Source organism: Glycine soja, chromosome 11 (assembly GCF_004193775.1).
Source record: "Glycine soja cultivar W05 chromosome 11, ASM419377v2, whole genome shotgun sequence".
Taxonomy (NCBI): domain Eukaryota; kingdom Viridiplantae; phylum Streptophyta; class Magnoliopsida; order Fabales; family Fabaceae; genus Glycine; species Glycine soja.
The window spans coordinates 18,627,217-18,699,305 of NC_041012.1; the positions used below are offsets into that span (position 1 = coordinate 18,627,217).

The 72,089-nt window shown below is 32.0% G+C and overlaps 6 protein-coding genes, 1 long non-coding RNA gene and 1 pseudogene across 9 annotated transcripts; 3 read left to right on the forward strand and 5 right to left on the reverse strand.

Moving 5' to 3' along the window:
• Window positions 1-2,114: 2,114 nt before the first annotated feature.
• LOC114376168 lies at window positions 2,115-3,232 on the reverse strand (annotated as a pseudogene).
• An 11,139-nt stretch (window positions 3,233-14,371) lies between these two features.
• LOC114373004 (protein MAIN-LIKE 2-like) lies at window positions 14,372-15,392 on the forward strand. Its single transcript, XM_028330566.1, has 2 exons — window positions 14,372-14,629; window positions 14,760-15,392. The coding sequence occupies exons 1-2, from the start codon at window positions 14,372-14,374 to the stop codon at window positions 15,390-15,392; spliced, it is 891 nt and encodes a 296-aa protein (XP_028186367.1).
• Window positions 15,393-15,575: 183 nt separating this feature from the next.
• Window positions 15,576-16,055, forward strand: LOC114373005. Its single transcript, XM_028330567.1, has one exon. The coding sequence runs from the start codon at window positions 15,576-15,578 to the stop codon at window positions 16,053-16,055; it is 480 nt and encodes a 159-aa protein (XP_028186368.1).
• Window positions 16,056-28,108: 12,053 nt separating this feature from the next.
• On the reverse strand, window positions 28,109-29,287 carry LOC114373006 (protein FAR1-RELATED SEQUENCE 5-like). Its single transcript, XM_028330568.1, has 2 exons — window positions 29,186-29,287; window positions 28,109-29,098 (listed from the first exon to the last, which is right to left on the reverse strand). Exons 1-2 carry the CDS (start codon window positions 29,285-29,287, stop codon window positions 28,109-28,111), a joined length of 1,092 nt encoding a protein of 363 aa, XP_028186369.1.
• A 4,801-nt stretch (window positions 29,288-34,088) lies between these two features.
• On the reverse strand, window positions 34,089-39,026 carry LOC114377354 (TMV resistance protein N-like). Its single transcript, XM_028335827.1, has 5 exons — window positions 38,476-39,026; window positions 36,288-37,413; window positions 35,827-36,081; window positions 34,938-35,741; window positions 34,089-34,828 (listed from the first exon to the last, which is right to left on the reverse strand). Exons 1-5 carry the CDS (start codon window positions 38,970-38,972, stop codon window positions 34,253-34,255), a joined length of 3,258 nt encoding a protein of 1,085 aa, XP_028191628.1. The 5' UTR covers window positions 38,973-39,026; the 3' UTR covers window positions 34,089-34,252.
• Window positions 39,027-41,252: 2,226 nt separating this feature from the next.
• LOC114377357 lies at window positions 41,253-44,518 on the reverse strand. The gene is made up of 2 exons (XR_003659068.1): window positions 44,398-44,518; window positions 41,253-41,522 (listed from the first exon to the last, which is right to left on the reverse strand). It is a non-coding gene; the product is annotated as an uncharacterized LOC114377357 (long non-coding RNA).
• Window positions 44,519-45,892: 1,374 nt separating this feature from the next.
• Window positions 45,893-55,554, forward strand: LOC114377356 (flavin-containing monooxygenase FMO GS-OX-like 3). 3 transcript variants are annotated; one of them, XM_028335829.1, is made up of 7 exons: window positions 45,893-46,590; window positions 47,708-47,778; window positions 48,208-48,357; window positions 52,112-52,194; window positions 52,743-52,878; window positions 53,732-53,905; window positions 54,416-54,525. In XM_028335829.1, the coding sequence occupies exons 1-7, from the start codon at window positions 46,062-46,064 to the stop codon at window positions 54,419-54,421; spliced, it is 1,149 nt and encodes a 382-aa protein (XP_028191630.1). In that variant the 5' UTR covers window positions 45,893-46,061; the 3' UTR covers window positions 54,422-54,525. The 3 variants fall into 3 exon arrangements, with proteins under 3 accessions (XP_028191630.1, XP_028191631.1, XP_028191629.1); XM_028335828.1 differs by lacking the exon at window positions 54,416-54,525 and adding an exon at window positions 55,125-55,554 and having other exon boundaries at window positions 45,895-46,590; XM_028335830.1 differs by lacking the exons at window positions 52,112-52,194; window positions 52,743-52,878; window positions 54,416-54,525 and adding an exon at window positions 55,125-55,554.
• Window positions 55,555-59,132: 3,578 nt separating this feature from the next.
• Window positions 59,133-61,157, reverse strand: LOC114375325 (proline-rich extensin-like protein EPR1). The gene is made up of 2 exons (XM_028333101.1): window positions 60,941-61,157; window positions 59,133-60,738 (listed from the first exon to the last, which is right to left on the reverse strand). Exons 1-2 carry the CDS (start codon window positions 61,026-61,028, stop codon window positions 59,543-59,545), a joined length of 1,284 nt encoding a protein of 427 aa, XP_028188902.1. The 5' UTR covers window positions 61,029-61,157; the 3' UTR covers window positions 59,133-59,542.
• Window positions 61,158-72,089: the final 10,932 nt, after the last annotated feature.

The following is a 72,089-nucleotide window of genomic DNA, read 5'->3' on the forward strand; positions in this document are numbered from 1 at the left end:
ATTCAAGAACACTTGAAAAAGCTTGGAAGAAGAACGAAAATGGTGTCTCCTTCCCTCGTGACCAGCTCATTAAAGAGAGGAAGAATGACCAAGCTTTGTGAGCTTTTGGAATTTAAATTAAACTTGTAGAAGAAGCTTAGAGCATGGTCCATTGGATTCTTGTGTAGGATTTAGTTAATGAACAAATTTGACACATTGAATGACCTTGATATCCAACACCAAATGTGGTGTGCTTCACTTTTAAAATTTTTACTCAAAAAGGTTAAAGTAGAGTTTTGCCAAAAATGAGTATTTTTGCTCTATACCCAAACTAATAAATTCTATCATAAACACCTTGGTTATGGAGGAGTTAGTAAACCCTTGCCAAAGCAGCTTTATCCCTAATAGAAATAATGGAGATAATGTCATCATTGCTCAAGAAGTAATCCACTCCATGAAAAATAAGAAACAAGGGAAAAAGTGGATGGCAATCAAAAATGATTTGGAGAAAGCCTATGATATATAGGCTAAATCAGGCCTTCATTGTTGATATACTCTTTGTGATATTGTCTCCCCTGACTCTTGTCAATTTGGTACATCATTGTATTTCTTCCTCGAGAATGTAAGTTCTTTGAAATGGTGAAGCTCTTGAACAATTTCAACCCTAGCTCTAGAAGGGTTCGTCAAGGTGATCCAATCTCTCCTTTACTTTTTGTGCTTTGCATTGAGAGATTATTTCATATGATCAATGTGGCACTTGATGAAAATCTTTGGAATCCTATAACTTTGAGTAGAGGTGGTCCCAAGCTCGCCTATTTAGCCTTTGTGGATGATATCTTGCGGCAGCTTCAAATGCTCAAGTGGAATTAATCAAGAAAATTTTGACTGTGTTCTATGCTACATTACTACATAAAAGGGTTTTAACATCATTTTTGAAGGAGTTTTAATATCAGTTCTAGAATCAATATTGAAACGACTGTTATTGAAAATAGACATTTTCAACATTATTTTTAAAACCGATGGAGAAAATCATTATCTACATCGATTATGGCTGAAACACATGTAAAAATATAATCAAAATTGTGTATTTTGAAGCATTTTCTACATCGATTCTAAAAAATCAATGTTGAAAGTCATATACAACATCGGTTTTTGGCAAAACCAATATCGATTTTGACCAAAACCGATGTTGAATGTGCCTTTATAACATACATTTTGACCAAAATCAATGTAGAGACACTTTCTACATTGATTTTAGACCAATCCATGTTATTTTTTGTAAAAAAAAATAATAGTAACAATAATTACTATTATTATCACTGTTATTATATTGTTAAGCTTTTATTTAAATTTAAATTAACATATTATTATTATTAATATTAAATTTATAGTTAGTTATTTAATCCCTAAACATAATAAATAACCTCATCATAAATGACACTCGGTGGAACTGCATGAAATGGAACAATTGGCAACCAGCCATACGTGACAACTTTTTCCATTTCTCTCCAAGTACTCTTCCCGCATTCGTAAATGAAACTCCATGATTAGTCTTCTTTAGATTCTGCCAAAAAAAAAAGGAAAAAAACATAAAATATTAAGCAGAACTCAACTTACAAAAACCCTACTTGACTTTAGGTAGATTTTTTATTTTTTACAATCAATAGTTGTTGAAAATTGTGCTAAAGGTCATATTTGGCTACATTGAGTTTGGAGAATGTGTCAAGTGTCCAGACACATTGGAATAGTACCTATTTAAACTCACCTGCATTAATGTGTCCAGTGTCCAGACACATTGAGTTTGGAGAATGTGTCCAGTGTCCAGACATATTTGGCTACAGATTTTGCTGGATGATCTCATTATTATCTATTACCTAGCTTTGTGAAGACATTTTTCTTTACCGTACCCAAAATGAGAAACTTTGTTTTTCTCCCCCAAAATATCTAGTACAGCTAATTAAGTATACAAATCCACTTAAATTGCCATTGTAATTGTAGCCCCAAACTCTGAGGCTAGGCAGCTATGCAGAATTGAGGTGACAACTGATAAATACTCCCACCCACAACTTAGACACCCAAATCCAAAACCATATAGCCAATATGACAAAATAGAACACACCTCTCTTTCCAATATATTAAAGAACATGAAACCAGACATTGCCCTCTTGGGTGCATTTGGGTCCTTTTTCTTCTTCTGTTTTTTCTTCTGTCCATCTTCATCATCTTTGATTTCTTTTTAGAAGTAGATGTCTTAGAAGGCAATTCCTTCTTTGATTCCTTTTTGGCAGACTTCTAAAAATTGGTCACCATTAAGGTGTCAGAATCACCATAGATTTAAAGAGTAGAGAACTATCACAAAGATAACAAAGGCAAACAAAAATCACTTGCCTCTTTCTCATCATCACTGCCATCAGAATCGCCTGCCCCATAATCATCAGTAGGAGAACCTTCATCATCCTTGTCAGCAACAGAATCGAAATCTTGCAGACATTTACCATTGTTTAACAGCCGGAATATATATATATATACACACTTAAAATAGGAGAAAGGTCAACTGTATGCCTATGGAAATCTTACAGACATTATATACACACAAAAACACAGAAGCACAGAACAAATGCACACAAACACAATAGAAAGCAAAACAGAAACACAAGAAACTAAAATGGATACACTTTAAATAGGATAAAGGTCAACTGCATGCCTATGGATGTAAGTTCAATAATTGCAAAAACTGAAAAGGAAGCTCCGAGTTCCCTTATTTTTTCATGCCCAAACCCAACTTTTTTTAGATTGTTGATCAACATGAATAAATGTTGTCTGCTTGATTTATAAAACTAGAACACAAATTTACAAAATGCTATTATGAACTAAAAGATAAGGATGAAAAATATATAAAATATTTGTTTGATCACCTCCTTGTCACTTTCATCTCCGCAAGCTTCATTTTTATGTGCTTAAGATGTGGATCAACAGCATCATCATCGTCATTCTCAAGAACCTTCTTTATACCAACAGTAGGTTGGGCATCTCCTAAGTTTGTAATTTTCAAGCCCTTTGAACTGCATGAGCAAACCAAAAAAAAATTGTTTATATAACTATAAAAATTAGTTGTATGTAAAATTTGGCAATGGACCAACATTTACCTGATAAATTCATACAAATTGTGGTACTCATTTCTCTGAATATTACGAAAGAGATGTTCTTGTTCAGATTTTAGTCTGAAGAGAAGGTCAAAATAATGCATATTGGAACCACCACCAGCATGCCACTCAAATTCCACATAGTCAATCTAATAAGAAAGGAAAAAAAACAATTAAAATTTCCACGGTGTAAATATCATATACTATATCAACCAGTAATTGAGATATAGTTATCTGAAAGAACAATCAGATTTTACCTCTTCGTGAAGAATAAGAGTGGGAGGTTTAGGAAGAAAGAAGAAGTTCTTCTCAAGGGGATACAAAATTCCATCTTCAGCCTCCAAAGATGATTTCACTGCATAACCATCTTGACGACTTCTCAATTTTCCAGGCTTAGTCACTTTGGCACCAAACAAGCCACATAATATTGTGGTGAACATTCATGAATAAGCCCCTGTTTATTGAAGTGAAAATGAAATACATCAGATAATGCATCATGTGATATGCATGACCAACAGTTAACAAATTCATGCATCACTCAATCATCTAAAATGTGCAAGATGCTCTTTTTTATTTCCCAAACAGCCTTTGAATTGAAGAGCAATATCTCAGGGGTTATATAATGGCATGAATCAATTATTAACCGTTTAAGCAAAATGGAAGAGTTATAAGATTAGTTTGATGGTAAAAGAAAAAAGGAGGGAGGGAAAGGTGGCGGGTTCGATTCCCCACTAACAAAAAATTAACAATTAATGACTAACATTTACATATCAAGCACAAGCCAAAGCTTCCCACCAACAATAACTTCATTGCCATCTTGGTCAGAGTCAGCACTAGCATCAACAATTGCAACTATGTCCCAGTGCATTGTTGTTAGGTACTTCCTGACAAAATCAATCACATGTTGTTTATCTCTTACAATGATGAAACATGTAGGCCTAAGCAAACGGTGCATCTCAATCAATAGATCCTCTTGACTGCACCCTCTTGTTTTAATGTCAGAAAACACAGTCAATGCATGGAGTAAATCATAAGTCCGGGGGTATGTTGAATATGCTTCATACTTATTAAAAGATATATTCCTTCAGTAAATATCACTTTTGTCAATCACATCCATGCCCAAATTTTGATTATGAATAATACAAGGAAGAGCTACTAATAAATGGATTTGGTTCTTCTACAGTGAGGAAGTGTACTTTAGAGAATAAAATGTAGCTGCAACTTATAACTACTAGAAAATAAGGTTTCAACATCGGTTATTTAAGATTTTCAACATCGGTTATTAATTGATATTGAAAGTACCGATGTGGAAAGTAGTATCGTTAACATCGATTTTTCAAAACAGATGTTAACTAATAAATACAACATCGGTTATTTAAATAAGCGATGTTATATGATAAGAATTATGAAAAAAAAGTTATAAATCTATATATTAACATCGGTTTTTATAAAAACTGATGTTGTAAGTGACATTTAACATCGGTTTTTTAAATAACCGATGTTAAATGTGACATGTGACATCGGTTTTTAAAAAACTGATGTTGTAAGTAACATTTCATATCGGTTTTTTAAAAAGCTGTTGTTGTAAGTGATATTTAACATCGGTTATTTAAATAAGCGATGTTATATGATACGAATTATTAAAAAAAGTTATAAATTTATAAATCAGCATCGGTTTTTTTAAAAACCGATGTTGTAAGTGACATTTAACATCAGTTTTTTAAAAAACCGATGTTAAATGTGACATTGAACATTGGTTTTTAAAAAAACTGATGTGAAATGTTACTTACAACATCAATTTTTTTAAAAACCGATGTTAAATGTCACTTACAACATCAGTTTTTTAAAAAACCGATGTTAAAAAATGTTGAGGTAAGTGACATTTAACATCAGTTTTTAAAAAAACCGATGTTGTAAGTAGCATTTCACATAAGTTTTTTTAAAAACCGATGTCGTTTTAGAATATTTTTTTTAACATGATGTCTGTTTTTTCAATAAATCCCAAAAATAACCTGCAAATTTTAAAATCAGACCACACAACATATAATTTTCATTCCGTTTTGAAACAGTTTTTACCAGAAAATTCAATGAGAAATTTACTAATTACTATGAATTTAAAACATATTTAATGTTGAGACATGAATTGTAAATTAAGTAAGTAAATATAAACTACAATTACAAAATTGTCTAAACATCCTAAGTTTCATTTTTCACTTTCAAATTGTACTTTGCCCACTGGTTGTGAAGCGCCTTCAATCTTTCTGGTTCCAATGGTCTAGGATCAATGAAATACTGCATGATATAATAAAACATAAGTTAATAATATATTAGCAATCATAACAATATGAAATTTGGTGAATTAAAAATTACCATTTTCCAATTATTCTGGAAATTTCCTAAGATTATAGTTGACATCCAGTGCATGACGTAATACCCACACTCAGTGCTTCCTTTTTGTCTATTACACTAAATACATTATGAAATTTAGATATGCAACGTTCAGTACAAATTAGTCTACACAGTACTAAAATATAAGTAAAAACATATTGTTTAAATAACTTACTTTAACAACAATCCACCTAGCAGGAGGCTTGGATTTACTTTGTTGAGTATCGTCAAGTCCTTTCAAAGCACTATTGAATACAAACATAGATTCTTATTGTACATTTAAAATTTTGATTTACCTGACTAATGCTATTGCAAATGTATTGAAAAACAACAATGACCTATTAATTATGCCTTTGAGGTAGTTGTCTGGCTTATTATGCAACGAACAAAACCAAATGACAACATTTTCCTTAGGCAAAATGACGACCATTTGCCAATGTGCACTGCAGTGGAGACCAATATAGGTTATTATACTATTATACATTATTTAAATTCATTTGTTGAGTTTAAGTTACCCATTCAGGTAGGCTCCTAGGTACACATCCCGTTTTGAATTTTGCATCCAGTTCTTAATGTAATTTTCTGATTCAAATTGTGATTGGCCAGATCTCTGGATAGACTGTGGCTCGAGGAATCCATACACATCAATATTTCCGGCTCGCATACTTGTCTCATTCATATGCCTATTGTTGTTAACACAAAGTAAATTATGCATGAAGGTAAAACAATAAATTAGGTAATTAACAATAATCTAAATTGACTTACAGAATCCACAACTGTATAACAGATATGCTGAGACATTGACCATCGTGTGCAATTTCAGACCGATCTTCAAGCTTTATGTACAAGGGGAAGTTTTCATTAAACAGGCCAAACAAGGTAGCATCCCACATAACCTGCAATGGCTTCAGAAAAAGCTGTGGGATGGTCAATGTCATTAGATATAGGGGATCATCGACCTCATCATCCGGCCTATCTGCAGGTTTCGTGGGTCCCACAGCTCCTTGTTTATCCAACATAATGAATTGACATAATTTAATCACAGTAAACATTTTAATTGGAAAAATAAGCATTTAATGACACTAAAATACCTGTTCTGATAAACGCTTGACAAGATGTGTCGGCCAAGTAAGGAATGTTGTGAATGGTTGTGGATCCCTCATAAACTCTTCCTAGGGCAACCAGGCGAGAAGGATATTCTTCAATATACAACCCGCATTTGTATGAGTCACCGGTGTCTGGATCGTTCCCTGAGGGATCAACACAACTCTCCTTTGTGTTGACACGAGTAGCTGAAGGACCAACATTAGGTTCAGGAGGCAGCGCCGTCAAGTGACTTTTTCTGTGATTGAATCCTCCAGTTGGTCCTTGATTTGTTGCGTCAACTGTTGCATTTATTCGGGAGCAATGGAGGAGGTCCTTGAAGCTGATCCAAAGTATTGGTTGATGGTTATACCGGCTCCTACAGCACGCACACGACCAGGGTGTTCTGGTCGCCCAATGGCAGCAGTCAGTATATCATGACGTCCATGGGTAACAAAGGAACCCTGTGAGGCCTGCTCCTCAAGCGCATCCTGTGAAGAACACATTTATTTTATACTTGATCACACAATAAAAAAAAATAATTACAATTATGAATTGAAAGTGACTTACAATCTTGTCACAAATTTCCTATGCTGCTTCAGATGTCATGTCACCAATTTTCTTGGTCCGGGCTAGCTTCCACTTCACGTGTCGTTTGATGGGAGATGAAGGATCAATGACGGTGTCAGTGCTTCCGGATTGAGTAGCTTCCTCTAGTTTTTTCTTTCTCTTCTCATCCATCAACTTTTTTCTAAATATTCATAACCACCACGAGACATCACGTGAGGGGCGGTGTTTTGTTTTTGGACGGCTTGTGCTTTTTTTCGCACATTCTGTAAAAATGAAATATTAATGAAACTCATGATTACAATGTATTATAATAAGTTCATTTAAAGTTAAAAAAATGAAAATCACAAATTAGTTACCTCCCATGAAGGGTCTCTACGGCTCTGACTAAATTGGGCCCATTTCTCCTTGCTAATGTCGTACATTTTGCATACAGTATCATCAACACTATCCTTGTCAACTGCAAGTGCCCATTTCGACGTCAAATCAGACTTAAACTGTCTCCACCGCTCCCTCACAGTCTGAAGTATTTTCTTTTTTGTCCTTAAATCAGATGCTTCAGGGATATCAAATTCAGCCTAACAAAGAGTAAATTAGGTTTTATTAATACTAAATTCAAATATTTGGCTAACAAACAATATGGAACATGAAATAATACATGATACTTGAATATCCTCCCAGATCAAATCCTTCTGAGTAATAGGGACATGCTTCCAATTTTCGTATGTGACATCCACCTTATCACGAGCAACGATCCCTAAATATGTTCTAAATTTCTTGTTGTGGGGACCGTCTGCTTTGCCAGTAACAGGATCCACATGGACAAGGGGTCTCTCTGCCCCAACTGGTCTAGTCGCCAATGATCTTAGGCGTGAGGCCTTTCTAGTCCGCTTCAATGGTGGTGAAGATGAATACGATGCTACACCAGTAGAAGGAGGAGGAGGCGGAGGAGAGTTTGGTTGTGTAGCCATTTGGCTGTAAACAAAAAAAACATTAATTCAATATGTTATAAAAAATAAATGCGTATGAATGTAATTAAATGAATTGAAATTAAGTACAAAATAAAAAAAAATTACATTAGACGATGTTAATTAATTCTCCTTCATCGTGAATCGTGATCATTACAATTAGCATGAACGTCGCCAGTTTCTTCTCCGACGACATTAGGTGACAGTTGTGTGGACAAAGGACTAACATAAGTATCAATGTATGAATAATCATCTTCAACATTGACACCTATTGTTTTCCCATGTAAAACCACTGACCACCTTTGATCACAAGGGTCTTCGACATAAAATACTTGTTTTGCTTGTTCTGCCATAATGAAAGGATCATTCTGGTAAGCGAGTTTGTTAAGATCCACCAACGTAAATCCCACATCATCTGTCCGCACACCGATATTACTGTCAACCCACTTACATTTGAAAACACAGACAGTGTAGAGCTTTATGCATAGATGGTTTTAATGCCTCAGTTCAAAGTTTTATATCATTACCAATCAAGGATTTCTTTCAAAAAGCAGAGTATCTTCATTTGAAGAACCCATAACTTCATGTGATTCATGTCATATGGGAGTTAAAATTAATGGGCAATTTGTAGCAGACTATGATGCATGCATGTAGCCCATGGATTATGGATAGCAATGAGCAGCTAGTATTTTCCGAAACAGGGGAAAGAAAAATATGCATTTATTAGAAAATAATTTGGGAACCATTCAATTGACGGACAAATCGACGGACAGTAAGCACCATTGAATAGAAATAGAATTTAATGACTCGGTAGTCATTCCCACTAGTCTGTGTCACCTAAAACTTGGGAACCTATCTGAAATGATTTTTTACCTGAACTAACATAAGGGCCATGTCATGTTTGCACAAATAGTGGACAGGAATGTCGAGAGTGAGATTCACTCGTATGTAATAATTGGCAATCCCGTAAGTTTGAAAAGATTGTGAAACAAAGACACAAAGACCACAAGGAAATTATGTGTGATTAATACAAAATGGAATCTTAAAGGAAAGGAAAAGGATAAAGAAGGAAAAAAGAAGTGAAAGTAAAACTCTCAACATTGACGGCTTTGATGCTAATTGCTAAGAACCAATGATATTTCAGATGCTCTAGGTTTTATATACAACAATACATGAGATATAAGATGAATCGATTGGTCAACAAAGAAAGAAAAGAAAATCGATTTTAATCAAATTAACATTCTAATAATTAACATATATCAATAAATAAATGATATACAGCCATACGTAACTCAGACCTCTATTTTGGAATTTTTTTTATTATAAAATATGTCATGCAGTAAAAACAGTATACTATTTATTCATACGAAAACAGATAAAATCAAACTTAACAGAAGAAAGAAGGCATAACCATTGAAGAGGATGGAGAAATTAAAAAAAAATTCCAATAGAATTATAACATGTTTGATTGGTACAAATTCTTGTGATAAATCTGCACATGTGGCATCAACGGGGATTAAATCTAGGGAAATAGATTAGTTTTTCAACAGCATTTTCCCTATATGACTAAAACACAAAAGGCATGGATCCCCGGAAAGGGACATGAAGCCATTCACCCACTAGACAAACCCATGAATAAGATCAACAAAAAAGAATAACACATTATCAACATTTCAGCATTGATTAAGATAAAAAAACACAGCATTTCAGCAATTCATCAAGTGACCAACAAAAAAGAATAACACATTTTCTTTTGAAAAGCAAGAAAATGGAAAAGCAATAAAATGAACTATGATAGGTTTAGGTTTAGGGCTTACCTTGAGAAAACGCAGAAATTGGTGCCAACAATTGCAAGAATGATCAACACTTCACTCGTCGAAAGGGGGTTTAGGGTTTATATGACGTTAAAGACAAATGCTCGTCCAGTACGCTTCTCATTTGGTAAAAATGCATATAATATTATTTATTCATTTGCTAAAATGTAAATGGAAATGCTACCTTACGTACCTCTGACGCTTCACAATATAAATCTAATGCACTTTTAGTTTTGATAGGAAATATAATATTATTTTAACCAACCAACTTAAAAAAGTGGGCCCTAGACAAAATGTATCACGTTTTGCAAATAAAGATACATGAAGCTTAAAAAATGCATTTGGCATAATTTAATTTTTATAAAGATACACTCTTCTTATTTTTATAAATCCATAATTTAATTTTTATTTTTTAATTAAGATATTTTATTTTTTAAAAATTTGTAATTTTAATCATTGATCATTTCATTTAATTAAGATAGTTCGTCTTTTACTTCGAAAAAATAAAAATTAAAATTAAAATTTTTTATTAAAATAAAAAATGAAATATCTCAATTAAAGAATAAAAGAGTTAAAATTATGAATTTTTAAAAATAAAAGATAAAATATTTTAATTAAATAATAAAAAAAACTAAAATCATGAATTTTAAAAAATAGATGAACGAAAAATATGTTTTAATCAAATAAATAATGTATGCATACATTCTATGACTTTTTTTACTGTAAGTTATAGTATCGTAAATTTCTGTAATAATTATATTAAAAATTATATCAAAATATTTTTCAATTAATTGATATTATAAAAAAATTGTAACAATTTTTGTTTGCTACTAAGTATATAAATCAATTGATAAGATTGTTTTAATTTAACTAGTGATTTTAAATTTAAGTTTTATTACAATATTAAATATTATTAAGGATGACTTTTTTATAATAAAAGCTCGGTGATAATCATTTCATAAATGATAATCATACTAAATTTGAGTGTGTCGTGGTTACGACCTAATATGCTATGCCTGTTCTCAAACTTAGTTCGTGAATTAAAATTTAAAGTTTTATTAAGTAAATCCAAAAAAATATATTTAATTGAGTATTAAAATAACTTTTGACAAAAAAAAAATTCATCACTATTTAAATATAATTCTTTTTCTTTGTTTCATCTTTCCTAAATAATTTTTTTATTAAACTTATTAACAAAAAATTCACATAATTAAAAAATGAGGTTAAAATAATAAAAAAATGACAAATATAATAAAAATAAATTACATGTGAATTATAATTAACTCTATATTTAAAGACTTAAAACATAATTTTCGTGTCTCACGAAAATATTTTTATTTTTGTTTTGAAAAATTTGTTTAAAAATAATAAAAATATCATTTTTTTTCAAATATAATAATTAAATAATAATTAAATAGGGCGATGTTAAAATCACACTAAATTCAATTTTAACATCTATTATTTGAAAACCGATGTAGTAAGTGTTTAACAACATCGGTTTTCAAATAACCGATGTTAATAGGGCGATGTTAAAACTCATTTTTTTAGTAGTGAATGGTTGATTAATTAACCAACAATTAAAATTTGTGATAAAGTTAAGGGTAAAATGTGTTTTAGTTCTCTCAAATTTGGTCAAACTTGAATTTATTTGGTATATTTTGAAAATAATAGTTTTGGTTCTCATATTTTCAAAATGGAGTGGATTTTGTCACTGACCTTATTCTACATTGAGTTAGCTAGGAACAAAATTTCACTATTTTAGATAATACAATTACCAAAACTATCATTTTTTAAATACTTAAATATGTTTTTAATCCCTAATAAATATTCGATTTTATATTTGTTCTCAAATAAATTTTTGTTTTGTGATGAGTCTCTAATAAAATTATAATTTTATTTTTGATCCTTGACACTTATTTTTAGTCCCTAATAAATTAGCAAATTTTATATTTGCTCCATGATAAATATTTCTCATTTGTTATTTATACAGACTAAAACAAAATTTATTCATTTATTATGAAGCAAACACAAAATTTTCTAATTTACCAAAGGTTGAAATAAAATATCAAGGATAAAAATAAAATACTATTTTATTAGGGACTCAACGCAAAGCAAAAAATTATTAGGAAACAAATATAAAAATCGAGTATTTATTAGAGATCAAAAACACATTTAAATCTTTAAAAAATATAGGAGCTAAAATAAAATTTAACCAAATCTTAAGGAACTTAAAAGACATTTTACCCTAAAATTAAATACATATGTGACAAACTGTAAAATTAATTATAACTTCAACCACTGATTTTTCAATCAATAAATATCCGTGCACTTTAGCGAACCAAATCCCTAATAAAAAAAATAACAAATTGAAGCAAGGATGCACAACAAGTTCAAGCAATGAAGTAACAAATCTCAATGGCTTATTTAGTCAAATCACCAAGTTTCCTCACAAATCACAATCAGCTAAGTCATGGATCTTGAAATCAGATATCATCAAATGAGACTACAAAGGTGAAGTGAGTCAAATGCATAGAAAGATATCAAAGATGCAATAAATTTATGCTTCAGGACAAGAAGTTTTAACACCAGTCATGGATAGACCCTCTCAGGCCTCTGTCATATAAAAGCTTAAGGGAGTTACTTCGTGCACCCAACATTTTTGTTGAAACACCCAGCATCGAGGGCGAAAAGTCGAAAATGCCCTTAACCCTATTTATATAAATTCCAAAATTTAGACGTCCGTACATTTGCTTCATACGTTCCTACGGCGCGCTTCTTTTCCTCTTCTTCTACTTCTTCAACTTCTTCTTGTTCCTCGTCTTCTTGTTGTTCTTCATCTTCTTCGCTACGTCCGTTCGTGTGTGGTGGTTGTGGTTCGTCTTCTTCGTGATCTTCTGCTTTGTCTTCCGTTCGTGGTGGTTGTTGTTCGTTGGTGGTGGTTGTTGTTCCGTCTTTCAGGTAAGTTGTGCGTTCCCTTTGAAGCTATTAATTGTTTTTGTTGGTTTGTTGGTATTGCGATGTTGTTGCATGATTGAATTGTTGTTTGTAACTATTTTTGGAAGGTTGTTGCTGTTGGTTTTGAATTTTCTGTGAAGCTTTTCCGAAAATTTGTGTTTTTGTTGCAGAGGAAAACCCATAAGGATCACTGATCCGTATGGGTCATACAGATTACTAATCTGTATGAATACGGATCAATGATCCGTATGAATTTTTTTAAGTTAATTAGATTTTTTTTATGTATAACTTTTTTTAAGTACCTTACGGAATTTTTTTTAAAATAATTATTTTCTAAAATTTTGTGTGCCATACGGATCACTTATCCGTATTGTTTTTTATACAATTTTTTTTTAAATTTTTTTTTTTGAAGTTTTGTGCCATACGGATCAGTGATCTATATGGTTCATACGAATTGTGAATCCATATGAATCATACGAATCACTAATCCGTATGGATTTTTTCTTAAATTTTTTTATAAATGTTTGTTTTCTGAAGTTTTGTGCCATACAGATCACTAATCCGTATGGATTTTTTTATTTTTTTTAAAAAAATGTTTAAAATGCTTAAATTGATTATTCAAGCTTTTTGTGCCATACGGATTAGTGATCCGTGTGATTCATACGGATTCATAATTCTTATGAACCATACGGATCAGTGATCCGTATGATTTTTTTTTTAATTTTTGTTTTGGACCATACGGGTCACTGATACATATTTTTTTAAAAAAAAATTGGTATCCGTATGGTTTTTTTTAAAAAAAATTAATGAACCATACGGATCAGTGATCCATATGGGTTTTTTTTTTTTTAAAAAAAATGATTTCTAAAATGTAATAATTTTTTATATGATTGATAGTGTAATTATTTTTTATTGTATCATAATAAATTCTGAAATTTAATCGTTATTGAAAATTGATTATGTATTTAGTCATTCGGTTTTGAAATTTAATCGTTATTGAAAATTTATTATGTATTTAGTCATTTAGTTCTGAAATTTAATCGTTACTGAAAATTTATTATGTATTCACTCATTTGGTTCTGAAATTTAATCGTTATTGAAAATTTATTATGTATTCACTCATTTTGTTAGTGTTGTTGATTATTTTTCTGCAGTCTAAGTTATCTATATTATTTGCATAGTTTTTTATTTAATTATGTTTGGTAATATAACATTAAATTTGATTAGATTAGTAAGATTAGATTAGATATCCCATATGAAGAGTTTGATTAGATTACTAAAATTAAATTAGACTTCTCATATTAAGAGTGAGATTAGATTGGATTGCTCAAATTAAGAGTAAGCTTAATCTAGTAAGATTGGATTATTTTTTTTTAAATTAAGACTAATATTAGATTATCAAACAAAAAAATAGGTTAATTATTATGTTTATGGGCCATTGAATATAAAAAATAGGATAATTATTATGCAAATAATGGTTAGCACTAGAGGTCTTGGTCGGGCTTTAGGGCACGCAATAGGAAAAGTGTTAGGGAGGAGAGACGAGAGTGACGATGATGTCCCCCAGTGGCGAAGACCTATTGCATCAGCCTGTAGACAGAGACAACAACAAGTTGTTCTCGTGGACCCTCCTATGGCCGAGGAGGAATTGGTCGATGACCAACTAGAAGCACATGTTGAAGAAGGTGTTGCTGATGTTGTGGGTTTTCTAGGTGGATCCCATGACACATCAGTTCTCAGTGATTTTGAAATCACATTGCTTTGAGAGTGTGGAATGGAGAGGTACGTAATTTTTAAAAAACATAAAGAACGTAGTTGACTAGTTAATTATTTGTTTACATCATTCGTAATATTGTTTACAGGAATGTCCAGAGTTGAAGTTATCTTCCCATGGAAGGAAGATGACTAAGTTTGGGAGGCCTGCCCCAGAGATTGAAGGCCTTGTGGTGGCCAGTGGACTGAGTCCTTTGATCGCTTATTCCCTAGATACATGCGATCATGGACTAATGTCTGCTTTTGTGGAATACTGGCATAAGGTAACAAGCAGTTTCCATTTGTCCGTTAGAAAGGTGACTATCACCTTGGATGACATTGCGTCTTTGTTACATTTGCCTACTGTAGAGGTGTTCCACGGCTTCGAGCAACTTCATGTCGACAATGTTGTCGAGATGTTGGTGGAGTTACTCGAGGTTAGTGCTATAGATGCTAGAGCTGAGACCATTCAGTGTCATGGATCTTATGTGCAACTATCGTGGTTGCGTGACTTGTATGAGCTGAAGATTGAGGCATGTGAGTGGATTGTAGCAGGGCGAGCGTATTTGTTGCATCTCTTTGGATGCACACTCTTTGCTAACAAGAGTGTCACACACATGCATGTGGTATTCTTGGATGCATTGTGTGACCTGAAACAGAGTGTGGGTTACGCTTGGGGCGCTGCTGCACTTGTGTACATGTATGATAATTTAAATGATGTGTTGAAGAGCACGACGAGGTAGCTTGCATGATATATTACTCTGTTACATGTTAGTTAAGATGTGACAAAAAGTTTTTAAGTTGAAGTTCATTAATATATGTTGTCGTGTATTTTAATAAATATGTTTGAAAAATATATGTAGTGTTGGATTTACGAGCATTTTTCGTCCATTGCTTCTACTGTTCCTGTCGAGGATTACGACAAGATGAGACTGCATGCATGTCGTTGGACCTCTGGCAAGGCACTGCCTGTGGCCACGTATTGGAGGCGTCTAGATAGACTGACCCTTGACGCGGTGTGTTGGATTCCATACGGTGACCACCGTTCATTTAGAGAATTTGAGGTCATCTCATTGTTTTTCGACCATCTCAGATGGGCCCCCTTGACAGTCATTCACCGACCGGAGAGGGTTGTACGAAAATTCGGCTACATCCAGACTATTTTGCCACACCCTGTTGTGTCTTTGTTGTCCATTGCAGAAATTGATGATAGATGGATGCAGTTTGGTGAGTATATTGCACTTGTAGGGCAATTATGTGCAGTGTCGGGCCACTGTTCTCCAGATTACCTAGATTGGTTTTACATGATCTCGCACCCATTCATGAGTCCGGCACAACCAGGGGATCCTCCTAGAGCACCGCCGGTTCAGCAACATATAGAATTTGTTGACCCACATATGTATTAGCAACTAATGGCTGCAGCAGCACCTAATGGCTGCAGCGGCACCTAATGAGGCAGACACTGAGCAGCATGATCTTCGACATGCAGTGGTAATATTTTTTTTTTGTTTTTTGCTTTGTTTATTATTTGATTGCTAACAATTGTTATGTCTGTTTTATTTCAATTGCTAGGATGACTTTGTAGCAATTGCTGATAGGTTGGAAAAGCTACTGAACCTGAGGATTTTGACCGAAGGAACAGAAGCCTATACTATTGTTGAAGATTGTGTGGCCATCGCAAGACGCTTCACTGGTCAGCCAACTGTAGCCCACAAATCGAGGCGAAGGCGACGTATGGACGGCCATTGAAGTTTTACTTTGCCTTTGTAGATTTTCGGTTTATAATTTTTGGGAATTTATTTATTTTGGATCTTTTATTTATTTTGTATAGTTAATTATGAACAATGACACTTGTTTATTTAAATTTAATCATTATGTGATATAAACTGTTGCGATTCGTTTATCCTTAATTATTACTTAATTGTTGCGTTAATAAATAAATTAAATGAAACAATTAATAAATATGATGCATCGTTGTTAGAATTGACAACACATTGTGAAATGCATGTGTAGTCAGATAAAGCGTGACACGACATTGTCAGACTTGACAACACATTCTGATGCAACATAAAGTTTGACACCACATTGGTGTAGATGACAACACTCCACAGAAATCATGTGCACGCGTCTATATTTTTGTAAAAAAATTGAAGCAATGTGACTGAAAACTATCTATATATATGATACAAGGCAACACTTTAATAAATCACACATTTTCTTGCAACCCAATTTGTAGAACAAAGTATGACATTTTTGGGAGAAACAAGCAGTCAAACGATTGTGAACTCCACATTAGGTTTTATTTTTCCAAATGGATTGATCATTCACAACGATAGGGGTGATTATTTTCAAACTTCCTCTCTAGTACCCATTCGAGTACCCAACGCTTGTGATTTTGAAACGCTAAAAACCAGAATATACAATATCCTTCACCTAAGCAAGAAACAATATGTGGATGAAATTTACTACCGGTAGTTTTTCACAGATACAGGTAATCAATTTCGCTTTCAATGTATGCAACTAAAAAATGATGATGATGTTAACACAATGTTAAGGTGTAATCATCAATTTTCGTGTCTTGGTCTGATATAGTTATTATGCACCATCGGTAGAACACAGATGATATATAAAACTTACTTAAAGCCACACTACTAAAAAAAGGGTTTTTTACGACGGTTAATAAGTGTATTTAACGACGGTTTTCATTCGTCGTTGTTTAAAACGTCATTAAAACAAAATTGATTTTTACGATGGTTATTATAATAACCGTCTTTGAATGTACGAATCTTTCAAAGACGATTATTAGCTAATAATCGTCTTTGTATGCTGTGTCAGCATTTACATTTAAAGACAGTTATTTCGTAATAACCGTCTTTGAATGTGAAAACCAGAAAACTTTCAAAGACGGTTATTATGAAATAATCGTCTTTAATTGTAAAAAAGAAGAAACTTTTAAAGACGGTTATTTCATAATAATCGTCTTTAAATGTCAAAAGTATAGACTTTCAAAGACGGTTATTTCATAGTAACCGTCTTTGAATGCCAAAGTGAAAACCTTTCAAATACCATTATTTCGTAATAACCATCTTAGAAAGGACATCAAAAGTGACAAATTATCAAACATTAAAATTGATATCCAACTTAGTACGTACTAAAATTATCAGACATTAAAATACAATTATGGATTTGATGACAAGTCATAATTTAAAAATTTCATGCATAAAATAATACAAGAAAAAACATACATATTTAAGATGTTACTTCGGTAAATGCTACCAGCCTACAAGTTTTTTTTTGTTTCCCCTACGAATTTCTCATGCCAATTGGTATTTCAGTCACTATGACAAGAAGGTTCCTTAATATTAATAATCAATAAAGAGTATACACTATTAATTTTAATAAAAGAACAACATAACATTGATTGGTAAAAAAGTATAGAAAGAACATACATATCAATACCAATTAAAACAAGAGTTTAATAGATATAAACAGTTAGTGTAAAAAAAATTACACTGTTAATAGATATGAACAGTCTTCAGCAACTCTGTGAGGGACAGAGAACCCCCCGTGAGTGTTGTTATATGAGGCTGTAAGAGTTTTGCAAAACATGTGAGGGGTTGACTTTGTAGGTGTTGTTTCATTTTCCTCTTCATCTGTTCCCAATTCAATTCCTCAAGCTCTTTTCCCTCTAAATACTACAAACAATGCTCAAAGTAATAAGAAATTGTCATCCTTCTAAAAGATGCACCAAAATTAACCAAAGATGCACCAAAATTAAAGTACAAGAATAATCTTGAAAGTTTTGGGATAGTTGAATATAGGGGTACTATCCCACTAACCCGGTCAAAAATGAACATATATGGAATGAATTATTTAATTGACTCAAATTCGTTATCATATATGTAGAAAAATATGTTCTAACAAATCATTTGGCTGATACAAATTTTTTTCTCTCCAAGAAAAATATAGAAATTATTTAAAGAACCATTGTGTATTACCCACTTTTAATTTTGATGCCAATCAAATTTAATTGAGACTTATGAGTTAAATTGTTATCATATATGTAGCTTATCTCACCTGGTTGGAGTTATGTACCATATTCGATAGTCAAAATCAAACATATAACAGGTTTTAACTTAGATTTCTCTATAAAAAATAAAAAAACTTAGATCAAAGAAAATGTATGCCCTATATAAATGCACACTCAGTCTACAATTTGGTTGTCTCAAAAGTGAAATCTCATTTCTTTCCTAATATTTTTTATTTACAGTTTTACACTTTTGAGAAAATATGTTCTGCAGCTTTCAAAAAAGAAAAAAAAAGTTTCCGCGTACGGTTGAGTTGTTGAGTTCAATTTTTTAATATTTATTAATTATTCAATAACTTTTTCTTATGTTTCTCAATGCTTTAAAAACAAATACTATTTGTTAGAAAAATAAAATAAAAGATATTATAAAAATGTTTGAAAAATTCAAAGTTCTCTACGTACATGAAACAATATGAAGTATCACTCATGAGACACATGAAACAACTAATTATATTATTCTCACACCTTAATCTTATACAACGTATAGTTTTTGACTGGATAGTTAATTTAAGCTTGATAATTAGTGAACTATGATCAGTTAACCATATTCATCCTTTAATTAATCCTATATTCTTGTTTGAATTAGCTCATCAAGTAAATATATGATAATTAATAATTAGCTTAGTCCCTAACCAAGAATAAAATAAATTAATTAATATTTCTGTTGTCAAATTGAAAGCTACATATATGTTCGTTAGCATGTTATTTAATTGAGTCAAATAAGAATTATTTAATTGAGTCAAATTCGTTAACATGTTTGCTTTTGGCAGGTAATGATGCTCTCCAAAAATGATAAGCTACATATATGATATGGCTACATAAGTCTCAATTAAATTTAATTGACATCTGTTAGTTCAACCAATCACTTCTTTTTCCAATGTCATTATTTAATGGCATAATAGGAGCAACTACCCAACTTACGTGTCAATGACATTATTAAAGCAGAACTAGAATAGTGTGGTTATTCAGTAACCAGGACTATAACCCAAGGTTAACTCCCATAAGTAAAGCAAACTTCAGTTGGCAATTTTTGACTCAAAGTTAACTCCCTATAAAATGTCACTATTTCATGATTTGTTTTATTTATATTGTAACTAAGAACTCTTATCTTAGATTGATTGAAATATTATTTTTCAACAATTATTTAAATATTATTACCTTACCTAACTAAAATGTTTTTTATTTCTCCCATTTATTGTATTTTAAAAACCATATTTTACCATATACTTTAATAAATTATATATCTATAATTGACAACAATAATTAATAATTAAAAATATTATACTTTACAATAAATAATTAAAAAATTAATTATAAATAACTCCTACTATAAATTTAAAAAATATTTATATATTTAAAATATTCATGAATAATATTTACTTGTGTATGACATGAATCAATTAGAGTTGTTAACTAGTGATATAAAATTATTATCATTAGTTGTGAAAAATAATTAACTCATTTGAATCTATCTAATATATCTATCTATGTAAAGGAAGTTTAAATTTGTATGAATGGTTAGATTAAAATTTTTAAATTAATTTAAAGTTACTTTTAAAATGAAAACACTGTGTTCTTGCGTCTTGGGATTTGACAAATCACTCTTTCTATATTGTAACAAATTATTATACTCTAATTTAATATATATTTTTTCAAATATACTCTAATTTGATACATCATTGCTACTGGGGTCAGTATAAGAATTAAGTTATTTAATAAGGATAAATTCCATAAATTATCAAAGTAAAGTTTTAATTTTAATTAAAAAATAGTATAAAAAATTATCTAATAACTATATCTAATTTTTGTTCATTAATTACTATAAAAAACTCAAGTATAATATTTTTAAAATGTAATTTTATATATCTAGAAATGTATTTATCTGCACGTGACTAATTACATTGCTTGATTCATAGTATCACACGATGGAAATTACATCAAGATTCGATGAATTATTATGAATGATTGCAGAGACTTAAAACTTATTTGCAAATAAGTAGTATTCTTAGTGCTATTCTTCAATCAAATTTAACTTTAAAGATCTAGCTATTATAATTATTAAGGATGCTATAGTGACGCAGAATGCCACTAGAGTGAAGTGCAACACCATGGCAGTGCATATAGCGGCAAGGGGAAGTTACAACTACTATGCAGCTATAGGTCGCTATTGGCAAGTCTGGATAGTACTTAAAAGAATCACAAGCAATCACATAAAAAATTAAAAATATCATTAAAAATCATTGATTTTATGATTGACAGCTCATCTGGGGTGCTAAAAATGGAAACATAATCAACTACCAGGAGGAACAGAGAACCTTTCATCAACCATCATAATATTGATGTAAAAAGGGAGCATACCTCCCAAAGCCACACTGATTGGGTCATTATGCCCACCACCAAAAGTTTCCAAGCACTTGCAAATGCAATATCTCCATCATAGGCCTCCCTAAGTCCTTCACTGGAAAGTACAAAAGTGAAAGCAAATAAAGCACAAATACTCTAAAAAATAAAAAAGAGAGCATAAAAAAGGACTAACAAGAATTCTAATTAAAAAATTTAAAAAATATATCCTGATCAATAATAAAAGGAGAAATTCAATTAAAACTAGATAAAACATTGAAATAATTTTGTAATTAAGTATTTTTAACTAATGTTGGCTCTAATCAGATTTAATTTTTTTGTCTTTAAATAAATAATAAATCATCAGCTATATATGCAAATCAATTGATATACAAATACGAATACTCCACATCTTAATCAATAGTCCTAATTTCAAGTCATTTTATTTTATCTTTCCAGTTACAACTTGAAATGTAAAATAAATAAATAAAAAGACAAGTATTATTTTTTATTTTATTTTTTCTTGACTTTTGTTATTAGTAGAAATTCAAGACAAGTATAAAAAGATTAATTTTTAAAGTATTAGAATTAAATTAAAAGTTTAAATAAATAAATAAATAAAAACCTGACACGCAATTGTAGGTGCAATAATTATTTTGGTTGTAAAAATTCGAGCATTCTTATAGAAAGAACAAAGATACCTGATTTATAAATTTATTATTTTTATTTTTTATCTATAAATTTAAAAAATAAAAATCAAAATATTTATTATAATAATTTACATAGATTAATCAATTGAGTTAGATGTATCGGTCTTAAATTACTAATATGCAAGCTTTAACAGTGAATTGCTTTGCATTGGATAAAATCCCTTAAAAAATTTAACTGATGAAGTACTGAACCTTGGGTCTATTTGACTAATTTTAATCCCTCCACCCCTGCCCCACTCAAAAAATTATTTTCCCTTTGATTTTACCGGGTCAACTTTAAAGGAAACCGTGGGAATTTATATTTCAGTGAGCTTTGGTTACAAACAATTTAAAAATATGAAAATAGATGTGTTAGACTATCAGCTATGACAGACTCGTGTAATTTCTAGAGCATATATATATATATATATATATATATATATATATATATATATATATATATATATATATATATATAATGCACAAAACATATCTACAGGCGGGTTTTCTTTCTTTATTTTTCATACAATTTGCAGTAATTTGAAGTGAGTTTGCATTCAAACTCAGTAAGGCTTAAGGACTTTTCATTGCTCAGTAAAATTACATACATAAACATTAAAATGGAAATTACAAAATGGCAAGTGCATGGGAAGAACAATTACTAAATTGGCAATTAACCAGCGCTAAATTAAATGTGCATTTGAAAGGGGAAATTAAAGGCCATAGCCACTGATCAGGCCAGCCTAAGATCCACTAGACTAACCGCTTTTATTAGGCGCTCAATTGGCTGCTTAGTAACAATTGACTCGATTCCAATTTAAAATCACCGCAAAAGCATCACAAAAAGAAAAGGACTAAATTTTGGAAAAGCTTAACAGGTAACACTTTCAATATATAAATCTTATTGGAAAGATGAGATCCCCATTTGGCCATCTGTCAGGTAGCCTAGATAAGAAACACTTAGCAATCAATCCAAATGAACTTCCATCAGGCACCACTCATAACAGAATTAAAAGAAGCATCTGTGCAACCAAAACATGTGAATATACAACAATGAGCCAAAGCCAAAAGGCAACAAGTTCCTACACATGAAGATGTAAAATGAAGACAATGGCAAAACTCATACTTTAGTCAATTGAAATACTACTTAACACAACCAATTTTCTCTAAAACCGGATAATAGAGTGGGTTCAAACTCTATGTAAGAGGAGCAACAATGCCATTCGTGGGCACTTGTCAGTTGTCACTTATACTTTATTTGCACATCTTATGTTCACAAAAGTATGAAGAATCAAAAAACAAATGAGTTCCTTATTCAGAACATGCAGCAATGAGTTCCTTATTCAGAATTAAACCAGCCAAGAAAATTAATCTCCCAAAGCACTTATGTCCTTTCGTCATTACAAATTATAAACAAAAAAACAGAACAAAGAAACGACCCAACAAATATCTTCATGATTTACATATTCTTAGCAATTCAGTCTATTTACAAAAACAAATGGCAGACAAGACTGCAATTTCAGTCAAGGATTAAATTAAACTGTAGATTGCTTGGTCTATGAGACTCTAAGACCACATCAATGACCAACTCAAATAATAAGGCTCATAAACTAAAACTCATTAGTGGTTTTATATCTATCATATAGGAAGCAATAAGCATTTTCGAAGCTTTTAAAGCAATTAGCAGATTATTTTACCACCAGCAAGCAATCTTATAATAACTAAAAATGAATTTGCACTTTCAAAATTTTGTGGACAGGCTATTCAAACCCACATTAGTGCACAAAAGAATGCAAGCACAGAAGAATGCAATCTTATAATAACTAAAAATGAATTTGCACTTTCACTAATGATCCAGGCACATAGTATCTATTAAACACAAAATCAACTTTTTAAAAAAATACATAGCAAAAGAAGAAGAAAAATCCCTTCAACAAAGAACTGAGAAATTGAAGTGTCCCAAACAAATTTGAGGGGGAAAATTTAATGCGTCTACAACATAATATCCATTTAACACAAAATCAATATTCTTTTCAAAATAAACCTAATCAGCAAAACAAAACAAAAATCATAGCAACCAAAACAGAGAAATAGAAGTATCCAAAACGAAATTGAGAGGGTAAGATATTAAAGCGTGTTAATTTACCTCTGAATAACTCCGAAAACACAGAATTCATCTTCGAGATCTCTCTCGGTGACTCCTGAATCCAAGTTACCAACATACACACGAGACATCTTTTCAGAAGAACCTGAAAATTAAGCAAAATAATTAAATTTAAACGGTGAATTTCCAAAGAGGAAAAAAATCGGGGAAAAATGTTTTTAGGGTTCGAAGAAAGATTTCAAAAGATTGGGGAAATTGAAAAGGAGGGGGGGACTTTAGGTTTTGGAGCGGAGAAGAAACAGTTACACAAAGAAAAACCTAAAAATTGAATGAAAAGGAAGAAACAGAAAGAAAAACCTAAAGAATTGAAGAGAGAGAGAGAGAGAGAGAAAGAGAAATCTAACCCTAAGTAAAAGTGTAAAGGGGGGAAATAGAGAGAGAGGTTACTGCTTCATGGTCTTCTCCACTCTGTGTCGCACGACCTCAACGAGCTTCTGCTCTGACAACACCACAATAGCAAAAGAAATTGACGGCCCCCTGCGTCCTTCCCTGGCAACACCACAGCGACATAATGAGGGTTCTTCTCTGGAGCGTTCCCTTCTCTACGGTGTGGTTGTTGTGTTTCTTGGTTTTCTTTCTCCGAAAAGAACTTCAATCTTCCTCGCCGTCCTTCTCTGCAGTTATCCTCAGGAGCATTCCATTTCTCGAAGCTTTTTAGCTTTAGGTTCACTTGTGAAATGAAAGAGAAAGTAAATAAAGTAATTAAAAAAGACCTTTGGGATCAAAGACGGTTTTTATAAAACCGCCTTGATAACGTTAACATCAAAGGCAGTTTTATAAAAACCATCGTTAACGCGTAATATAATTGATTTTAATTACAAAAATGCCACCGTATTATGTACTATATCAGTTTTTTTATAACCGATGTAGATACTGCGACGTGAAAAGGCAGTTTTCTAGTAGTGCCACTATGATCCCTACTCATGATGCCCTGCTATATTACAATGGGAGGTGGAACATGCCACGCACACATCACTTTGTTGGTTACTCGTTCATAGGAAAAAATTCAAAAAAGTTTGACATTTCTTCCGGATGTACCATTGATGAACTGAAGGATTTGATCAAGCAAGTTGCACCTCATGGGATTCTCCCTAATGGTATTCATGTATCATAAACGGTAAGGCGATTTTTTTTTTGACAACCAAGCCACTATCAGTATTCAGATAAAGTTATCAAATTTGAAATTGTTGAGCTGAAAACAAACGATGACGTGCTAAAGGTCTTAGTACAGTCTAACTACTGGAAATAATTTGGGCAAATAGAAATTTTAGCTGTTTTTAGTAAACAAGTAATGGAAATGGAAGACGACATGTCTCGGTCGCAACATGATTCAATTCAAAATTAGTATTACTTAATTGTAGTTTATAATGCAAGTTTTATTTGTTTCCACTATGTTCAAGTTAATGTAATGTTTGAATTCGTGTCCACTATGTTCAAGTTAATGTAATGTTTGCAAAATTAGCGAATGAAACCATATGATTATTATTTTTAAAGGTTTTAATTGTTTTGTATCTTTTAAAAATACTGATTGAAAGCAAAATTCTTCATGTAAAAAAAATTAATTTACAAAAACGTCAATGCTAATAAAATTTTATGTTCATGGTTCACCTAAATCAACAAATTTGGTATTTAGCCTAGACAAACTTGTGTAATGATGCATTCTAGCTATGTACGAAGTGGGCCACTGCTTTGTCTGAGAATGACAATGTGTACTCCACAGCAATGACACTGGTGATAAAAGACAGTGGTCTCGTAACAAAACATGTTACATAACGACAGTGGTAATTGAACATTAGATACGCAACTAAATTTTTAGCATGTTAACTAAATTCATAATTATGCAATTACTTGTACAAAATGATTTTCATACACATGACCAATGCATATTACACGATGAACAGAAGAATCTAGCAATGGATGACTTCTAAGTAGGGATGGAAATGAGCTTAACCGCTTGTCAAGGGCCTTTGGCTCGACCTATTTAAGGCTCGGCTTGGCTTGGCTTGTTTACTATAAATGCCAAGCTCAAGCTTTTTAAAAATCTTTTTTAGATAAAAAGGCCAAAGCCAAACTATAAAAAAAGCTTGTTAAGCTTGACAAGCCAGCTTTTTTAAGTAATAATAATAATAATAATAACTATTATCTATACCATTTTTATGGAATTATAAATGACAGGATGAAGTGGCATAAAGTGCTTAGAGAGTTCACTTGCATGTGAAAAATTTTCAAAAAGAAAAAGACTCAAGTTAAAAGAATAATGCAACTAGATTAATACTTCCAAAGAAAAGAATATTTTGTAAAGACATTTTCAGACAATTTAAATATTTTTATTTGGCTATATTAGTATAAAACATCTCTAATCCATATATTTTTTTAATATTATGCTCTTTTTTTCATTTTCTTTTGATATACTTTGTGTTTTAACAACTTGAATTCAATATGATTTTGTTTATCAATTATTTTTGGATTTGTACATTACTTATACGAAATTTTATAAGTTTCTTTTTTTTAGTTAGTATTTCACTAGGTTTTAAAACAATTTATTGGTTAAAGACGTTTTTAAGCAGACTTTTAAATAGGCTCATAGGCCAAGTCAGGCTTTTATGTAAGCCGAGCCAAGCCTTTAAAAAAACCTATGACAGGTAATGAGCCAAGCTCAAGCCTTGCGTATTCAACTCAAGCATAGTAAAGCTTGGCTTGGCTTGGCTCATTTCCACCCCTACTTCTAAGAGGAAAAAATTTCATGCTTTGTTGTCGTGAAAAAGAAACAACGATCACGTTGTATCGTGAAGCAATGACGTATCCCATATCCGTAATATTCATCCACTTATTCATCGTAACCTACATGTAACAGACAACAAATAGTGGTTACTTAAAATGTTATTTTAACAAAAAAAAATGACATAATAATAAAATTACGCACCTTAGATAACTCGTCAACAAGTAGATAACGCTTTAATTCTTCAAATCTCTCTATGCCACCAACCAGGTTCATATACTCTTCGGACCAGTTGCTCAGTTCTTTATGCAAATGGTTCCTCACCAATGACCACAATTCTTCACTCATACCCAATAATGCAGCTATTGCACGATAACCATAATTACCATCTGCTTTGACATCAATAATGTTTTCAATAGAATCCTGGATGCAAGGATGAAATTGATTCAACATTGGAATATTTCATCTCTGTATTGGGTCCTGAGATGATGATGCACTACGTTTCACTGAGGAATTACTATTTTGCACAGAGTGTAAGGCATCAACATACTCCTAATAAGACGGATCGCGTTTTGTTGACTTTGGATGTTTGACAAGCATTTTTTTTGGAGCATCCTTGGTCTTCACTTTTTCTTGAGGAGGACACATGGAGTTCATGTCAAGGTAAGCAATATCTCACAGCTTTGACTTCAAATGTATTTTACCACAAACATCTAGCTTCTCAAAGCGTTTCGATATGATTTCCATCTCCTCAGTTATGGTCGCTTGTGTCTCACTTAACCCTTGATCAAAAAAACTAAGTCTCCGCCAAAAAATATGAATTGTTTCTAGTGGTATGGAGCTAACAAGATATTTAAACAACTGACATGCACATGGAAGACCGTGGGTACTCCTCATGACACATCCACATCGTGAAGGGTTTTTGCCTGCATAAGCTACACGCTTAAACTCAGCAGCAATTTCATTTAAAGCATACCTTGATACCATGCCAAGTAGTTTTTTGTACAAGGTTACTTTAAACACATGTCCAACCACGTGCATGCTTGTCTCGAAAGATGCTTTAATCTGGGTGTGTTAAAGTGTCATCATATTATTCAATGCCTCCCAAACACTGCATATCTCACCAACAGAGATTTGTAGGAGTCTCTTTAGTGACCAATGAGCACTCTCAACCTTACAGATGAAATATACAAAAACATGTAAACAATCGCACAATTGTCATTTAAATATTCACTTCAACAAATGAAAACAAACAAAAATCAATATTCATACTTGTTAGTGGTTGTGTTTCCTAGATGCATCACTTTGTTTGTCCATGCTTTCACAAATCTTTCTTTGTGTGGAATGACCAATGTTTAACACACATAGTCCATAAACATAGGCCACGGAGAGCAAGCCATTTCAAAGTTTTTAAGGTACTCATCAAAAGAACTCTCATTGGGACAGTCAACCAAACTCCCTCAAGCCTCCATCACATAATCCCATGCATTCTTTTGAGCAACCAGGGTTTTGCACTTTGCTTTGACATTCTTGTCAATGTGGAACCGACATAGCAAGTTCGTAGCATTCAGGAATACAGTTTTCACTGCATTCATCAAAGAAAAATCTTTGTCAGTCATAATAACCCCGGGGAGTGCATCAGCTCTCATGAAAAGACACCAAAACCGCTCTAGAGCCCAAACAACATTATTAAGACGTTCTCCTTCCAAGTAAGCAAAACCAGCGGAGAATGTCATTCCTATTGGTGTAACACCAACAATATCAAGCAACGACAATTTGTACCTATTTGTTTTATAGGTATTGTCGATCAAGAAAACCAAATTACAAGAATTGGTTAACTTTATTGCATCAGGATGACTCCAAAACAAGTCACGTACAACATTATCATCCTTCACCCTATGCCAGTGAATATACTGATCTCGATCAAGCAGGATCATCAATTGTTGCATTTCGGTGTTACTCCTTTTTATGGAAGAACGGTAAGCATGTCTGACATTGTAAATTTGTTTGATTGTTTTATAATTGTTGTCATCGTGCTCCTTCAACATCAACAAAATATTTCTTGGCTTCACCATGGACTTCGTCATATCAACAACAACATTCTTCTCATCCTTTGTCAGTCGACCTGCATATGGATGCCCAACCAATGACTTTGCCATTTCGTGATTGTGAATCCCACAAATTAACTTCACCATCCAGTTGTCTCCTCCCGAAACTGGCTTCGCATGCAACTTAAACGGGCATTCACATTTTCTACTGCCAGTGCATGCTCTTACCAAATTATGTTTCTTAGGCCTATACTGCCCACTCCTTTCACAAGTTATCAACAGAAATGAGGCTCTTCCTCGAACACCGGTATTGGTGTCGAACCTCATTATAACGGCAACAAATCCGATGTCATGAACCAACAATTGAGCCCATTGTAAAACTTCCTCACGACTACCAAACAACTACAGCACAATTCAAATCAGGTTTGCCATGAGTAAACATCTATGTAATATAATTATTGTACCAACAACAAAAAATTGCACAAATACCTCAGAGCAATCAACTTTAACGCCAACATCTTCCTCATTTTCAACATTCATTTCAACTTCTTCAGACATGATACTATCATACATCCATTGGTCTTCATCCATCTTAATAAACCATTTAACAAATTCAAATTCAATTCACACAAATATAACTATTTACACAATAAATATTTTACAGGACTTTTTCATTAAAATGTCATATAAATCTAATAAATACATCCTCCAATGAAAAACATTAAATACATAATCTTTCTCATATAAATTTATTTAATTATTAATCATTATTATATTCATTTTTAAGCAATGTAATATTACAAAATTACTAAAAACACAAATTAACTAAATTATTAATAATTAATTTAACAATTAAAAACAAAAAAAAAATCTGTATGGGTCATACGGATCACCAATCCGTAAGTTTTTCGCGTACCTCTTCTTCTTCGGCAACGAAAACTAACCAAAATCCACCGTATACTCCTCACCAATGCACGTACACCACCGGAGAACAAATATGCTTCCAAACGACCCTAAATGGAAGCGACGTACACTGACTTACGGAAATTTTGCGGAAAAAATGGTGCTGCGGAAATAAAAAAAATCCTACTGCTATTTATAACCGAAAATACCATAAGGGTATTTTCGGCATTTAGGAAATTTGTTGTGTGCCCCAGCAAAAATGTTGGGTGCCCCTAGCAATTCCCCAAGCTTAAGTGTGTTTGGCCCATCACGAGGTACTACATTCATCACCCAAACATATTTTTCTTTAAGAGCAGTTACAAATGAACCCATGTTTGCTTTCATGTCCATCACATTCCTCACTGTGTTCGACCAGATTTTTGGATCCAGTAGATTCCAATAATATTGTTCCTCCATATATAATAGGCATTTTGGTCCCTAACTTTTGGCCCCTTTTGCAAATTAGTCCTTATCTTTTTAAAATGTAAAAAATAGTCTCTATCTTTACATCCATTATGCAAATAAGTCTCTACCGTTAAAATCCAATTTCCACTATTAGTCATATGTCTATGTGGCAAGTCTTTGTCCATGTAAGCAAACTCATGTTGCAAGTCTTTGGACTGAATTGAAAATTTATGATAAGTTAGGATAAAAACCATTCAAAAATTAAGTAAACCCATTTTCCCTAAAACGGTTTCACTGCCTTAGACTACAATTGCATTGGGTTTTTTCACTGTGATCCAAGAACGTCTCTTTGTATTCCCTCCATTTTCGAGTCGTGGTCTCCCTCGTTCTCATCATCAATCCCTCCCTCCGCCAGTAGTGAACGTTTCTCGGCATTTGTTGGTCATTGCCACTCTTCGCGCTTCGCTCTTCACCTAGGTTCACGTCATGTACGTTATCATTTGAAATTTTTGTGTGTTCGTTTTCATTGTTGCTTCAGGTTCGCATAATGTACGTTATCATTTTCATTTGCAGTCGTTTACGTTGTCACTTTTGTTTTCGTGTTCATCGCCCTGATGCGCGAAGGGTTTTATTTTGTGGTTGTTTTGTGTTTTTGCATTTTTGTTTTTCGTTTTGGTCTTTGTCTTGGTGAACCAACTCGTTGTTTTGCTCTTCATTCATATAAATCATTGTGATGTGTTGATTAAGGTTTGATGAAGAACAATTTACATTCTCTTGTATTTTTGGGCTTTTATATATTGAAGGGTTTTGATATAGCATGGATTCATTGTTACTCTGTTTTATGGTCCTTTATTATTTTAATTTATGATGCTCTATTTTTATACATGACATTGCATTTTGTTGTGTGATGTGCCTATGTTTGAGTTAGGTTTTTTATTTCCTAATATATGACATTGTTTGTGGTTTCTGATTGTGTAGAATGGATGTCAAGATAACTTTAATATTGCACCATGGAGGAAGATTTACTCCACGTGCCAGTGATGGAAATGTTGAATATATAGGCAAAAAATTTGACGTTTGGGAGGATATATCTGCAGATTACATGAACACATTTATCCTATGTGATCTGGTGCAAGCATGTAAGAAGTATAGCAGGATAGGAGATTGTTTTTGGTTGATTGATAAGGACTTAGATTTTAATCATGGGTTAATGAGTTGTACAACAGATGGAGATATATTATACTTAGTGAAGGATGCTTTGGAAAATGAGAATGAGATAAACGTTTATTTTCATCATGAAGTAGATCCAATTCCAGAAGAAGTCCCACTGATGTTGGACTTGAAATGTCATCCAATTCCAAAAGCTAGTAATGAGGATGATTTAGATGATGTACCTGTTGCTGGCCATGAGGAAGGTAAATCTTAATTGATCTCTACTTGGTCCAACATGGTTAGCATAATTTTGAATTATTTTGGAATTTAATGTTAATAATTGATTAATGTAATTTATTTGTACTTGGTCACCATTGATGCAGATGTTGGTGGTGGAGAGAAAGGTATTAATGTGGACGTTGGTGGTGGTGAAGAGAGAGACTTTGGTGGTGGTGAAGAGAAAGATGTTGGTGGTGATAAGGAGAAAAAGGTTGGTAATCCTGATGATGAAGATGACAATGACTAGGATGAGTGGTTTACAGACTTCTCTTGTATGAGGAAGGAAGTTGAAGTTGAATATGAAACAGATGATTATCATTTAGAGGAGCTCAAAAACCCCATTAGTAGTGATGATGAAGATGAGGAGACATGCTTTAGAAACCCTAATTTGAGGAAAAAGAAGCAAGTGAAGAAGAAAATATTTGACAACTTTTTAAATTTTGCATTAAGGTCCAGTCTACGTGTCACAATTTGGGACAATTTGTCATATTGGATAGTCTATGTGACACTAAAATTGTCGACAATGCACCTTACTAACAGCAATGACTATTTTTCAAAACTTATGCAAAGATAGGGACTATTTTTTACATTTCAAAAAGATAGGGACTAATTTGCCAAAGGGGTCAAAAGTCAGGAACCAAAATGCCTATTTACTCTAAAAATTTGTATGAAGAGTTATATATTAAGGCATTTATTAGATCTAATAAATTATTTTTCTTCAAATTTTATTAATTATTATGGAAATTTCAGACAAATGAAGAAAATCATTAATCATTTTCATCTGCATATCCTTTTATCTTTGATATCTTAAATTTAATTATTCTAATTATAATTTATTTAAATCAACCACTATTCAAATTTCAAAAAAAAATTATTAATTGTTTCCATATAAGAATAGTGTATTTGAAATAAAAACATGCATTTGTTTTAAGTTGGGACTTATTTGTTTATTTAATTTTTTATGTATTTTGTAATACAATGGTGTGTTTTTACTCTTTTATTTTTATTCTTATTTATTTACATAATACACTGGTGGGTGCATCCTGTAGGGAAAAAAAGACTCGCATGTACAAATCCAAACCTAAAACCCTTTTTCTTTTAGCAAAAAATCTCACCAATGAATTCGGGTTGCTTCATACTTTGCATATGTTCACCTTCTTTCCTTTGCTATGTGCGTGCCTTTTTTTCTTTCTTTTTTTCTTTTCTTTGGATTCCTCACAAGTATCCTCCTTTACTCAATTCAGTAGACATATCTCCTTGTAGAATTTTGAACTTCTGGCATGAGCCTTTTATTTGCATCTAAATTCAATTTCACTTCAACTTTTCTTTTTATTGTATTTCTTAAATTGTTTGCATAGATTTTTATCATGCTCACTCTGTCATCTTTCTCCCTTTTGATATGTAGCAGTTGTTTGGGGTTCCCTCAATAAAGATTTTTTACCTGTAACACACCAAAATTTTGACCCAATAGACATATAAATGAGTTGATTAGGATTTTTTGTTTTAATAAGAAAATGTGTCTTAAGTAATTGCATGAGATTAATAAAGTCTCTTGTAATAAACTTTTCTTTTTATTATAGCCTAATGCATTTTTTAAAGCTGACAAGCTCTCTTGTAAAGGCGAAAGTTGTCCTCTGATTTTGCCAAACGTACGTGTATGGAAATGAAGCAAAGAGTGCTTCTTCCTTTTTCCGTGAGTGGGTGGACTTATGATACCTGCTTTGGATTCACTAGTCATCTCTACCATGCTTTGTACCAAAGGGGGATTATAACACTTTCATGGATGATGAAGTTCTTAAGAGAGGAGAACAAATTTCACTGTTTCAGACACCATTTTCAAAGCAATTTAAGAGTCTAGGATGACCATCGTTGTGCTCTCAAAAAGTTAGGCTTCCACAACATGGTGCCTTGAACTTGTCAAATTCCTCAATTGTAAGAAAACCTATGAATGTGATACACGAAGCTATACTCTCCTGTATATGGGAAGACAAAGAAGTACCGATTTATTGCAACTGTTTCTCGTTCATTAGCAGAGACTGAGTATCAATTTATTGCTACCGCAACATGTGAGTTAAAGTGACTCAGATATCTTGCACGACTTGAAAGTGTCACACCCTCAGCCTATAAGACTATTTTTGTGATAGTCAAGTTGCTAATGATATGTTGTTAATGTGGTGTTTCAGGAATGCACAAAACATATTGAAGTAGACTATTACTCCAATGCATTTTCACACATACAACCAACTTGTAGAAATTTTTATCAAAGCTCTTCGGCTGATAGTTTGAATTTCTTCTTGACAAGTTGGGCTTTTGCCACTATCATGCTTCAACTTGAGGGGGCATTGTGAAAGTGAGTAAATATATTCTGTATATACTTAGGAAATCGTGATTCAGAGTACATTTAGGAAAGTGTGACTAAGGGGCCTATTTGGATATGAAGCTAGAAGTGAGAGTTTCTCTACTAAAAAAACTATATATTTTCAGTTGAGAAGTTCTTAAAAGCACTTATGACTTGTATCCTAATAGGTCATTAGTGTGTTTTGAAGCTATTGGAAAAATCACCTAAATTGTGATCATTTCAAGATAGAGAGTGTGTTGAAAGTCTCACATCGACTAAAGATTGTAACAAGATAAACTATATAAATGGAGAGCAATTCTTACATTACAAATTGATTTTGTAGGATTGAGTTAGACTCATAAGTTGAAACATGAAACCAAACACTTTTCAGACAGAAATCCATTGATTCTGAAAGCAGATTTCTACAATCAGGAATGGAATCAATCCCACTGAGAAATTGCTTTCAACTTCTTTTGGCTTTTCTCTGATGAATCCAAAACCTCAGTACCAACCCTTTTACTTGTAATATTTTCTTGTAGATTTTTGGGATTTGTGAAAGAAATATCCTCCATTTTACTTTCCTGCCTGTATACGTGAATTCCATACCATTTCACAATAGCCATTCTTGTTGGCCCATGGTCACCTTGTATACAGCAATTCCATTCCATTTCAATCTCCACATGATTCCAGTCACTCTTCACCAATGTTCCTCTGAGATCTTCATAACTAACAAGGGCAGTTAGATCAAAAAGCCACACATGATCTGTCTGAACTGACCAATCGTAACAACGGTTGGACAATATCCTTTTGTGGCCATTGATGACTATACAGAATGTAACTTGAAAATGGTGGTGCAGTGAATTTTCGAGCATTCCAAAAGAAACACACACACAAATCCTTGGGAATCTCTCACGGCCCCAAAAGGTTATGGATCTTTCACTGCTGCAATGATCAAACCATTCTGGAATCCTTAAACCTGGAAGAATTACAGTTTTCTGCCCAGTTCCATGAAATGCCTGATCACACAAAAATAAGGAAAAATATTTTGAAAGAGCAAAGGATTCACAAAATAAACAGATTAATTAACAAAAGAAAACTCAAACAAGAAGCATTAAAGAATATAACCTGGCTCAATAGTACACTTGATGATTGAGATGTCAATGATGTGCAGTTTAATGCATCTATGTCTTCTAATTTAGAGGGAATGACTAAAATATCTTGAAGTTGGTTGCAATTGCTTAGCAGAAGAGTCTTCAAATTGATACATTCTTTAATGCATGCTGGAAGGACCGTAAAACTATTGTAAGATATGTCCAAATATACCACATTGGCAAAACCACTGAGACATATAACAAGATGTTCAGTTGTTAAGTTGCAAGAGCTCAGATACAGATGAACAATGTTTGGAGAAGCAGATAATCTCGGTTGTCCATGATCTTCACATTCAATAGAAATGTCAAACCCTCTACACGAGTCAGCTTGAATTTCCTGAAGTCTTGGTAGTGCAAAAATGCTACTGGGTAGCTTATCAAGCCTAGCACATTCCATTAGATTTAAAGATTCAAGCCCTCTAAGATTTCCAATAGAGAATGGTAATTCCTCTATGGCAGTTTGCCACAAGTTGAGATACTTCAAATTTTCTATCTCACACAATATTTCTGGAAACCTCACAAGTCTCAAGCACTCAGAGAAAGAGAGCTCTCTAAGAGATGCCAACTTGAATGCTGATGGAATTATTTTTAGACTAGTGCATCCTATCGTAGTTAGCTCTTCAAGATTACCAAGAAATCCAACAGAATCGTGAATCTTAATCAAATTTATACAATTATCTAGATACAATATCCTTAAGTCTGGGATTCCAGAAATGTCAGGTACTTCTGACAAAAATTCACAATCAGTGAAATCCATTTTAGTCAAACACTCCATATTCTGTAAACAGAAGAGTACAACAATTAGACAATAAACTTGAGACTATTATTCAAGGTCAGAGGAACAATTTGATATAGCTACATACCTTGAAATTGTTCAAAATGAGACAATCAGAAGGCACTTTGACAAAATCAGGTGGTAAGCATCCTGAAGGATATCCACTCCATATCAGAACTCTCAAGCTATTTGAGAGATGTTGGGGGATTCCAGAATATATGGCATCCTTAATAATTAACATTCTCAGGCTTTTCATATTTTTGAAGGCTTTGTCACTCAACTTCAGTACATCATTTCCTCGTGGTAAGTCAACCAACATCATAACTTCAATTTTATCAGATCCCTTTGAAAGCAAGAATAAGTTAAATACAACTAACTGTACATACCAAATTTCATAGAGAAACACTTATACATGTAAATTCAAATTATAAACGGAAAAGCATACTAGTATATGCTAACATAATAAATGTTAAATTAGAGGTAACATAAAGGCTTGTTTCTCATATCTTCATTATCTAACAACATAAAACCAGTGAATGTAGCTCTTACCTCATTTTCATTTAAAACTTGAAGAACATCTTGAGGGCACCATAATCTACTTCGTTTTTCTGGATGCAGGGGTGCTTCCTGTTGCACTATTTTCATGGCCATGTCTTTTATATGGTCATGCATCATCAACCTTCCACTGGAATCGATAGATAGGAGAGATCTATCGATAAGTCTGTTGATACTATGTTGTGGATTGAAACCAATAGCTGATAGTATTTCCTCAACATATGATACTGGCTCTCCAATGAAGAAACATGCAATGTCAAGGAAAATTTTCTTCTCACATTCATTCAAACTATCATAACTCACTTTAAGTATACTCTGAATTTCTCCATCACAAACTCGTTCATATCTTTCTAGTGCAATCCCCAATTCATCAATTGAAGGCCATGATAAATCAGAACCAATAACATTCATTTTTTCTGACAAATCAGAACCAATATCCTTCAAAACCAATGGAAGGCCATGGGAACAGTGAACTGCACGTTTCCAAATGGCATTATAATAAGCAGGTACAGGTCCCGTGGTTACCTTGGAACTTAGAAGTTGCATAGCTTCATAATGTTCTAACGTAGGTACATCATATATATTTTCAACTCCATGAGCAGCTAGAACATCTTTACACCTGCTAGTTATGATAATTCTACTGCCCAAACCAAACCAATTGCATTCTCCTGCTAAATACTCCAATTGCTCCAGCTTGTCCACATTATCAAGTATCAAAAGAACCCTTTTGCCGTGCAACTTCCTAATCAGGATTGGAATTCCTTTGTGTTCATTATCCACTTTGATATTCTCACCAGCTATATCAGAAAGAATTCCCTCTTGCAGATATGCTAACCCATATTTGGCTGAACTTCCTCTAACATCACTGAGAAAGCATGAACCTTCAAATTGTGGGCTGATGTGATTAAACAAAGCTTGAGCAAGAGTGGTTTTACCAATTCCACTAACTCCACATATCCCCACCATTATGACAGTGGGATCAGTCATTTGCAAACGGAATATTATTTTAGGTATACGTGACTCAATTCCAACTAGATATTCATCAACAGGCAAAAGATTGGGTTTTGATATGCCCACCACGTCAACAATCCGTGTGATAAATTCATATTCATATCCATGTCTGTGAAATTGCAAAAAAAAAATGTGGATACTCAAATTAAATCCATCATGACAAGTTTCATTTATTACAAATAAACAAAGAAGCTTGATAGACAATTGTTGAAAAGAAAAAAGTTACTTCTTCATTAATGGTATCGTTGGAAGCTTTTAAGTGAAGGTAAAAGAGAAGGAAAGGAAAGAAATCAAGAATGAAGGCTACTTCCTTTTGTTTAAATGTTAATTCAACATAAATAATTTTCCTATATATGCAACTATATGTAGTCTTAAGGGGTGTATTTCATTTTCCATCTTTACTTCCTTTTGTTCAAATGTTTCATGGTATGGTTGGAAGAAGCTTTTAAGCAGAGGGTAAGGAGAAGGACATGAATAGGAATATTAAGAGTTACTAAATTTTAATTGAACATAAATAATTTCTCCTGTATATGCAACTATAATCACAATTCATGAACAAGGGGTGTATTTCATTTTCCATCTTCAACAACAACAGCAAAAGCCTTTTCTCACCAGGTGAGATCGGCTACATATATTACATGTTTACATGACATCATTTGACTCAATTAAAGTGACGATTTTCTGAAATATTATTTACCATGAGATCATTTTCCATCTTCCATGTTAAATATAACAAACAGAAGTCTTATCCCATTAGCTGACTCTTCATGACTAAATTTTCAAAGATATTAATTATAACAAAATAAATAAATAAATAAATAAAGGCCTAAATATGTTTAAGATCCTCATAAATGACTAAATTTTGTTCTGAGTCTCCAATAAATATTTTTTGTTGTTTTGAGTTTCTGTCATCAATTAAGTGATGATATGGCACCATCATAAACATTGATAACTTTAGAAAGATCAATTTGTAAAATGACACATATCACTTAATTGATGGTAAGAACTTAAAACAAAAATTTCAATATATTAACAACTCAAAACAACAAAAAAAATTATTAGGAACTCAAACTAAAATTTTTTATTTATCAGGAACTTAAAATATATTTAAGTCATAAATATTAAAGACTTAAGCAAAAAGAAAAGAGGGACAAGAGTGTTATAGGTGTACCCATCTTTAAAATGCCACCCTACAAGATTGGCAGCTTCATGCAGAGCCAGCCTCCAGTTTTGCACCTTCTGTTTGCTATACTTCATTTTGATTTCATGCTTAGCCAATTGCTGACCATAACTTGCTCTCTGGTACCGTACCTCAGATGGATCCACGTTGTAAAATAGTGGATAAACTTTAAGTTCCTTAGTTTTCATACAACTGAGGATTTTGACAAGTTCTTCAAGGCACCATGTTGAGGATGCATAGTTTTTCGAGAACACAACGATGGCTTTCCCAGACTCTTCAATTGCTTTGAAAATGGCTTCTGATATTTGTTCTCCTCTCTCAAGCGCCTCATCATCCATGAAAGTGTTGATCCCTCTATGACGTAAAGTGTTGTAGAGATGACCAGTGAAACCAAAACGGGTATCCTCTCCTCTAAAACTGAGGAAAACATCATAAGTCCTCCTCCACCCTCTCGTGGAAAACGGAATCACTCTGTGCTCCATTTCCATTCACGGAAACGTATGTTTGCTACACTCGATCTTTGCTATCTTTCTCTTTTCACATATATCTTCTTTAATAGCCAATTCTTTTTTTTTTTCAGTTATCCGGTATTAAATTATTAATAGTTAATCATTGATTAATATATGTGTTACTTTAGTTTTTCATCTTAATAAGAATAAATATATAATAACTAATTATTATAATTATGATATGATTTAATATTCAAGTATATATTTTATATATTTTTATCTGATTTGTTTATTATCATGGATAATTTTTATGTTAATTTTGAAAAATAATATTTTTTAAGTTATTTAATGATAATATCTACAAAATAATTTATAATAATAAATAATTATATAATATTTATAATTTCATCTAACCTGAATTTTGGAATATAAAATATAAATTAATCATGTTTTATTAAGTAATATATATATATATATATATATATATATATATATATATATATATATATATTAATTTCAAGTCAATTGAGTCAAAAAGTGATCCAGTAGTTAAACATTATCTAACCTATTAATTTAGTATTGATGGAATTAATGATAGGACCAATTTTTATAACACCACATTCAACCAACATTTTTTAGTTTATTATTAATATATAAAGAATATAAATAAGATTAAAATAATCCAGGTTATATTGTTGTTGACCGTGTAGAAAGTAGAAACCCCGTGGAAGATGCGTAAATGCTAATTTGCGTGTTGTTCTAAACTTCTAATTATGTTGTTTATATATTTAAACATCAGATAACCCCCATAATGCTCGACAGTGAACCTGCCGTGAAACTTGAAAGCTTCGGCTTTTGCAAACGATAGAATACATACACCAAAAACAGCTTACAGAATACATACACGTCATAAGTCCACTAGTCCATGGAAAAATAAGCTTCTTTGAACACCCCAAAAAAATATATATATATATATATATATATATATTGCACTCGTTGATGCATTTCCTTGCGCCTTAGGCGGAAAATTTTGAAACACTGCTGAGTTAATTAAACTTATATTTGGATTGTTCCAATTTTTCTTTTTAGTAATTTTTAATATTTTTCAAATTTTATTTAAAGTATTTTTTAAAAATGTTAATTTTTAATTTCTAATTTTTTAAATATTTTTATACTTGATATATATCAAATTTATGGATTAATTTTTTAAAATAAATCATAATTTTATTATTTTTTATCATCTTATATTTTTTAATTACTTTAATAACTAATTTTATCAAACATGTATAATTTAACAAATTAATTTTTTTTTTCATTTTTTAGCTAATTTTATCACTTATAACCATTACAATTATCACTGAGATTGAACTGCAATTTCAAGGTGCCAATTACTAAGATCTTTCAGTTAAAAATCAGTGTCAAATACGCGTTTATGACTTTCGTTGTTCAAATGAACATTTTTATGTTTGAATTAATTATCTTCCAGAAGTGCTAATTGGATCGGCACTATCACTTAATTTTTTTATTTACACGAACCCGGAACTTGAACTTGATCTTTATGCTTCAGCATCTTGTTTGTTGAAGCGAAAGGTTAACTCATTGGAGCAAATTTTTATTAATTTCAAGATCTTTAGCTTTACAAAATTATTATGGTGAGACTCATATTGGTTATAGCAAATCTTCATTTATTTTCATCTTATCAAGAGTCCTTTTTTCCTTTTTTGCTATGACAAAAATATTTCTTATTGTGGCAATATCATTTATGTGATTCTTTAATTCTTGATGATCAAAATTTATTCTAGTCGAGACCAGTTGTCTATCAGATCAATCACGCAATAAACTTGATGTAACCCAATACAATTTGGTCAGATTTGGAGTTAAATCAATGATTACTGAACCCGGTCGGGCCACGCCCAAGGAAAGAAACATGGGTTGAGTCATGCGAGTCAATTAAAGTTGGATATAAAATTTAATTATTTTTTTAATAAAATCAGGTCATCCAGGTCTATTAGTGACTCAATAGTTCAACCATTGACCTAATGACCCAATGTCTTGACCTAATCAATCGTCGGTTCGATTTTTAAAATTATGGGTGGTGTTGTGATGGTGGATGAAATAGTAGCAATGACGATGGAGGCAGTGGAATGATGGCGGTAGTAGCGATGGAATGGTGGTGGTGACGACAACGATGTCATGTAGCTAACAATTAAATAAACAAATAATAATTTATTTCAAAATAAAATACTAAATTTAATACTTTCACAATCATGCAGTAAAGGTCATCACATACATAACTCAAATAATTCAAACTCAAATAAATATTAATATTGTCAACAAAAATATATTGGCTCACATTTGATCTTACAATTCCTTAAAACATAATCAAACTTAAGAAATGAAAATTACTAATTTAGTTATAAAAAAATATAAACATAAAAAAATAAATCAATCCCCGATCTCACAACCCATCAGAGCTTTAGAGTCCCAAATAAAACTAAAAATAAAAGACAATAAACATAAGTCTAAGCTTCTCCTCCAACATCATCATCATGACCTTATAGAGTCTCATCTATAAGGGTGACATTCAACCTAAACACAAACATGAGATAAACAAATGGAGAGTGAGGTATATCTCACAAACATTTAAAACTCAAAGAAGACATAAAAAGAAAAAATATATTATAAATAATTGTATCACAAAAACACACAACATCCACTTCAAATGTCTCATACACATAGATACACATGCAAGATGATTCACATTTAACTTATGGATTTGCATGCATGTGGTACCATTTTGAAAATACTTTGTGAATGTAGCCTGAGAGTCCATGTAGTCGATAGATTGTCGCACAATGGACAACTTGACACTATCACTCTCATCGAGATGACACTACCGGCAATGCATTAGGGTGTTCCGGCCTTTTAAGGATACTCCAACCCATGTTGTTATGCGCTGGTTAGAGGAGAAAGGAGGAAGAAGGTGAGAGTAACGGAGAGAGACGCGTTTTCCTTGATTCGAGGCCAAGGAACCTCCTGACTAAGCTATATTTCTCGAAATGTATTTCTTCTTCTTTATTCCAGTTTCGGGACAAGCTTTTATACAATGAGTTTAACAAACTCTAGCAACTGTTTCGTAACTACTGCAACTAACTACCCAATGACCTAACCAACTAACCCTTGGTCCACACAAGGCATGACTCAACTTATCCATGCATGCAGCTTTACGTGAGAGATGTCTTCCAGCTGCATCTTCTTCCTAACATTCCCTACCCCATCAAAAACACCTTGTCCTCAAGGTGTTGGGTGCAGAAAAATAGAACATGAGTAAAATGGAAGCTCAGCCTGTGCCAGCCATGATTGTGGTTGAGGCGGTGGCTTCGGGGGTGGTGGTGGTGGATGTGGTGGCGGGTGTGGCGGCGGGTGTCGTCGTCGATGACAGATGGAGCAAGGCCAAGTCTTGACGGTGAAAAGAATCCAAACCAAGCACGGAGGAATTTGATGCTTGATGGCATCGTTGCGGAGCAAGATGGTGTCATTGCCGTAAGGGATTTTGCGGAAATGGTCGTGGCGATAACGATTGAGCTGGAAGTGGCGGTTGGTCGTATGAAAGCGGGGAAGTGGCAGCGGAGCCATGGGTGCGACTGTCGTGGGTGCTGTTGTGGGTGGTGGTTGTGCGGAGGATGGAGCTGACATGGGTGCTGCTGTAGGTGGTGGTTGTGCGGAGGAGGACGGAGCTGTGTTTTGATGTTCCAGCATTGCCGTTGGTGTTATAGGATCCATGGAAGGTGGCACGGTTTGCAGAGTGGTGGTACTAAACAAGCTGAACATACGGTGTTGGGTACTCGCAAAATCAATAGTTGGCAGCAGCGGCGGCGGCGGCAGTGGTGGCTGCACCGAAGAAGGAAACCATGGCATCCGGGTATCGCACAAGGCTAGCAAGTGGATCCAGGTACTCTCAAAATCAATCCCAAGGGATTGAGCTGGATGTATATAAGGGGAGGGTGGGAACTGAGACGGAAGGGATGGCTCTTGCGGAGGGTGGTGTGTTATGGCATAGCCGGAGTAGGGGTAGAGGCAACCATGGAAGGCAGTCATGGGCGGCAGGTCGGACCAATTGTTATGCGCTGGTTAGAGGAGAAAGGAGGAAGAAGGTGAGAGTAACGGAGAGAGACGTGTTTTCCTTGATTCGAGGCCAAGGAACCTCCTGACTAAGCTATAATTCTCGAAATGTATTTCTTCTTCTTTATTCCAGTTCCGGGACAAGCTTTTATACAATGAGTTTAACAAATTCTAGCAACGGTTTCGTAACTATTGCAACTAACTACCCAACGACTTAACCAACTAACCCTTGGTCCATACAAGGCATGACTCAACTTATCCATGAATGCAACTTTACGTGAGAGATGTCTTCCTGCTGCATCTTCTTCCTAACACATGTGATCAACATGAACTTAAAGGAGATTCTAAATTGTCGCACTCTTATGGTCAGAGTCATACATCAACTCATTCATGACCTCGCTAGTTAAATTCATAAACATCATTCACTTCAAAATATATATGCACAACATGGTGCATGATTCACAGATAATATGCACATGGTTTATTTTCAAAGTCTCTTGGAGATTCCTATTCAGGGAGGACTACGTTCTCCTAATATTTTTGTAACACCTACACATACCATCACATATTGCATTCACATTCATTCATAGACATCATGCATTCAATCATAATATCGATCATAATATTAACATTGTGTATCATAGTAATATTTATAGGACACAATATACATGCATAAAATCAAATAATAATATTTTCTTATTCCAACATAATAATAACTTTTGAAATTATGTGATAATAACACTACAAAATCATAGACATCAATTTGCAATAGAAAGCAATACATCATATAAGTATTTAATTATATGTATAATAATACTAATAATAAAATATACTTAACTTCAAAGCTTCTAAATATATGGAAAATATATAATCACTGCACTAAACACATATATACTATAATAATAATATGAGTACATATTTTTAAATGTAAGAATTCTGGACTCATGAATCACAAAAGTATACTTAAGTAAATATATATCATATACGAAATTACAATATAAAATAAATTGTTGTAGCCATGTCGCTAAATAAATGTATATATTTATACTACAAATCAGGATGTTTTATATATATATATATATATATATAGGTATAGGTATTACTCATATATAATTAAACATAATTAGTCAAAATCCTTAATTAGCGAAAAAAAGATAACATTAAGAACATCCAAACATCAAATTCACCACTTCAAAAAATAGGAAGTGATTTTGGGCTATTCACAGTTTGTCCGAGAATTTAAGCACACAATACATATAAACATAGGATTGTAAAGTTTGTCTATGATGGAAGAGAAGAGAAGAAAACAAAAGAAGAAGAGAGAGAATTCACTCCCCCTTACCTTGATTATACATTCCTCCAAGCAAAGCAGCCAAAACAATGATCCTATATGTTTCCTCTCTCTCTCCTCCCTTCGCAATTCTCACGGATGGTCTCCAAAGAAGACAGCAAAAAAGAGATGGCGTAAGGAGCAGGCTAGGTTTTCAAAAAACCTATCGGCTTTTAGAGTTAATTGGACTTCCCAAGACTAAAGGCTCAAAAATATTTAACCCAACATAATTTTATTGTTATTATTTTCTATAAAAAAATAACATAAAATATTTAATAAAAATTAATATATTTTTCTTAAAAAAAATGTTAGGTAATGACAATAGTAATGGTGAAATTGTGATTGCAACAATGACAATGAAGATAACGGAATGGTGACAATATTACTAAAGTATTTCAATATATCAATGTATGTAAAAAATATCATGAAGCATTTATTAGCTAAAATTTGAAAGCCTAATTTTTTTTCTCTACAAAAGTGGTTGTAAGCGTATGTTTAAGATAATTCAAATGCACTTCTTTTGTCAACCCAAATTTTAGATTTATTCATAAAAAATGTGAGTATGTGACAGTTTTAAAATGTGAGGTTTTGCTTCTAGACATTTAAACATGGCAAAAAAAAAAAAAGAAATCATTAAAGAAGTATTTTTTTTCTCAAATCTCTTAAGTTAAAATTCATTAAAAAGTTAATTTTATAATAAATGTTAATCTTTTTTAAAATATAATTAATATTTATTTTATAAATATTAAAAATTATATATTACTACATTGTTTCTATATATAAGAAACGTAATATTTTTTCTCTTAATTAAAAAAAATATATAACCACTTACAAAATGTATTAATATCTAGTTTCTAATTTCCTCTATTAGCTCTAATTTACCGTGAAATCTAGGTATTAACAAGATATCACCATTTTTTTATGAAAGTTGATACAATGATTAAGCTATTAACTATATGATTCATATTCATTACTGAACAATTGTTCCTTGAATCATGAATAGTATCATTATATTTGATCACTACTTAAACTAATTAATCTTGGGATATTTTAAAATAAAAAAATTTAAATTTATGACAATATTAATTAAAACAAATTAATTTAACTATTTTTATTAGTTTTGATAATAATTATTATGTATTTTTTTCTTAAGATTGTGATAAATAAACTAGATGGTTAACTGAATTGTCAATATATGAATGTATTTATCATAATATATTTTTTGTTGACTTTTTGTCTTCTTACTTCGCTCATAAATATATCCAAATATTAATAATAGATTATGAATAATTATTATTATTATTATATGTTGTAATTTACTTTTCTATTAGTTTAATACTTATGTACTCTAATTTTTAAATTATCTTTTAATATAAGTATCAAGTAAATATGAGTACTAACTTACAATTTAAAAATAATAATTAGTTCAGAGTCTATTGTTAAAGTCTGAATATTTTCATAAACTAAATCTTACATTTTTATTAGGGATTAAATTTTTCATTGTTATAGGAGATGACACACAAAAGTTTACCATCGAATGTATTTATCACAATTTTTAGATTTTCAGAAACTAAATTTGTATTTTGATCTTTCATTTTCAGAGAGCTGTGTGCGAATTAAGTTCAAGTTCACGTTCCCCAATAACAACCCATGCCACGCTAACCTTCTCCATCCCAATGACCCACCCTCTCCGAGTCGCAGTCATCGGCGCTGGCGTGGCTGGCCTCGCCGCCGCGCGCTCCCTCCGCCGCGAGGGCCTCGACGTCGTCGTATTCGAGAAAAGCAACCACCTCGGAGGAACATGGAGCTACGATCCGCGAACCGACTCCGACCCTGTGGGCTTGGACCCGAACCGGGAGGTGGTGCACACGAGCCTCTACCGTTCCCTCCGCACCAACCTCCCGAGGCAGCTCATGGGCTTCCTCGACTACCCGTTCCCGAACCGCAACAATGGTGACCCGAGAACGTTCCCGGGTCACGAGGAGGTGCTGTGGTTCTTGAACCGGTTCTCGGACGAGTTTGGGCTCCGCGGTCTGACCCGGTTCGGGAGCGAGGTGGTTCGGGTCGAGCTAGTTTCGGAAAAGAGTGACTCGTGGGTGGTTGAGTCGAGGAGGAATCGTGACTCGGTTTTGACTCGGGAGGTTTTTGGAGCGGTTGTTGTCTGCACGGGGCACTTCACTCAACCCAGGTTACCCACAATTCCTGGTAAGTACAGAATAGTGCCATAGTATTCAGGGGGCGGACCCATGATTTAAGGACTGGGGACTAAATATCAAAATTAAAATTCATCCGATAAATATATATTAACTATCATCAAAATTCATATTTTTATGTATTTATAATTATGTGTTTTTTAAATTCATCTAATAACATTAAATAGAGAATATATTTATATAAAAGATAAAATAAATCTTTTTTTAAAAAGATTAAAATTGCAAATGACAGTCCCCAATTTCATGTCACCAAGGACACTAATGAATTTATAGTACAAATTGGTATCTATGTTAAACATTATTTTTTACGAAAAATCTTATTATGTTAAAAAAATCTACTAAAATAGAGAAAATTATTTTGTTCACTAAATTATCTTTTACAGCAATAGTAGCCAACTACATTGTAAAATAACTCGCTTTCAAATAGTTGAAAAATACAATAAAAAAAATAGTGACAACTTTATGATAGAGCTTTGACACAACTTAGATATATTATTGTTTTCCTATTTTACATAGTACACATATATGATGGCAGTTGACATTTGGAGTAAGAGAAATGCTAACAACATATTTTTTGACTTACTTTTTTAATAATATTCCTTACTATTGACTGAAATTTATTGAAAAATCACAAATTTGAGCGAGGTTCACTCCTTATCTAACGAGTACAACTCATCATTTTGAAATGTCCATCGAATTTTAACCAAAGATTGGAAGATAAATGCAAACTTTTAATTTTGATTACTTACTAACTTTTAATGGTCTCATGTGACTACTAACTAGCTTTTAATTTTGATTATTCATGTATATTTTATGATTTAAATTTACACATATTGTTATATGAGGTTGTTCTCATTATATATGACTTCATTTACGTGTCCCTGTGTGTGTATCATGTTAGATAATAGATATTTATAGTTTTTATTAATAGTAATATTTTTGACAGAATAAAAATGTTGAAGTTCATTCCTTAAATTGGATTGTGATGGATGCTAAATAATACTTGAACGTGAAACGTCAGATAGATTTTTAAGATTGAGTGCAACAATTAGTATTGTTATGTGTGATATATCATATATGGGTTTCTCATTTTGTGCCTTGCGTTTCAGGGATTGAAAAGTGGCCAGGATACCAAATACATAGTCACAATTACCGAGTGCCAGAACCTTTTCAGGGTCAGGTGCTGTAAACATTGTTAAGCAAGGCTTTTGCTCTCAAAGTAGTATCCTGGTTTCTTGGTGTACCGTAAATATCATCTAAATCTTATTTTTTTAATGAAAAGTAGTATGATGTAATAACCATATAGGTAACTGCTTCATGTTATTTAGTGAGTGTTGTTGAAACGTTTTTTACTTCTAGGGTACTCCGTGTCTTGCTTTCTTACTCAGTGTTAGACAACACAATTAGCTCTAGTACTTTGTTTGGTATCTTCTGTCATTTACTGCATGTATTGATTTCAGTTAATTGTTTACTTCCATGCTCAGCAACTGAAGTAATATCATAACTTTGTCTATGACAAAATATATAATTCAATTGGATATGAAAAATATCGCTAATAGTTTTGCCTAAAATTAGTAAATACTAAATACTGATATTTCCCTTTTAACAGATCGTGGTTGTCATTGGATTTGCATCTAGTGCCTTTGACATCTCAAGAGAAATTGCAAAGGTTGCTAAGGAGGTTCATATAGCAACTAGAAGTCCAGATGTAAAGGTTATGAAGCTAGCAAATCATGATAACATGTGGCAGCATAAAATGGTATGTTAAACAGTTACCTGCATAGCTTCTGTAGTGTCCTTTAAATCAGAAAACATCTTATTTACATTTTTCTGCTTTTAAGAGGAATGTAACATTTGGTATCTCAGAATCCATTAGGCATCCATGAGGAATGTTTTTTGCTTCATAATAAACCTCTGGATTTCAGTTTTCATTTCAAACATAAGTAACTAGTTTATTGAATATTCTAATCCATTGGTTTCAATCTCCACCTTTGTGGAGAGGCTTGTGTCAAATTATGCGACTAGTTGATCTGAACAACCCCCTGCTGTCTTGTCAAATTATCACATGATTTTTTTAATCTCTTCCTTGCTGACTGCAATGTGATGTGAATCTTACGGGGCAGATCGTTTGATACAGGCTACGAAGGTTTGGATGACGCCACTTCCGGTGAAGGAAGATAAGTCAGGGTAGACGTCACTTCCAGTGAAGGAAGATAAGTCAGGATAGACACCACTTCCGGTAAAGGAAGATAAGTCAGGATAGACGCCACTTCCGATGAAGGAAGATAAGTCTTGGTAGACGCCACAAGGATTACCTTGATAAGTCTGATAATTGGTTCAACAAGGAATCCAGAGAGAAACTCTCACCCAATTTTATGAAAATGCCAAAAGTTTTTTTATTCAAAACAAAAACCAATACTTATAGTGTAGCTGAACTAAAAGATAAAAATAGACATGGACCTTCTAAACAGTTTGGGCCAAAATTACAATAAAAATAAATTATAACTAAAAACTTATTTAACTTGGGCCTTCAAATTAGTTTGGGCCTTCAGCAACAATTAATAGTCTTGATAGTGTCTCTGCCTCTGGGCCTTCATCCTTCTCCACTCGGGGGCTTTGTCCTTCTCCCCTTGGGCCTTCGTCCTTCTCCACTTGGGCCTTTAGCCTGTATTTGGCCAGCTTCATGATTCTCATCATTCCCTCCTTCTTAGAAAACATTTGTCCTCAAATGTCCAAGATCATCACCGGGTTCAAATACCACTTCCTTCCTTTTCTTGTTGGCTTGCTTGACATAGTTTTCATTCTTCTTTGCAATTTGCACCTTCACTTGGTCATACAATCTTTTCACATACTCAACTTTGGCATGTGCATCCTTACGTTGAGTCTCTTGGGGATTGCTTTTGTAAGTTGACCTGTTAGGCAATGAAGCTCCGGGGAGGAGATCAACTTGATGTTCTATGCCTCTTGAAGGTGGTAGTCCGTGAGAAATCTCCTTAGGAAAGACATTTTTAAATTCCTGCAATAATGGTTGAACACTAGGAGAAATAGAAATAGTAAACTCATTAGAATTATCAGTAGAAATTTTACTGTCTTTGCAATACTGTAGATTGAGTGGTTCATGAGCAGGTAACACTTTCCTCACTTCACTCGCCTTTGCAAAATAATTAAATTTTCTCTCATGTGTATCACTCTCTCTCTTATGTGTATCACTCTTTTCCTCGGGTGTATCACTCTTCTTTTTCATATTCCTTTGTGGTGCCTCACTATTTTCTTTCTCTTGTTCTCTCTTTTCTCCCATTCTGATTTGGTCATCACACACTTCTCTAGGGGATAGAGGTTTAAGAGTAAATGAGGAAGATTTGGCTATTCGTCTGTAGGGCTCTTCTTTGTTACGGTTCAACAAACGTTGCATTTGTGTAGTCCACGCGTCCAGAAATAAGCGCTGAGATTCGTCCAATTGATGATATACACCACCATTGTCACCAGCTCTTGCCATGATTAAGGAACAAAGAATTTTACAGTAAATTAAAAAAAATAAAAATTCAGAACCTCACCACACTCTACTCACGTGTTTCTCTCTTTAATGGTAGTTCACTCGTGTTTGATGCTCTCAATATAGGCTTTTGTGTGATGTTTTCACTCTTGCCTTTTACCACTCACTCCCTCTTAAGTTCCTGGATGGATCAAATTAGACACACAAGGTAATATAAAATAAAAGGAAAGACAATATAATTATCAGAGTAACAGAATTGATTTGGGATAACAACTTGGACTTGATTTGGATAGCAGATTGGATTTGATTTGGATAACAGATTAGATTTGAGATAGGATAACAGATAAGATAACAGATATGACAAGTAAACTTCAAATCCTCATAACTTTTGTTACGGTTGTCCGTTTGAGGCCCACTATATATCAAAACGCTCAGAATTCAGAGGAGAATCTAGATAAGGGGATTTGGTACACGATTTTCTGCCAAAAAAAAGCCTCTAACTTCCTCAATTTCGTGTTCAAAGATCAAACACCCACTTTCTCTTTTTTCTCTTTCTTCTTTTCTTCTCTTTTTTTTTTCAAAATTTCTGCAACTTTTTTTTTTTACTTGAAACAGAACCCAAACAATTTTTTTTTATGACACAAAGTCTGAAAGACACTAGAAACAAGAATAACAACAAGAACACAAACGTGACAAGAACAAGAACGAAACAAAGACACAAACAACAACGCAACAAGACGCAAACAAGAAAAATAACAAAACAAGGACAAAACACGAACCTGGACAAATTACAAAGAAAAATAATAGGATAGGATAGGATAGAACCTGTATCAAGAGCCGAAGCTCTGATACCAGATGATGTGCATCTTACGGGGCGGATCGTTTGATACAGGCTACGAAGGTTTGGATGACGCCACTTCCGGTGAAGGAAGATAAGTCAGGGTAGACGCCACTTCCGGTGAAGGAAGATAAGTCAGGGTAGACGTCACTTCCAGTGAAGGAAGATAAGTCAGGATAGACGCCACTTCCGGTAAAGGAAGATAGGTCAGGATAGACGCCACTTCCGGTGAAGGAAGATAAGTCTTGGTAGACGCCACAAGGATTACCTTGATAAGTCTGATAATTGATTCAACAAGGAACCCAGACAGAAACTCTCACCCAATTTTATGAAAATGTCAAAAGTTTTTTTATTCAAAACAAAAACCAATACTTATAATGTAGCTGAACTAAAAGATAAAAATAGACATGAGCCTTCTAAACAGTTTGGGCCAAAATTACAATAAAAATAAATTATAACTAAAAACTTATTTAACTTGGGCCTTCAAATTAGTTTGGGCCTTCAGCAACAATTAATAGTCTTGATAGTGTCTCTGCCTCTGGGTCTTCATCCTTCTCCACTTGGACCTTTAGCCTGTATTTGGCCAGTTTCATGATTCTCATCACAATGCCTGCTCCTTTCTTTAATATTTTTAATCTAAAATGTGAGTTTGGGTCTAATTCAACCCTGAAAGCTAGCTCGTAGGGTGAGGGTTGCCTCCCACATATATATTCTATTGTGGCCTTATTTCTAGTTGATGTGAGACTTGAATTTTTCTCAACATAGTGTAAGCTAAAGAGAGCAATGTTAAGATATGTCAAATATTCTATTAGCTAATATTAGACAATCAAATATTTTGTTAGCTGTAAATGCATTATTACAACTGTGAGGTAATTTGTGCAGCTGTCATTCCTTTAATAGATGAGGAATTATAGGACCCTTGCATATATATATATATATATATATATATACTACACTATTCTTTGAATAAAATACATCAGAATTATTCTTTAAACCTTGCTATAGACAAGCCTCTCCACATGCAGTGGTAATGCTGCATTTATCTATCCACTTCACCTCAGCAGGTGGGAGCCTAGTACTTACTTTGTCCTGCCCTTGATAATTGAAATACTAATAACTAGTGTAAGCTAAACTATGTAGGCATCCTGTGAAATAAGTTTCATATTAATCATGTCTGTACAGGTAAAATGTGTGTCTGAAGATAGGTTGGTTGCTTTTGACGATGGATCCTCTGTGTATGCAGATGTCTTATTCTACTGCACTGGGTATGCATAAAATATATTTTCTATTATGATCAATTTCTATGAAATCTATACTGATGAATACAGGAATTATTTGCTCTCCATTTTCATGAGATGTTTTTAAGTTTTTAAAAATACATGTTTCAAAGAGTGTTTTCTGGTCTTAATTTTTTAAATTGTTGAACTGAGTAGGTGTTTGAAAAGCAAGAAAATAATAGTACAATAAAGTTTTTTTTTTAGTTTTTTTGTTTCTAAAAAATAAAAGAGATGTAGAACACCGCCTCATTAACGAGCTGTTTTCATGTATAATACAGATTTGATCTCATAACTTTCTTTGAAATTTATTTTTAAACCTTTTGCTCTTCGAAACAGATTTTGAATTTTATTTTTTAGAATTGATTTTAATTTTGGTGGAAAGAATTGATTTGAAAATACTATAAAAAGAAAAACAGAGCCAAATAGGGCCTATATTGTAATGTGGGCTACTTGCCTGCTTACTTTATGTTAGCAACTTTTCTAGCGAATAAAATGTGTGAATTAGTAAGGTACTATCTATGGCTTCATTTTGACAGATACAAGTATCACTTTCCATTTCTTGAAACAAATGGAATAGTAACAATTGAGGATAATCGTGTTGGCCCATTATACAAGCATGTCTTTCCTCCTGCATTGGCTCCTTGGCTCTCTTTCATTGGTATACCTGAAAAGGTAATTGGTAACTAGTTTTCTCTTCTTTCTTGTAATGCCATTGCTCCATTGTGGAAACTGAAAACCATTCTTGCCACGTTGAAGAAAGAGAAATGATGCATATACACAATTTTTACGACATATTTTACAGCTCATTTTTTCTTTCGCGTTCTCCATTATATCACCTATCCTATCTCACACTTTTCTCTTTTCTGTCTCTCACTCTCTGTTTCTCCTAAATTGTAAGAATTGGATGTATAATAATTAGCATCAGTCTTGAAAGTACAAGTTCAGTATAAATTATAAAATTTGAATGAAGTTTATGAAATGTACCTTATCATCATAAAAAAATGCCATGTTTCCAGCCATGAATTTCTATCTGCCATCAAATCTGATTTTTTTGGCTTGTGCTGTATTTCGAGGCTTGAGAATTAAGCCTGTTTGAAATTTATTAAATTTATATTGCTTGTATGTAATTCTATGAAACTCGGACACCTCTCTTGTTTGAAGTGTCACCGTGTTAGACACTTTTCCAACACTGATACACCCAAACACTTGTTTGACATTTCTTATTAGGTGTTTGATTCAAAAATTACTATTTTGTTGGCTTGAACACTCAGGTGTCACCTTTACGCAACTAATACTCTTGAAAAAACATAAAAGGTTGGTTTAAAAAGATGAATATATCATTAATTTAAATATTTTGTTATATGTTACTCATATTTCATTTAATTAGAATCTCTTTGTTTGCGTGTATGCGATGTCCCCGTGTCCTATATTTTAGACATTAGCCATGTCAAAATGTCTTTACGGTGTCATATTTGGTGTCCGTCTCAGAGTCCATGCTTCATATATGTATTTTACTTCTGATCAGGAAGTCATCTTCCAAATGACGGAGTTACAATGCAAGTGGGTAGCACGTGTTTTATCTGGTAAAGTTCTCTTGCCAACTGAAAAGGAGATGATGGCTTATGTTGAAGAATACTATCAACAAATGGAAAAAGATGGATTTCCCAAGCATATGACTCATTACTTGCATTTTAAAGAGGTATCTCTCTCTCTCTCTCTCTAAGTTCTTTAAGCATACATGTGTGTGTGTTTGTTTTGGCAGTTCAGAAAAAGTAATCCATGTAGTCTGTCAAGATTTATCTGTAGCTCCAGTTTGGGGAAAAAATTGTCATAAATTGGTCTTCAAATACTCCAAATATTGCATGAAAATTGATTTGGTGGTTACTTCGGCTATTGAGTCTTGTGCAGTCCTAAAATATCACGAATAACTTTTTTTTATTAGGAGTCCAAGGTTTCCATATTGAAAAATGCTATAAAAAGTATGAAATAGTTTATGTGAAAACATATAATTTTTCTTTCTTGATCATGTTGCAGTTGTAAACAACTTCCTTTCTCTTCACTCATATGAACCCCTATTTTCATTCCGAAAAATGAACTTTTTCATAAAAAAATCATTCCCACCAAATGGTGATGATTTTTCAAATTTGTTTCCTTTTGTTATTTTAAATTTTTTTGAGATGGGCAAAATTAAAATATTATTATCTAACAGCTGTAGCACCAGGAGGAGACAATTTCAGTTAGTTTGGACACAATGGATGAGGAGGGAAGTAAACATGTATACTTCTTATTTTAGAAAATTTTCTAATGAGGAATAAAATGGTAGATATCATGTAGCAATGCAATCATACATTCCTTGTTTATTTTTTAATATTTAAAATTTTGTAAATGTAAAAAATGAAACTATCCTCCTTTCATTTCCTCTAACTCTATTCAATTAGAAGGGTAATAGGTAATAGTTTGAATTTGAGTTACCGTTGGTTTGTGAGCCACAATAACACAAATCTGAACTGTTTCTTGTCCTACCTTCTATTAATTCATATCTATATCTAAATAAATATATAAAAAAACTTGAATCACGAGCAGTGGAACTGCCTTGTCAGCATCTTCATCTCTTTTTAAGGCACATAAGCAAAATCTTATTCTTAACTTTTTCCTCCTTATCTTTCCAACTTAGAGACCTTCACCTCATGACATGCCAATGTTTATTATGATTATCACTTCTCAACTCTTTCTTAATTTTCTTTTAAATTTCTTTGATAACGTAACCATTCACATTTCACTATGAAGTGAGTTTAAATTTGGTTTTTTGGAAAAGTGGAGCCTAAAATAGGCACGAGATGCATTTAATAATTGTAGGGATTATATACCGAACTTGAATTTTTTTATTATCTTTACACATTTGTAAATTTTTCTGCTAGATTGGCTATTGCAATTGGTTAGCTGCTAAAGCCGGTTTGCCTCCTATAGAACACTGGAGGGATGAAATGTATCTAGAGAGCATCAAACCAGTATTACTCGGATTGCAAGATAATTACAGAGATCAATGGGATGATGCTCACTGGAAAGCAATAATAAAAGATGCATCTCTTCCACAAAATGTAAATTAGTAATTCCCCTTGTAGAAGTGTCAGCTCCTGTCTGAACTTAGATTACAAGTTAAGGTGTTAAACCACTTATTGTACACTGTATATGTAAGATGTTAAAATGACTTTTATAGGTATTTTACATAAGAAAGGTATTAACTTTATAGGAAAAAAAACTGAAGAGTTTTTACAGGGATTTAAATCAAAGACTCTTGATCAAAGGGGTTTAGTTCAATTGGTTGAATATGATATGTGAGTTATGGTAGATCTCTTGTACTATTTTTGATTTCTATGGATAAAAAAAATGTAGAGACCAAAACTGAAAAAAATAAATTTAATAGATATGAAAATGAACAAAAAAAAAAAAGAGAAACAAAATTAAAAATGTATTTATGAGGATAAAATTAGGCTTTAATGTAATTTTGATTATCTTATTTTGTTTAATATGTAATTTAGACTCATTTATCTTAAAATAGAGATATTTGGTCCTTCTATTTAAGAAAATTTGTAATTTTGGTCTTTCCGTTTGGAAATAGACATATTTTGGATTTTTTTTTCTGTCAATACACCCTTTCTCTCCCTTTTTTTTTTTTAATTTATACTACTTTATAATTTAATCTTCAATATATACTGCTTGGGAGTTTGTGCTTTGAAAGTGGTTAATCTACACTAGTTTGCAAATCAACGTGGTCAAGGGACTACTGACAAATTATATAGCTATGTCATTTATACCTAACTCTCTCTCCTTTTTATTTTTTTTTAATTTAAAATATTATAAAATATACATATTATATTATATAAATTTTTTAATGGTTTTAAAATTACTTATTTATTAAATTAAATTTTATAATTCTTTTTATTTTTTTTTAAAATATACAGATAAAGAAAAATAAAAAATTTAGATAAAATTATAGTACAATTTTTTAATTACGTTGTATGTACTTTTGTAGTTAAATTTATGTGCTTTTGATATTTTTTTTGTTATGTTCGTTAATTAAAAAAATAAGAAAATTAGTTAGTAGTATTAAAACAAATTAAAAAATTCATTAAAAAAATAATTGGTACATCTATCTTATACAATTACACAATAAACATAAAATTTCAAAGAGTAGTAATTGAGATGATAATCGAAAATAATGAAACATATTAAAAAAATTCAATTAAAACACAAACATGACAAAACTAATGATGATTTGAAATATGTTGTGTAGGATATATGTTTTCTTCTATTTCAAATGGTTTGTTAAAAGTAACCAAAACTTTTATTGTGTAGAATCGTTTTCAATAGTTGGATTGTGTTAACACCACCTTCAAAAGAAACAATATGCAATATAATATTCTTCTATAAATAAATTGTTGAACAAAAGATTTTCTCATTTTTAATTAAATCTAATGGCATAAACAAACTAATTATATTTAGTAATATAATTATATTAAAATAATTATATTAGAAAATTCACATTTTAAATAAAAATATTCACCTAAAAAATATGTTAAGTAAATTAAATAATAAAACAAAAATAATTATATTTAATAATATCATTTTCTTTAAAAAAATTAAAAAATTTAATTTAATAAATAAGTAATTTTAAAATCAATTAAAAAATTATATAATATAATATTTATATTTTATAATATTTTAAATTTAAAAAAAAAACAAAAAGGATACACCTTCATACAAAACACAAAGTTGTTCACGAAACTAGTATAAATTCAGTTTCAAGCACAAAAGTCTCAAATAGTGCACAAAAGTCTCAAATAGTGTAGATTGAGAATTAAGTTATTATAAAATAGTATAGATTAAAAAAAATCAGAAGAAAGAGGGTGTATTCACGAAAAAAAAAACCCATATTTTGCCTCCATATTTTAAAAAAATTAGTATTTTGGATTTCATATTTTAAAAATATATATAATTTTAATCTAATTTTAATTTTATCTATGTATTATTTCTTACCTACATAGATCCAAGATTCAATTGAAAAAAAAAACAAAATATAATCAAAACTATTTTACCAAAATTATGAAAATTTTAAGATAGGAAGATCAAATATTTTTATTTTGAAATAAGAGGACTAAAATCATGAATTTTTTAAAATTGGAATCAAATATCTCTATTTTAAAATAAAAAGATTAAAATTGCGAATTAAGCAAAATAAGAGAACTAAAATTACATTTAAGTCTAAAACTTGTTTGATCTTTTTTTAAAAAAAAAATTGGTTCAGAAATAAAAATGTTATAAAGGAAGGTTTGTAATGTTGAAAAGAAGAAATTGCAATTAGCGTGCTAGGTACAAACAATATCAAAGACCAAGAAATGACCAATTTCTGAATAAATTGAGTAACAAATAATTCATCATTCTCAGGAACTGTATGAAATGAATTGATTTAAAAAAAAATCAAAGACCAAGAAATGTCCTATTTCTGAATAAATTGAGTAACACATAATTCATCATTTTCAGGTACTGTATGAAATGAATTGATTTAAAATAAAAAAAAGGGACAGTTACATGTGGCATTGTCAAGAGTTCTACAAAATGAATTTATTATTTAGAATAAAAAAAGGAAAGCTACACGTGACACGTAAAATATCTAAATTTGGACCTTATAATAATATGTATTTTTTTTTTGTAATTATGATATGCATTCCTATAATTTTACAATCAATTTTTATACTTAATATTTCATTCCTAATTAATAATTATAATTTTATTTGAAATCATATAAATTAAATTTTAATTACATAACGTAATTACTTTCAACACAAAAATATCAAATAGCATAAATGAAAACTGTCAACACAAAAAAAAAATATTATATGTAGTGAATAAGATGATATTTTAATTCCTCTAAAAAAAGATGATATTTTAATAATATCATTTTATATTATATATTATTTTAAAAAATTCAAAATAAATATAAATATAAATATAAACTTGTATAATCAAATAATAACAAACATTTTAATAATTTAGCACAATTTATAAATCAATGGTGATTAACTTAGTTAATTAATTATTGAATAATTATAATAAGTATTATTATAGAATAAAATAATTATTAAATTTATTGAATCAATCAATTATTATTAATTCACAATTCATGCGATTGTCAATTAACTTGATGATCATTCTTTCACGTCATAATTACGTACTAGATTTTAAACTCATGATGCACATATTAGATTAAATTATATATATATATATATATATATATATATATATATATATATATTAATGAAATTAATTTTTAAAATATTTAGAAATATATTAAATATAATTAATTATATTTTAATTGAGAGGATGTTTTAAAAAATATTAAACCTATTATTCAAATTCAAATTTATTTTGATTGTTTTTTTAAGTAATAATGACGTAATATTTGTATGAAATGTATAAATTAAAATATATATAATAACTATATAAATTGATAATTGTTTAAATTTGATCATGCATTTTTTTATTATGAATATTATATTTATATATACTTAAATTTTGAGTGTTTATAATTAATAATTTTTAAATACTTTTATTGTAAAAATTTAAAATTTTTTAAATCAATATCTTAATCAATTTTGAAGATATTAGTTTCCATTGTTACATGAGGAACTATATAAGTTACATGTTCTTTATGTCATTGCATTTTATATAGAAAAATATCAGTTAAGGTGTTATAAATTGTGTAGATGTAGCCACATTCTGAGCTGCGGCAATTACATCATGCAGTGATCATGGTGAGCAACCACAATTTTATCACGTATCAAGCGAACAGAGTTTTGTGACCTTTTATATGATTATTTTTTGCCTGTACCCTAACTCAAAAATGTTATCACAAAAAACAACAACTATTAAGTTAACCAAAACCAGCGAATCAGCATCATTATTTGATTAGTCCATCATCGATTTACATTGGCTATATCGTGATGAGGAAAAAGCTTTAATTTAAATACATTCCAATTCAATATCCAAGATTGATACAATAGAATGCGTGCAAACTTATATATAATAACATTGGTCTTGAGATGCAGGTGTTCTTCCAAATTGGAGCGGATAACTTCATAAGCACAAGAAAGTGTATGGAATGAAGATTCTTATGATGCTAGAATAGGCTTGTGAATTTGGCAGAGGTGGTAAGAGTGGTTTCTTGAATTTGGTAGGAAGTGGTATTTAAGGAAGAATAGGGTTTTTGAAGTAAAGGCTTAGGCTTAACAAATGGATTTGCTATTGGTATAGGCTTAATTACAAAAATGAGAAACGACTATGGAATAGGTTTAGAAACTTGAACAGGTTGAGGCATTTTACCCACTGGGAATGACTTTGGTATAGGTTTAAATATTGAAATAGGTAAAGGCTTTTTCACCATTGGAAATGGCTTTGGGATAGGCTCAAATACTGGAATAGGAATGGGTTTAACAAGTGGGACTGACTCAGGTATAGGCTTAATTATTGGAATAGGTAGAGGTTTTTTAACTAATGGAAATGGCTTTGGAATAGGCTTGAATATTGAGATAGGAATTGGCTTAACAATTGGAACTGGCTTGGGTATAGACTTAGGAATTGGCTTAACTATTGGAACGGGCTTGGGTATAGGCTTAGTAACTGGAATAGGTAAAGGCTTTTTTATTATTGGAGATGGCTTTGGGATGGGCTTTGACACTGGAATTGGAATAGGTATAACAATGGGAATAGACTTGGGTACAGGCTTGGTTATTGGAATAGGTTGAGGCCTTTGCACTATTGGAATTGACTTTGGGATGGGCTCGAAAATAGGAATTGGCTTAAAAATGGGAATTGGCTTGGGTACAGGCATAATTATTGGTATAGGTAGAGGCTTTACCACTATAGGAAATGGCTTTGGGATAGGCTTGAACAATGGGATAGGAATTGGCGTGGGTATAGGCTTAATTACTGGAATAGGTAAAGGCTCTATTGGAAATGGCTTTGGGATAGGTTTGAACACTGGGATAGGAATTGGCTTAGCTATTGGAATTGATTTTGGTACAGGTTTAATTGATGGGATAGGTAGAGGTTTTTTCACTGTTGGAGATGGTTTTGGGATTGACTTAACAATAGGAATTGGCTTTGGTAAAGGCTTCTTAACCACTGGAGTAGGTACAGGTTTTTTGGCTATTGGACATGGCTTTGGCTTCTCAATTGTTGGAGATGGCTTTGGTATTGGCTTCACTGGAACTGGGACAGGCCTGAACACCGGGATAGGAATTGGCTTTGGTATAGGCTTAACATCTGGAATCCACTTTGGTATAGGCTTCTGGAAAACTGGGATAGGTAGAGGTAGAGGCTTTGGAAAAGGCATTGGTATAGGTTTAACAATCGGAACCAACTTTGGTACAGGCTTAAAAAATGGTATTGAAAATGTCTTTTTCTCTTTTGGAAATGACTCTGTGCCTTTTAACTTTTTATCTGAAGGCTTGGCATCAATGGTCACCTCAGTTCCTGCAAAAAAACATTGAATATCATATTGTATACATGATTGTTATAATTGTATTTAGTTTTAGTGTGTCAGTGAAGTGTTGTAGTTCTAGCTGAGAATGAATGTAAATCATGTAATGTTGCTTATGCTATGGTTCTAGGATACTTATATTGTACAAAATATAAAGGAAAGTTGTATATACACAAGTAGGTTCAGACCACCAACCTGTAGAGGCTTCATTAGCAGATACAGCAGCAGAATTGGCAAAACAGAAGCACACAAAAAGAAGCAGGGGCACCCTGTAGAGCAACATTTGAAAATGGAACTATTCCTTATTGTGAAGATACCTACCTTAGCCTGGCCACACTACTCACCAAGGTGTGGCAATGAAAGTTGGAAAAGGGAAATACTTCTTAGATTAAGGTTTGAGATGCTCTAGCCTCATAAGATTTGTGTCTATATATAATGGTATGGCCAGCTTAGGATTGATGTACTTGAAGTGGCTCATATGCTATTACTTCTAGTTTATATTATGAGGTTGTTGGTTAATTTAGTGATCATTAGAGTTAGTTGGGACTGTGCATGTTAGTTTAGAGATCAATGGCTATCGGCACCGGCTTTGTTGCTGAGATGGGATCTCTTCCAATAATGAACTTCCCCACTTGGGCTATTTTTTTGGTTATTATTGTTGGGTCAGTAAATTGAATCTCTATCAATATGGTTGATTAGGGTATTTTTCTGCTACTTCACAATGAAGTACCTGAGAAGTATTTCTCCAAAGTTGAAGTTTTTAACACAGAATTTTTTTTCCTTCCCTATATTACAGTGCAGGATGATAAAAGTATTTTTTTTCCTTCCCTATATTACAGTGCACTCACTTTTAGGGTAGTTAAAAAATCATAGTTAGCACTCGTGTCTAGGCTAGTTAAATTACACATATATTGTTGTAGCTAAAAATTTACATGATCAGAAATATCAATGGGTTTAGATCTACCAAAGAGGTAAACACCTCTCACATCTATATCCTCATGACTCCTCATCAGAATAACTTTCACCATTTGTGAAGTCGTGTGATGAGGTTCTGCATGTGGATACAATAAAGGCTTTGGAGGCATTTCTAGGATATCAAGTTTCCCTTCTGGCATCTCTATTACTTTATTCATTAAATGGATTTTAACTGAATGCACCTTTGAAAAAAAAAACGGAAAAGAAAAGAAAACTAAATGTACCAAAAGTGTAACTTTTTTTGTTTTGTTTTTGTTTTAATTTATGAGAAGAAATGAATTTTAACTAATTCTAAATTCGGTTAAAAAATAAGTAAAACTTGTCCAACACTAAAGTATAACTATAATCATCTTCTCTACTACATTTTTTTCTTCTTCTGTGCCATCATCTAATTCTATGTCTTCTCCTTTATTAAATTGATCATAAAATGAAGTTTTCATCAAGAAGGATGTTGTACTCGATACTTGCCACGAAGTGACCAATCGTGGAATGAATTTATATTGGAAACGCTACTAAAATAAAATGTCTCACCATATTTTAGCTAGAACTGCCTCTTAACTAAATATACATTTTCCTTAAAAGAAAACTAAATATACATATTATGTGAGTAGCGTTTTTAGAAATTTTCACCTATAAAATATAAAATTACACAAATAATACATACAAAATTATTTATCCAAATGATACAAAATACTATTCTGATTTCTCACCTTTATTTTTAGTATTCCTCTAGAAATTGATTCACCAGGAACCAATTTTTAAACGTGCCTTTTTAAAAATAATAAAAAAACAAGTTGTCGTTTTCTTAACTTTTTTCTTGTATTTTTTTAAAATTGTTTTTGCATTTTTTTCTTTCTTAATTATTTATATTTATGTGTTGTTTAAACGGAAAATAATATTATTTTGTATATGTAGTTATTATTTTTTTTGTTTTATCCTTTTTTGAAGAGTTGAAATCTTTTGTATTATTAAAATTATTTTTAAAAGTGAGTGATGAAATATCTCAATTAAAAAAATAAAAAAAAACTAAAATTATGAATTTGAAAAAATTTGAATAGGAAAATAAAACATATCTTTATTCCTTATATCTTCATTTTATAGTAGTTTTACCAAAAAAACCACAATAACAACTAAGTAGTGACTAAAAATTCATAAAAATTTCTCACATAAAAACTACATAATATTTAGATATCGAAACTAACAAAAAAAAGCTGAAAAAAAGACTAAATAAACCAAAAAAAAATTCATAATCAATAAATAAGAAATTATCTAAAGTTGAAATCCTTTGTATTTTCATTTCATTTGATTATTAAAATACGTAATTGAAATTAAAAAAAGAAGATATTTAACCAACAAGTTGAATTGAACTAAAATATTTAAATTAGAAAATAGATATAAAATTACAAAAAATAAAACAAAATATTTAAAATTTAAATAATATAACAAAAATTTTAAAATACAAAGAATATGACATAAACTTAACATTTTTTGCTTGAGCCTACATGCTAGGGGCATTTGTTTTTTGAATGGCCTAAGATGCGATACATGGAACATTATTTTGGTTGACTCGGTTCTCAGATATCTATTTCGGTGTGTATACGAGAGGAGAAAGGATGACCTTTAGAATTTCTTTTCTTCTTTGAGTCGAGGCAGATTTTTGGCTCATGGCACGGTGACCAATACGCTTTGCTGCAAAATTTCACAAATAATCCTTTGTATATGTTGGAGACACTTTCCAACGTATACATAGGATGTATGTATATATTTTCTATACAAATGGAGAGCATGCTTACAAGTAACAACAACATGAGAACAAGGCATGTGCACTTTTTGGAATTTGAGATAGTCACACCACCTTTCATCTAGCCTGACCATGAAATTTCTAGCAGGTCGAACCTCTCTCAGGTTAATTGTCTCCTAGACCAAGAATCATGTGTCAGATTGACCAAACTCAAGAACAATGTGAGAGTTTACCTTTCTCTGTGTGTCTTCCATAGTCTTGCTTAGTACTTGTGTATAAATTTGACCAAATGTAATCATTGTTGTGGCTTCTCTCCCTCTTTGGTTGAACAATACATTACACCTTGTATAGGTTGATTTTACCAGTGTACTCATTGGTAGATTTTGTGTTTTCTTGAGTACCAAATTAATTGACTCAACAAGATTGGTGGTCATGTGTCCTTATCATTGACCACCGTCCCATGTGAGAGTCCACTTTTCTCGCAGAATCTCCTTAAGTCAATTAATTGCTCAATCACCATTTGTTTCCTCCCTCAGATTGTTGTAGTAATTATTGAACGTAGGCTTTATCCTTACATAAGCTTAGTAGTTATAAACATACAATTTCAATATTGTGAATAACACAAAATTAAGTGATATTTAATATAAAGAAAAAGAAGTTTGACACTCATTCATATTGATAATTAGTTTTTTAAGTTATTGTTCCTGAACCTCTTCATGTAATTTTGTGTAATGTGTCGAATGCAAAACACATGCGCAAAATTATGTCGTTCATCCACTATCATGTCTTGAGTAGGCACGTTTTATTGACTCATACTTATCTGAAATCAAACATAGACCATCTTGTGGATGAAGAGTCATGCTTCTGTTATTTCACCCTCAACAATGACAAAGACTATTGGAAGGATTTGATTGTTGCCATCTTGTGCATCTATTGCCACAAGGAGGGTCCCCCTGTACTTATCCTACAACTATGTTCCATTGACCTGAACCATAGGTTTGCAATATTGAAACCCATTGATACACGATTTGAAACTCCAAAAAAGAAAATGAAATTTCATGAAACCCTTTATTGTTTGACCTTCTTGTGGTAACATTGATAGTTTTTACTTCTCCATGACCATACTAGGAAGAAATTGTTGTATAGCTTGCAACAATCTTGGTAAATCGTGGAACAATATTTTCCAATTGTCGTAGATGTTTTCAATGAATTTTTTCTATTCCAACCATGCTTTCTGGTACGCGGTAGTGTATCCTTTAGTGTTTTGATGTGAGCTATCAAGGTCGACACTGAAGTTGATGGATCATTTTCAATCAACGTGTGAATGCTTTTACTATTGAGAAAATAAGACAGCTTTGCATGATCTTGTGAGATTGCTGGATTTGAACATGTATGGGGTTCATAAAGCTTTCTTATTTCCACTTTTTACTTGCATGGATGTATACTGCCCTGCACCTCCAAGCACAACCATCATCATCATGAATGACAATTATCTTTGATGAGTTTGATAGTTGTGTCTTGTAGTTAGCCTTTTTGCTTACATGATATTATTGAAAAGCATGTTGTACTTCTTCTTTTGTTCGAAAACACATCCCTTCAAAGAGAATCCCCATTAGATGTTAGACTTCTTCGTTATCTAACGTATCACCAAATTAAAAATCTGAAAAATTAAATTCAAGGTCAACATTATGCATGTGTGGTGGTATGTAGTATAGTTGTACGATTATTATTGGAGAAACATGCTCAACTTCTTCCTTATGATCTTCTTGAGATTGATTGCGTAGAACTTCGTCTTCATCCTCACTAAAGGGACTAAGTTCTTCGTTAGGTAAGCCAAGCTCTACTGTAAACTTAAGTTCATTTGGTTGGGTTGATGAGGTAGGTTGGGCTGCAAGGGTACTCCAGTATGGGTGAGGTTGGTCCTCAGCAACACCAAATGTTTATGAGTCTAACAAATTGGTGGAAAATGATGCAGAAATAAGTTGAGTAAAAGAAGATGTATTTGGTTCAAATAAACTTTCTTGTGGTTGGATTAAATAGAATGTAGCTTGGGTTACATTAGAAGTATGTGAAACATGGGATTGAGGATTTGAATAATATTGAGGTTCATGAGATATTGGTTGAGTGTTTAGGGTGGGAAGTGTATGTAATTGGATTTTTGCATACAATTCAATGCATGTAAGAACCTCATGTTGGCAAACTATAGAAATCATACCTTTGACGTCTTCATTGTCAACAAGTTGCACTACTGTAAACTTGAGCATTTTGCAGCTAACTAGTTGTGGGTATCAAAATGAAATATCGCAAACTTGGTCTAGTGGTTGAAGTCAGATTCTTTGATGGATTTTTCTTTCCAAGGATTCAAGTGTGAGGCTTTGTTTGAAGAACGTTGGGCGAGGACATTAAAATGTATCTCTTTCATCTATATTGATTATTTAACCATTGTAGTACACTAACCAATTGACAGATGAGGAAGACATGTTGAGTATTATGTTTGCAAAGTTGGAAGAAAGTAATAGAGAAAGAAAGTGTTGTGTGGATGTGTTGAATGAAGGTGAATATGACTTCTATATATAGGGGTCAGGGTTCAGGGTTTATGACCTAGGGTTAGGGTTTAAAGCATTGGATTCCTTTACATAAAGCAAAAATGTCTTTGATGCACTAGCGTAAAGCACAAGTGTCTCTGATACACTAGTTTAAAGCAAAAGTGTCTCTAATACACTAACGTAAAATATTTGATAGAGGTGAAACTAGCTTGTCTAATGATCCTTTACATGGGATTAGAGGTCCTATGACAAGGTTCAAGATTAAGAGGATGAAACAAGCATTGCAAGGCCTAATTCTAAAGATCAAAGAGAAAGAAGACCAATGTCTAATTAAGGGTTACACCTAATTGGGTCATTTTCCTACAAATTGATAAAGATGCTTTGAGGTCAACTTGAAGAATCACTTTGGGTAGCCCAATTTACAAGCCAAGAAGCATCCATGGGCTAAGTTGATCAATTTTGATGGACTATTAATATTGGACTGATTAGATAATAACTAAGTCCAATTTTTGTCATTTTATTTGTAATTTTGTACTATTTTTTTGGCTGGAGTTTCTGGAGAATTTTCATTTTCTCTTAGCCTTAATAAATGTTTTCTAGAATACTCCAAGTCATTTAGTGGCTAGTGGGAAATTTATATTCATGTTTATTGTCATTTATTTTCATTTAGTGGCATGCAATTATCAATGCATTTGGTAAATGCATAATAGTGAGAATCTATTATAACATTTCATGATTAGCCTATAAATAGGGAACACTCGTACTTTCCAAAGATAGAATTGGAAGATTAATAAAATTTGAGAGTTTCTCTATTGTAAGAACTTTTCCTTTGTTCTTGGGTTAAGAACTTGATAGTGTTGGTTCTATCGGCTGGTCGCGGTTAGGGTCACACCCCTTTTGATAATTTTGGTTCTACCAGTAAGTCGTGGTTAAGATCAAGTTTCTTTCTTTTTATACATGTTTTCAAGACAATCCTAAGTGTTATCTTATCAACATTGGATTCCTTGACACACTGGTGTAAAGCAAAAATATCTCTGACACACTCACATGAAATCATTGAAAGATTTCATTCCATGAGGACAACTATTGACACCTAGATTGTTGTGTGTATCATTTATTTTGTTTTAAATAATATTTCGATCCCATAATTTTCATGTCAATGAAGCCATTAAAACAACTTTCGGTTGTCGATTTGGGCCTAAAACACATTAATGAAGTGACAAAAAAAATCGTTGAAACTTAAAGATTTCATTCCATACTTCAAACTTTTGGCATTAAAACACACATGGCAAGCATTCAGTAATACAACAATAAACAACACATATGACGACTACAAATCATTAAATAATAAAATAGTAATCAAATAAATTGGGTGGGGGGTTTCTGCAAAACTCAATTCAAGGTTCATTGCTTCATCGATGCATTCATCCAAACCCTCTAAATTCAAAGAGCTTGTAGAAATTGGTGGCAGTGATGAACATGTTTGTGTAAGTGTGCCTGTGGTGATAAGATATAACTCAAGGCATGTGAGGTTAGAGTTGCTCGAATATAGAAAACATATTAATTATGTCCTTATCATCTTTCAGTATGTATGCCCTGTACTAAAAACAATCACTAACAAATGGTACATGACATCAAAAATGTATATCCATGACCACTTTACCATTTGGTAGACTAATCTTGTTTCCAATTGCTTTTTTAAGGCATCAAGTGACATTCTATTTTCAAGTTGAATGATCTTTGGTGAACCACTTACAAACTTTGAACCATGCTTAGTTGTTGTGATGGTGCCATTGTAATACACAATCGTAGTGACTGATGACGAAGTCATGGTTTAGAGTTTAGGGTAACAGTAAGATTTCTGATTGAGGTGATGTATCATACTGCCTTAGTGCAAACTATATTTATAATGTTTAATGAATTTTCACATGCACTTGGCCAAGATCCCATTGACGAAATCAATGGCCTAGATAACAACGATGGGAGCAACGGACATTGAACAACCAAGATCTCACTAACAAAATCAACGGCCTAGATAACACCAATTAAGCAACACACGTTGAACGATCAAGATCCCATTGATAAATTGTGTTACTATTACATTTTTCTATAAATACAATGCATGTATTGCCATCATATACAATCACTTTCTCTCGTTCTCATATATCCCTCTTTAATTTCTTCATGACATTAGTACCAAAGTCTAAATCATGGAATCTACAATTGTTCCTCTTTTTTGGAAACAACACCTTCATAGATCTATACAAGTATGTAATACATTTTGTTTAATTGAATGTTAATTATGTTATGATTTACAAATATTCATGTTGTTATTTTGATTTCTATAGGTAACATATGATGTAATCCAGTCATATGGTCAAGTTATGTCTTCTCTAGATCCCAATATTGAATCTTTGTTGGTTCAAGTTGGGTTTTCAGATGTTGCAAAGCTCGGAAAAATGAAAATCGTCAACGCTTTAGTGACTACTTTGGTTGAAAGGTGGAGACCTAAATCACACACGTTTCATCTTTCAGCTGGTGAATGTATAATCACTTTGGAAGATGTTGTTCATCAACTTAGTTTACGTGTTGATGAAAAACCAGTTACTAGCCCAACATATTATGATTGAAAACAATTTTGCGCAGAATATATAGGTGTTATACCCCCAACAATGCACTAGTGGGATCAACACTGAAACTAAAATGGTTAAAAGAAAACATGTTGACTTTTCTAGCAGAACCAATATCACAACAATTAGCAGTTCATTGTAGGGCATGCATTTTAGGGTTGATTGGTGAAGTTTTGATTCCATACAAGTCAGGAAATGTAGTTCACATGATGTATCTACCTTTGTTAATGGATCTTGAACAGGTTCGATGATATAGTTAGGGTTCGACATGTTTAACACATTTTACAGAGAAATGTGTAGGACAATTTATCTATGCATCATCCAAAAAAATGGGAGGATGTACAGTGTTTTTGTCATCTTGGGCATGATATCACATGTCATTCATTCAACCAAAGGTCAAGTGTCAACTGTCATATCCACTTGCAACTAGGAAAACAAAAATTTCTCACTCAAACAAAGATCATTTTTGGTAATGTATTTGATACTAACATATTATATTTCACTAGATGGAGTGGCAGAAGGCAACAATTTTATAAAATCTCACACGGTGATGTTATAGGCTGCATATCAAGATTCCATAACATGCGTAACGAGGAGGTTGAACCATTTATTTTTGTTTTATTTATTCAAATATCAATTACATTTTTTTTATAAATTATTAACACAAATTATTTTTTTAGATCCATTGGATGCCTTATAGAGGGTTCAAATCATTTCTGCCAAAAACATGCATACAAGGATTCCAAAATATGGAATGCTTGTGTTGCTTTAATTGCCCTTGTTAATTACATTCTACTATGATGATTGTCAGTTTGCCCTTGTTAATTGATTGAACACTAAATAATGCCTTAATTGAATGAACATTGAATTTTCTAAGACAAATTAACTAAACGCTACATTTTTTGGAGATGATTTGATTCCATATTGCTTTTTCCCAAATGATTTGACCTCACATTGCTTTTTTTGAGACGATGTGACTAGATGATGGTTTTTACGAGACAATTTGACTGAGCATTTTTTTTTTCAAATTTTGCAAAGCAACCATAATTAATTATGACACAATCTAAATCGTGTATATTGTCAGTGCGATCTCAACCGTTGGTATGAGTCACAGGAGAACACTTAATCACCTAATATATATAGTAATAGAAGTTAGATGCCACTCAACACCTTTGTCTGATATTCACTATATTACTTAAAACATGGAGAGTGTATCCACTCTTGTGTATTGCAATAGTGACCTGATTCCATTATATGAAGGGATAAAGTTTGAATACCCTATTTATCCTAAAGTCATCATAATAAGTGAGGACATGTCATTTGATGCCTTACGGAAAATAATTTTGGACGCCAACAAAGGTTGCATAACTTTACTTGATCATTTTTATTGCCAACCAATATACGTAAGTGATAATTATGCTAAATACGATTGTATAGAGCTCAACCACAATGATGGTGTGGGAAAAATGTTTTTCATATATTTAAAATTTAATACCAAAGGTTTGATTGAGTTTAATGCAACTTTTAGGCTTTCTCTAGATGAAATCTTTGTCCTGCTGCACAAACGAAGGAAACCAAGAATGACTGATGAGATGATTGCTCTGATGCGTGATGAACCTGTGTAGTCATTGCACAAATTAGTTGTTGTTATTTTTTTAGAATAAACTTGCAATTCATCATTAGAATTTTGTTGTTACTTTTTTTTTTTAAGATTCTCTACTTTAATGGTGTTAGAATAAGCTAATTTTTCTTCTTCTTCAATTAATCATGTAAAATACCACTACATCCACAATATTTTTTGAAATGAAAAAAAAAATTATATAAAAAATTAAAACTTTCTATATTTTTCTAGAGTGGATTTCCATTTTATTTTCATTTCTATTTTTAAAAATATTTTAATCTTTCTATTAAAAAATTAAAATTAATTTCTTGCTAATAAAATTTGTATTTAACCCACAATTTATATTTATGGGATTACATTAACATTCTATCGATAAAATATCATAAACATAAATAGAATAATGCAAAAAGTAATTTATCTTAGCTTTCTTTATTTTTTTTTTTTGTCTTTTTCAATCTAGATAAACTTTGTTTCATTTTTTTTTTCATTTTTTAGTTACGTTTAATTTCAAATTATGCACTTATCTAAATATTTCATTTAAGGATTAATTGTTTTTTTAAACACTATTTAATAATAATGGATTACAAGTATTTTCTTTAAAATAATTTAATTTAAAATAAATCTTTGTGTGAAATTGACAACACGATAGAAAGATTTGGAAATAATTTTAAACAAAAAATAATATAAAATTAACTAACAACATATGCAAAATAAATTTTTATTTTTATAAAATAATATATATATATATATAAATTAATAATTTTTTTAAAAAAAATAACAGAAAACTTAATTAACTACCAAGAACCGATTTCTCACATGTTAGATTAATTTGTATCATTTGAGTAAATAATTAATTTATTTATATTTTTGGGTAAAAAAATCAGTGTTTCTAATATATATAAATAACATAAAAATCATAATTAATGGCAGTGATCTAGTTTCATTTTAATATTTTTTTAAAGTATTTTTTCTGCTATAGTTTATATTTCATTGTAAATTTTCTGGACAACAACTAAATTATTTTAATACCTTAATAAAAAAGTAAAAATAATTAAAAGGATACTCCTAAAAGTTAGAGATGTAAGTCAATATGATTGGATTAATATAAAAATTCTAGAATTTAAGGGAATTTTTGAATGAAAGGAGGAAGAAGAATGAGGGTAAATGTTGCAAGAGAACATTGCCAAAATGATCCATGTGACTTGGTTGTCACATGTAGGCTAACAAATTATGTTGATTTGGTGAAGGAAGAAGGAGGGGAGAGGGGAGATGTGGAGTGTTTGAATTTCTTACTAACAAAAACTTAACAATTAACGATTAACATTTGCCTGAAAAAAATATAGGCTACCAAAGGAACTAGACTAGTGATCTTCGATTTCAAGGTTTAATAGGAAAAATGTGTTTTTAGTTTCTATATTTTTCATCAAATGTGGTTAATTGGTCCCCTTGTAGTTTTATATTAAAGAATTTACTCTTCATTTTTTTATAAAATAACATGTAGATTTAGACCTTAACTTTAAGAAAACATGATGAATTTTTAGAAACGAAGGACTAAATCGGCATGTTTCTAAAGTTTGAATCCCCTACGTTGAGGCCTCGGGTCTTTGTGTTATGTATAGTGTTAGTTGAAGAGCCAACAAGACTAAGGCGGGAATGAGAGTGCGTGATGAGGAGGTGAGTTGTAGTGGGTATGATCAAGAGGATGATATATGGCAATGATAATGGGCAGAAATCCTACCATAATTGTAACACCCCTTGTTATTATTAAGAATTTTCTTATTATTTTTTAAATTTGTGAAATAATTTAAAATTTTGACTATTAATATCACCT

Coding starts and splice junctions, on each gene's coding strand:
- LOC114373004 (XM_028330566.1), top strand. CDS start 14,372: ATGGTTAGCACTAGAGGTCTTGGTCGGGCTTTAGGGCACGCAATAGGA. Junction 14,630..14,759: donor GTGGATCCCATGACACATCA/GTTCTCAGTGAT, acceptor TATTGTTTACAG/GAATGTCCAGAGTTGAAGTT.
- LOC114373005 (XM_028330567.1), top strand. CDS start 15,576: ATGAGACTGCATGCATGTCGTTGGACCTCTGGCAAGGCACTGCCTGTG.
- LOC114373006 (XM_028330568.1), bottom strand. CDS start 29,287: ATGGATGAAGACCAATGGATGTATGATAGTATCATGTCTGAAGAAGTT. Junction 29,099..29,185: donor TTAAAGTTGATTGCTCTGAG/GTATTTGTGCAA, acceptor ATTGTGCTGTAG/TTGTTTGGTAGTCGTGAGGA.
- LOC114377354 (XM_028335827.1), bottom strand. CDS start 38,972: ATGGAAATGGAGCACAGAGTGATTCCGTTTTCCACGAGAGGGTGGAGG. Junction 37,414..38,475: donor GGGTGGCATTTTAAAGATGG/GTACACCTATAA, acceptor GCAATTTCACAG/ACATGGATATGAATATGAAT. Junction 35,742..35,826: donor TCATTTTGAACAATTTCAAG/GTATGTAGCTAT, acceptor TTCTGTTTACAG/AATATGGAGTGTTTGACTAA.
- LOC114377356 (XM_028335828.1), top strand. CDS start 46,062: ATGACCCACCCTCTCCGAGTCGCAGTCATCGGCGCTGGCGTGGCTGGC. Junction 48,358..52,111: donor ACATGTGGCAGCATAAAATG/GTATGTTAAACA, acceptor ATGTCTGTACAG/GTAAAATGTGTGTCTGAAGA. Junction 53,906..55,124: donor ATTACTTGCATTTTAAAGAG/GTATCTCTCTCT, acceptor TTTTTCTGCTAG/ATTGGCTATTGCAATTGGTT.
- LOC114375325 (XM_028333101.1), bottom strand. CDS start 61,028: ATGTTGCTCTACAGGGTGCCCCTGCTTCTTTTTGTGTGCTTCTGTTTT. Junction 60,739..60,940: donor TGCTAATGAAGCCTCTACAG/GTTGGTGGTCTG, acceptor GTTTTTTTGCAG/GAACTGAGGTGACCATTGAT.